This window comes from Chenopodium quinoa, unplaced genomic scaffold (genome assembly GCF_001683475.1).
Source record: "Chenopodium quinoa cultivar QQ74 unplaced genomic scaffold, ASM168347v1, whole genome shotgun sequence".
Lineage (NCBI taxonomy): Eukaryota > Viridiplantae > Streptophyta > Magnoliopsida > Caryophyllales > Amaranthaceae > Chenopodium > Chenopodium quinoa.
The window spans coordinates 2,655,008-2,715,457 of NW_018743977.1; the positions used below are offsets into that span (position 1 = coordinate 2,655,008).

Below are 60,450 nucleotides of genomic sequence, written 5' to 3' on the forward strand. Positions count from 1 at the left end.
GGCACCTATACGATTGTCTAACCAAGACAACCACGTAGCCGTTTCCCAGACAAGGTTACCTCTCACTTAATCGACTAATCAGGTCCAACAAGTGTTTGCAGTAACCATCCGTGTCAACCAACCGACTGAACTACTTGGGATAAGAACAGTCGGTACCTTATGAGTTAATAGCCAACAAACATCGGCGAATAAAGGGGAACACTCGGTACCCACCGCTTGAAACCCCTACTACTCAGTCGCTCGGCGACTTAGTAACAACCATGTTTACTTCGTCACCCCATAAAACTTGGTATGAAACTAAAAAGGTGTTCATATATCGCCTGTTCTCACTAAGTTAACATAGCAGGGACTAGCCGGCCTAGGCCGCCTAGAGTCTCTTGCCTAAAACCATGGCAGGTAGAAATTACCTTCCTACTTGGTTAATTTACAAATGACAGGACCGCCTGCCTAAAGGGGATCCAGTCTTCAAAATGAGTCAGATATCGGTTGAATAAATGGCCGACTGATCGCCAAGCCTAGAAACAGACAACCAGTCGTCCAGGGGCATAGGCAGCGTGACTAACTCTTACCTGTTTACAACTATCGGCCATGCAAAACAGTCGGTATAGTATGCAACTAGATATCAAAGTTTCGATACTTAGCAAATAAAAGCACAATTCAAAATTTTGTCATAAAAGGCGACCTAAAAAGATGGTCGCCTAATGACCGGCGAAAATATTCAAAACCCCGGCCCCTTGGCCGGGTAAAGATACAAAGAGAAGCCGGCCATTAAGACTGGCAAAATATTCAGAACCCCGGCCCCCCTGGCCGGGTAAAGAAAAACAAACGGCACGCAGGCCGAAGAAAAAGAAGACAAAAGCTTAAGACGGGGGCAGATCTTCAACAACAACAGCTGCCGCCTGGTCAGCATTCTTCTTGCTTGACTCGACCTCAGCTGCATCTTTTTTCAACGCATCCACCCCAATTGGCACTATGGCCACTACCGGCTCCTCCACCTCCAATGCCTCGTCCTCAGCAGCCGCCAGGATCTCTTGATTATATCTCTCGGAACACTGGCGGTACGTTTTTTCCCATGAGGCAAAGTCGGCATTGGGGAAGAGGCGACCCCAGGTCAAGCGCTGGATTTGAGCCGAGTCTTCCATCATCTCTCGGACCAGCTCCTTCTTTTCCTGCTCGGCCTGTGCCGAGAGCTCCTCAGTGAGGCTCTTCTCTTGAGTCACCAGGTGCTCTTTAACGCTCGCCAAGGATTTCTCCAAGGTGTCGTATAAGCTCATTTTTTGGCGAAGAGGTCTCAGCTCGGCCTTGAGGTTGGTGATGGTCGCCTCCAGCTCATTGTTCCTCTTCTAGGCCGCCTCCAACTGAGTCCGAATAGCAGAAGTAGCCTGCGCCTGATAATAAAGAATATCAATTGTCAAAATCTCATTTTGGGCAATTTGAAACATTGCCTTATCACAGTCAGAGGCGGCCATATCTTTAGCAGCCTTTACCTCTTTGTTCTTCCTATCAAGCGGCTTGCAAAGGCCGTTCACTCGGAGTAGAGCCTGAGTAAAAGGAAACAGGTGTTAGTTGTCAAACAAAAAACAGGCGTCCTGGAGTTTAAATGACAAAGATATGCTAAGTATACCTCAGCAAGGACCCCTGCGATACCGTCTAGGTCAAGGGTGCCGACACCCCTGACCGCCTCTCTCTCAGCCGGAGGGACGGCTTTGATCATAGACTTGGCCACCTCGAGCAGGTCCGGTTCCTGAGGGTCGGCTGCATCAAGCATAAACAAAAACGTTAGAAATAGTAAAAAGGAAGCAAGTCCGAATGCATAAGGATAGTTCCATACTTCTAGGCGGCCTGTTTAGAGTTTGAGAAGGAGTGGACGGCTGTTTCTCAACCGCCGCATGTTTCCTGGCAGTGCCAGGGGAGCTCGCAACAGTCGTCCTCCGGGTTTTGGAGTCCGGCTGTTAGGAAGAAGAAGTTCTTGGAGTGCCCATCTGGAAAAAAAAAAAAAAAAAAAAAAAAAAAAAAAAAAAAAAAAGGTCAGTATCTGCATAAACCCAACTTCAAAAAGGAAAAAGGGTGAAAGGCTTGGAACTTACCAAGGGCGCCTCCTTGTTAGGGGAGTCGGCAGAGGATTGTTGCATGATAGAGGCTCGTAACATAGCCGCCGCTGTCTTAGAAGCGGTGATTTTGCTCATGGCGTCCGCTGCAAGGACAAATACCAAAGTTAATAAAAAGTTAAGCAATAATGCATGGAAAAAGAGAGTATTCGACAGGCCGGCTACCTCTTGAACACCGACTGCTGAGGCCACAGGCGGCCAAAAAGTACTCGTCATAGAGCCATCTGAAGCTCGGGACGCAGTGCAGGGGTACTTGCTCTCGCACCCCTGTAGTAGAGTCGACCCTCGACTCTACTTTAAAGAGTCCTTTGTCCAGGATCTCTTTCTTAGCTTTTGGAGGAACAGGCGGCATGCTGCGACCGCCTGCAAGAAGAGGCGGATCCCTGTTCCACCTATTGAAGCGCTTGTTAAGCTCTGTGTCTTAACTTTCAATGATAAGGAAGGTGCTTCGCCAATCCTTCCACTTATTTTCTTTACCTCTTGTCATGAGGTAGCCTCTGTGGCTCGTCAATTGATACCAGCCGGTACCGCCTGCCTTAGGGGTCCGGCTGAGGTAGTTCATGTGGGAAAAAGCCTCGAAGTTTGGCTCCACCCCGTGCAGTTCGCACCCGGCCACATAGCCGAGAACGTTGAACCAGGAGTTTGGGGCTAACTGCCATAACCCCAACTCATACCCATCCAAGATCCGCTGAACAGCCGGATGTAATGGGAAGCGCAGCCCAGCCCTGATGGCCGCCTCATAGCAGCCAAAGCAGGCGCTATCATAACTAGTACCAGTCGGCCAGACGACTGTGTCTTCTGGATCCGGCACAAAAACTAAAAAGTCGGGGCCCATTGTGTGGTTCGCAATAAAGCTCCCCACCTTCTCTTGCATGGCCTTGATCCGGCCCTTTGGGACAGTGCAGTAGTAATGGGTATTTTGCTCTCTGTAAGAGGCGGACGGCTCCGCCCAATTGTCCCCCTTCTCAACTGCGTGAGAAAGCGTCGCCTCTTGTAGGCGGTTGTTTTTCTCTTCTGTGTCTAGAGAAGTATGACCAGAAGAACTAGACTCGGACTCGTCCTCTGACGAGCCCGAAGAGGACGACTCCTCTCCTCTCCCAGAGGGGCCCGCCTCCTCTCCATCAATAGGAGCGGGAGAAAATGTAGACATGTCAACTGTAAAGTGGGAAGGGACTACCTTGACCCCTCCCTCAGAGCTGTCGGCGGTCAAGCCGCCTTGGTTCACTTCAGCATCTGGCGCCTGGTCAGATGTTTCACTAATCGGCATCCGGTAGGAGGAGCCGTCCGAGTTCGAGATCCTAGCAGTTCTTTTTGTTCTGGCCATTATGTTCTGCATAGACACAGAGACAGTCGGACTTTGTATAGAGGGAAAAGACTGGTTCGGAAAAGGGCAGGCGGCACTCCTAGTCCTAGATTCAGCCGTCCCCGGTGACCGGCTGATCACTAATCTAGGTTGTGTCGTGTGCTTCCGTTGTGCCATTTCAAAAAGGAAAAAATAAATAAAAATTAAAAGAGTGAGAGAACCGACGGTTACCTGAACGAGTGAAGTTGACGAAGTTCTGAAAATTCTGAGTAGCCGACTTGTCAGAGCAGGCGGTAGGCAGAAAGAGTCCGGAATGTCAGAGCAAGTTCAAGGGTCCGAATGTTCTCTTCAAAAGTTCTCAAGTGTGAAAATGACTGAAGTCAACACATCCTTATATAGGCAAAATGAGAAGGCGAAGGGTCACTCCCAAATTCAAAATTTTGGCGGGAAAATCTCTCAGCCTTTCACCGAGTGACACATGTAGCAGGCTGTCGCCTGTTACGGTGCGACACCTGTCACAGGTAACACGTGACCAGTCACGCGCCACCTGTGAGGGGAAAATGATTAGGGGATTTTTATCCACCAATCACCATCCGACATGTGGACCAACCAGGTTCTGCCACGTGTCCTTTACGTAGGCCAATGGGAGCCTGCCACGTGTCAGCCAGAGATACGTCCTCCATGGACCAATTGCGACGCGACACGTGTCCATCTATGCCAAATGGGTAAATCAGCCAACAAGGCCCAATCTTTGTGGGAAGCCCAGTCAGCCTTAGGTTTAACCTAAACCTAGTAATGGCACGCATCCCGAGGTATATAAATATGCCCATTAATCCTCATTAAGGCGGATTACGCACATTAAACACTCTCACCTAGAGAGACTAAATTACATCATATTCCGCATTAATTACTCCTTAATCAAGTACTAACTTGACCGTTGGAGGCGGATCTCCAATCATTCGGAGCATCCGTTTGTTTTGCAGGTACAGGCGTCCGGTTCCAGTCTCGGAATTGTAACTCTCCCGAAGGACATCAAAAAAACCCCGAAACGGCATAATTGAAGTCAAATATTGTATTCTATAATTGATCCTTTGATTGATCTTTTCCTAATTTGTAGGTTACTAGAATCCGCTCCCAACATAGCCTTAATATTGAAACTCATCTTTCGACTTTTGAATTAATACTGCATAACTCATACAATTAAACCTGGACAAATCTAATTGTATAGCATTATAACAATAATAGAAAATTAATCTATAAAATTAACAATCAACAACAATAGATCATCCCTTCAATTTATTCACGGATCTCAAATACCTAGATAGAAAACTACTCACTCATAATTAAACCTAAACTAATCATCCATTCAAAAAAAAAAAAAAAAAAAAAAAAAAAAAAAAAAAACCTAAACTAATCAAAGCAATTAAAGAAAGCATAATTAAATCAAGAAATAAAATTATGAGAAGTAAAAAGGAAAAATAATTACCGAAAGGAAAGGAACTATGAATTGCATACACGAATGAAAAACAATGTTGAGAGAACAATTAACTAGAGAATCTTTAAAACTAAAATCTGGAATAAGTTGATGAAAGACGTGCTAAATTACGCTTAGAAAAACGTATATATACTAAGCAAAATTTTCCTAAAATAAAAATAATAAAAACAAGCTAAAAAGCTAGTGAATACATGCGCACCCGGCATGGCGACCCACCGCCCGGCCAGGTGCGCTTTTGGGTCTTCAGGTAGCTTATCTCGCCCGGTCGAGCGAGTGCACCGAGCAGGAGTCCGGGCTTCGGCTTGGGCTTCCTTGCCTCCTCTTTTCGTATTGGGCTTGCGATGCTCCTAGGCCCAATCTCAACTCCTCCCTTGGAGTTAGAATGTCGGTCCAATGCTATTAAGGCTAACCCAACTTGCTAAAGATGGTCACAAATCTCGGGTTCTCCTTCTTCGTCGAGCCCTTAATCACCGGGCTCGTAACTCCTAGCTTGGTAATGGGCTTTGGACACTGGTCATACGTGGCGCTTCTTGTCCAATGGTCATAGTGGCTAAGTAATCTCGGGAAATGACTCAAAATCCACAATTTCCTATAAAATAATACTAAATCTACGAAAAAATTGGAAAAAGCATATTAGTAATAACTTCGAATAGTCAAAAATACTCATAATTATGACCAAGGGACGGGAGTAAAACACTATATAAAATAGACACATCAATTACCGGACAGAATTTATGTACAAAAGACTCATGTTTGCAAGTAATAAAAAAAATGAGAACATTAAACCTAAATATCAATGTGTATCCTAATTCCTAAAGTTACACTGCTGTACTTTTCGAGAAAATACAACTTAATGTTCACGATAAACAAAAAAGTGTTTATCTGATCTAGTGACATTTCTGTAAATAAATCAGCAGCTTTTATTAAATGCGGGTCTCGCAAATGTTGATTTATTTATGAAAATGTCATGCTGACTGAGATATTTTGTTGATTTATTTATAGAAATGTAACTAGATAAATGATTTTTGTTAATCTGGAAGATTAACTGGGCTCCCTTGTTTTTAGAGAAAACCAAAAAAAAAAATAATAATAATAATAATTTTTTGAAATAAATTAGTTAAAATTAAAAACGTGCATTATTTAGTCATATAATGGCAAATTTTCCAAAATAATACACAGTCAACCATCTATCTTTATGTGGAATTCTTACAACACATACACACTTGTGCTCTCACCAACTCTTCTAAATTAACTTCGCCTAATCTTTGCTTCTTTTAGAATTCCATCATCATGTATTCTACAAAGGGCTGCTCTAACAAATCAAGACTAACAATAAAGACTTTGAAAAAACTTAGGAAATAAATAGGCAACTTCTTTTGCTTTCTTACCAACTAAATTTTCTTTTACTTAGTCTCTCAACCATTATAAATACCAAAACAAATTCTCACTATTTTGCATCATCCATTTTTCTCTCATCATCTGAAATTCACTAGCTAGTTTATTTTCGATCTTAGAAAAACGTACACTATAATCATGGGTGTCATAACTTGCACGTTGGCCGACTTCGATAGCGTTGTCGCCCCGAGCCGGTTGTTCAATGCTTTGTCCATTGACAGCCACAACTTCTTGCCAAAGGTTGTGCCTCACTTTGTTAAATCTGTCGAGTTTGTTGAAGGCGACTCTACTACTGTTGGTTGCGTCAAAAATATCAACTTCCCCGATGGTTAGTTTATCTTATCTTACAACTAATTTTCCCCTTCCCTTCTTGATTCTTATTACTGTCCCATCTTATTTGCTCCATTTTTCTTCCTTAGTTGTCCATTTTGAGTTCGTCATGTCATAAATGGTCATAAGAAATCACTACTTTACTCTCTGTCTCACTTAGTCAAATATGATGTTTTTAATTCCATAATGAATTCTCTTTTAAAAATTCAACTCAACCAAATTAAAACTTAATATAGTTTTATTAAAAAAAATAAAAACTAAATATAATTAACATACTTTTATGGGGCAAAACGGCAAACATAAGGAGAGTGTAGGAAATATATGTCATGTTTTAGATCTTCACAACTTCATCACCTAGCTTAGATTGTATGGTATTTCGTATATAATTATTTTTCCAACCAAAACTTAAATTTCTTATTAAAATTTTATTTTTAAATATAAATTTTTAGATAATTATCATTTCAAAATATTTACAATTTTCTTACAAACCGGGTCATCAACTTACTTCGATTCAAATCTAATTAACAACATTAAATTAAACAAAATTGTAACTCCATAATGATCATCTTAGTTGCTCCTTACGCGATAATGTCTATCTACAATAACCATATAAATAAGGGTCATTGTGAAATGGATAAAAATAATATATATGTTTAGATTAAAGGATCATGAGATTATAATTATGGTTATCATTTTATCATCAAACATAATAATCTTGACAAAATTTATGATGATCAATTATGTATGCAGAGGCTCCATACAGATATGTGAAAACTAGAGTGGACGAAATCGATTGTAATAACTTGTACCTCAAGTATACAAGCATTGAAGGAGATATATTTCCCGATACGTTGGAATGTGCCGTGTATGAGAACAAATACGAGGCTTCAGGCACCGGAACACACTACAAGATGGTAGCACACTACCATATGAAGGGAGACAATGTTATGGATGAAGAGGAAATTCAAAGTGCTAAACAAGGAATTCAAATGATGTTTAAGGCTATTGAAGACCATCTCATTGCCAACCCTCAAGTTTATGCTTGAATTAAATCATAATTATATTTTTAAGTTTTTTTTTAATGGTTACAAAAAAATGCTACCATTAATTAAGAACGAAATTATGTACTACGTAGTATGTGCCTGTGTGGTGCACGTCTTTGTTTATCTTCTTTATTTAATATTTATTTTTTGGATTTGAAAAAATAATGACATTCAATTGGTGAACTGAGATATGATGTTGTATGAATATGATACGCTACCTGCCTATGTTTCATATACAATTGTAAAATAAATATATAAGAAAAAGTGTGTGGAGTAACTAAACTAGTCAAAGCGATATAATTTTTTTTTTTTTTTTTTTTTATTTGATTTCTGTCAATTTTGTTCGTTATGTTGCTCTATTTAAATAATAATAATAATAATGATGATAATAATAATAATAAAATAAGAGTACAAGTCAAGGTAAAACAAAGTGGAGCGCAACTATATCAAGGAAGGGTGAACTAGTACTCCATTCGTTTTATATTGATTTCTAGTTATTGTTTTTAAATTTAAATCAAGGTACAATTCTTATATTTTAAAAAAAAAAAAATTATCATGTGTAATCTTGTTATTTTTGTTTCGATGTGTATTTGCACGATATGAATTATCTATATGATCAATATAGTATAAGGGTGACTGCAAATTGTAAATGAAATTTTCCCAAAGAATTAAATAGATCATCCTTATTAGCTAGAGTAGTTTTTAAAACAATTTGAATACCCAAACCAATACTATAATATATTTACCATCATTTTTGTTGTAATTTTTTCATCTTATTACTTAAATTTAATTCACAATAATTTCTTTTAAAAATACTAATTTAGCCCTCAAGTGTCAAGCACATGCTTTTAGCCCTCCTTAATTCTACATGAGCATGAAGACAACGAAGAGAAATATATAGGCATGCAACTAAATAATGTGAATGAAGTGTTAGTCACTTAGATAATTGTTCTGTTAAGTGAAAACATAAAATGACAAAAACATAAGAAAATCTATATATGTAGGTGCTACGCTCAAGGTTAATTAAATTACCACGATTGTATATGTTTTTTGTATACCAATGTTGTGCAAATTATCAAATTAAACTGGTTAAGAATCTTTTGTGTCAAAAAATACGTACCAAGTTATTGATTGATAATTTGATATAGATTTTGTTTTGTACTCGATCTCCCCGTTTATTTTTGGAATGCTACATGGAATCTTCAAGTTGGAGTGAGTGAAACTTAAATTTATGAACAATTTTTTATTCATGAATATAAGAAAAAACATCTTTGTGCGGGGTTTTAGCAGATTTGTCTTCACTACAAAAAAATTGTCTTTCCGTAGCGATTGTACATTCGCTACAATATACATATATGTTTGTGAAATAGTAGAGGAATCTGTATCATTATACAATCGACATAAAAAACCCATATGAAATCGATACGAAAAACATAACAATATTTATTCACCTTTTTTCTTCACATTTATAAAATTATGAAAAAACGTATCATTTACAATCGCCACTAAAACCCAAAAATTGATATGAAAACCCTTTTTTACATTGGATTTTAAAATTTTGTTTGACAAAAAGAACATAAAATATATCATAGCTTATTGGATAAACATTTAATATTAGAGATTGAGGTTGCATGTTCGAATCTTGTATACATCACATGTAGGACAACCCCAGCAAAAGCGAAAAACACTACTAAAGGCTATGGTAATGGCGGATATTGTATCGAATAACCATTTGTTGGGATTTTTTTTTTTTTGTAGCAATTACAATGGATACAAAATGTTAAAATAATTGCTACGAAAAGTTATTTTTCTTGTAATGTTTATTGTGTGGTTTCAAAATATATATATTCTTATCATTTTTTACATAAGCTATTGGGTACGGGCAGTCCACACCCAATATTTCGTGCGACGAGATACATATCATCCATGATACAGCTGCTAAAGCATCAACCAACAACTCTGACTCCGATGATGGATTACGACGATGACGCTCAAAACCCATCATAATTTGGATGATAACGATGATGACGACGACATAACGATGACTGGGCGGTTGCTGCAAGGTGGAGGAGTTGGTGATTGCGGTGCGATTGACGGTGGTGGTTGCTGGTGAGAATGGGGCTGAAATGATTGGGTAACTCAAATTCAATTGCGAAATTATTCTTAAAGATGCTCTCAATTTGGTATTAGTAGATAAGAAATTAATATTATAGGATGAAAGAGAAGAATAAGAATGAAGTTTAGAGGATAAGAGAGTTGAATTATGGAGGATGAATTTTGATTTTGGAGGTTTTAGGAGATAGAAAGGAATTATGGACATGGTGAGTGACGCTATTAATTTGATGTTTGGTGAAATTGCTAAACTTTTTGGTCTTGTATAATTATATATCTGATTTTTTGTTGGATAAATGGTTAATTACGTGAATCAGCCAACAAAATACAAATACCAGCTAATAAAAGGAACATATCAGCCAATTGATGTCTGATATAGTCAACATTAGGGACCTACATTAAACAAAACGTACCAGCCAACAAAAGGAACATATCAGCGAACAAATGAAACATATCAGCCAACAAAAGGAACATATTAGCCAACAAAAGATAAATATCAGCCAACAGAAGGAACATATCAGCCAACAAAAGGATGAAATCAGCAAACAAAAGCAACATGATAACCAACAAAATAAACATATATCAGCCAACAAAATGAAACATATATAAGCCAACAAAATATACATATCAGCCAACAAAATAAAGATATCAACCAATTAAAGAAACATATCTGTCAACTGATGTCTGATAGCAGCCAACAAAAGGAACATATCAAACATTAACAAAAAAAAAATCAGCCAACAAAAAGAATATATATCAGCCAACACAAAAAACATATCAGCCAACAAATGAAACATATTAGCCAACAAATGAAACATATCAGCCAAGCCTGCCGCACGTAATTATGTGTATTGTAGTCCGCACACAATACCTTCTCTTTTTTTATAATGCATAGTTAAAAATATCTATATTCAAACATGTGTATTGAAAACTGCAAAAAGAAAATGAATTAGAAAAATAAAAAGTAGGAATTGGAGTGAGTAATGGATTGTTTACAAAACCTAGTTTGATGCCAATTCAGATATTTAACCAATGCAAAGTAATTTTAGTTTTAGTAGACCTTTTGAGCCACATACACGAGTCAATTAAATGTATTAATTTAACTAAAATTTAATTTTAATAGACTTTTAGAACCTCATACAAAAGTCATATTTATTTTTTTACTTCTTGGTTTAATTTTGTTTGTGTTGTACCCTTTTCCATATATATTGGAATCGACTTTCAGTAGATTGATACTCATCACATTTCTTCCTTTCACTCTTTCTCTTTATTAATTTAGGGCTCTTTTTTCCTCTGATTTTAAGTTTTTTCAAAACAAAAACATGAAAACAAGAAAATCAGTTTTCAGTTTTCAATTGTTAGTATTCAAAAACTAACACGATTAGCTCAAGCAGACTAATTTAAGCTCATTATACAAGCCATACTATACAACTTCTAAAATCTAAAAAACCAAAATTGAAAACTAACCGTAATACCGAACAAGCCCTTTATTATTATTATTATTATTATTATTATTATTATTATTATTATTATTATTATTATTATTATATATATATATATATATATATATATATATATATATATATATATATATATATATACTACCTCCGGTTCAAGTTACTTGCAACAATGAGGAGTTTTGCGGACTTCTAGGCAAAACTTTTAAGGGGGTTTAATGAAAGGTAAGGGTAAGTAATTAGGTGAGTTAAAATGGAGGGAAATGTTGTAGTCTCAACTTTATGAAAAGTAAAACAAGTGGGAATATTTTTTGAGTGGGTTATTTCCCACTCAAAATTTGCTGATTTTTTAAATGGTGGGGCCCTTTTGGGTTGGGTGGGTTTTTTCCCACCCAAAAGTTCCTGTTTTGTTAAAAGGAGGGGTGAATTTTGGTACTCAACTTGTTCCCTCCTTTTTTTTCACTGAAAATTCAAACATAGTACCAAATTCCCCCAATTTTTACTATTCATCAAATTCAAATCAAAAGCCCCCTTATAAAAAGGGGACTCTCCAAATCTGCCATCATAATGTTACTTCCTGTTTCAATAGGGATTAGGGAGGGGGGGATACCATAAGTATTGTTTAAACAAAAGAGAACCGGTTAAGCTTTACAAAACAAGGCAGCCTACAAATTACATCAACCTACAGTTAGTGCATAATTAGCCTAAATTCTAATTGTTGTGTTAATCAAAAGCAGCATCCATATGTACTGAATTTGGGCTCCGTTGAAGACCGTCAAAAAACTCTAGCCGTCACTTCATCACCATTAACCATCTTGAAAAAAAAAACAAAAAAAAAACAAAAGGCAAGGGACTCTTGGCAAAGCTCTTTGAAGAACTCTTTTTTGGTTTACACTAGCTTTATGATAAGGAACAAGCAATGGCAGCATGTCAGCACTCCATAGAAGAAGCACAAATGGAATACCAAGATCCAATTCATCATGAACTAGACATGGAACAACAAGAAGCCAACAATTCAGATGCAGATGATGGTTATGATGCTGATGATGATGCTGAACATAATGCTCAAGCACATAACTATGGTAGAAACATAGGGAAATGACAATAAAAGAAAAAAGGCAACTTGTTGATAAGATCTTGCTTAACATGGAGGGGGACTCATTACCAAGAGGATTTTTATCCAACTTGCCCAGAAAACATCATGTTAGCAGGTCAACAACAACAAGATGGTTTCGGGTAATTAAAAATCACATAGAAGAGGGAGTTGTTGGATGTAAGGACAAAAAAATTAGGCAAAATTGGTCCAAAACCTAAAGAGTACACTGATGAATTTTTCACATCAGTCCCTTTGTACAAGAGAACCACAGAGAGGGGTTATGCTGTAGCCCTTCATATTTCTAAGTCAGCATTGCATAGGTTAAGGACAAAGGGTAGACTAAGAACACACACAAGCATAAATCACCCAGCACTAACATATAACCATAAGATAGCAAGAATGAAGTGAGTTTTCTTAGTCATATCAATTCCATTCCAGCTGAAGGGGACCCCACCTTCATTGATATGCAACAAGTAATACACATTGATGAGAAGTGGTTTTACATAAACCCAGAAACAAGGACATTCTATCTTCTTCCTGAGGAGGAAGACCTATACAGAGCACAACAGTCAAGGAGGTTCAAGATCAAGGCCATGTTTATGGGCATGATAGGAAAGCCAGTGTATGATGAAAACAAAAATCTGGTGCATGATGGGAAGTATGGGTTGTTTCTGTTTTTCAAGTATGAGTTGGCAGAGAAAAACAGCAAAAACAGAGAAAAGGACACATTAGAGGCAAAGGCTGTGCATAGTATAAATAAGGAAGCAATTAGGGACATGTTGTTGAACCATGTCTTGCCTACACTACATGAGCAATGGCCTTCACACTTGCCCAAGGATATTACCATCCAGTGGGATAATGCTAGACCACATCAGGTTCCACAAGATCCAGAATTCCAAGTAGCCACACAAGCCAATAGTTTCAACATACAGTTTATTTTTCAACCAGCATAGTCGCTTGTTTTACATTATAGCTGCACATGAATGTTTTACATTTAGGACTCTTCAATGTCATTCAATCACTGCAATACCAATCATTTCCTAAGAATTTAGATGATCTTATCAAGGAAGTGGACATAGCATTTGCAGAATTTGATCCTACTCTAAACAAGTGCACATGGATCACACTTCAATCATGCATATGGTTGAAGTACTAGCAAGGCAGGGTGGGAACAACTACACACCACCACACATGAAGAAGAGAAGACTGGACAGACTAGGCATACTTCCAGGTTTACTAGAAGTTGACAGGGAACTCATTGCAAATGTGGTGAAGTATCTGAACACAATATCAGTCCCAACAACTGGTCAAGATGAAGCACATATGGAAGTGGATGTAGATTGAATACAACAAAGATGCAAGGGAGCTTTTGGGGAACTCATTGACTTCCACACATAACCAGTAAAACCTAAACTTATCTTTTGCTTTGTTTATATACTGGTTAGGTGTATTTTGGTAAATACTTAGGTCACATTCTTAGGCAGTCATGTATACAAGTTAAGTAGTGTTTTGTAAAAATGACACCCTTTTGAAATTAATGAAAAAACCAACACTTTTGTACACAAACTCCATCAGAAAGGGCTTTATTTTCAGTCAAAGCATCAATTAGTTATGGTACCTCAATGGAAACCCAATTAGAGGTAACCAAAGCATCCAACCTACTCAAATAGCTATCAGATGAGTCCCTTCATCATTTGGATATTACACACTTAGATGCAATTAGGGGCAAGGGACTCAATGCATAACACCATAACAAGAACAGGGGACTCAAGGCATCACAACAGAACAACCAATAGGCCATCTAAGGTGGCTGATCAGCACCAACACAACCACAATTTGGCTCAAATGAACCCAACAAGAAGCCAAATACAGGGAGATAAGTACATAGTCAGTTAACTGCATGGGACTCAATTAAGAAAGACTTTCCAACAACAACAACTTGTAACCCAGATAGCTAAAAAATGGTAACCATAATCAATTAAGCATAACCTGTGCATAATCAGTGTAGAATCACTCAGAAAAGCATAATTACAAGGCCAAAACAGATAACCACAAGGGACTCAACCATCAACAACTAAATTAGAACATCAATCATCAACTTCTAACTCATAGCATTAACCATCAACAACAAAATCGACAGTAAAATGGTACAAAGCCAATATACAACACCATCAACATGCAACAGTTAGGGTTTTCAAGCCAAACAACAATCCAAACCACAATTAACCAAAATTCAACCAAAAAATAGTTAGGGTTAAGAATTTACGCTGCTCAATTAGTTTGGGGGAATGTAGTACTGGGGGTAGTAGATCTGAAGATAAGCCATGTACACATCATCTGGCTCAAGACCTTCAGGGAGGCCAAATCTGACGCGCTTCCTACCAGAACTTGGCCCAGCAGCACTCCCAGCCATCATAGGATGGGACTCAGGTGGCTGGAGCACTTCCCCAACAGTGGGCTCAACAAAGCTGGAGTCTGCAGTCTCAGATCCAGCATCTGCGACCTCTCAAGAAGGTTCAGCAGCCACCACAGCATCTGAGCCATCCTCAGCAGCAGGTTTCTGGACCAGATCTACGGCGGGAGTTGGTGGATCGTCGTTCTTAGATCCAGGGGCCCTTGAAGGTTTCTCCTCCTCGTCATTGAAGATATACTCCGTGAGTTTAGCCCCACAGATCCTCTTCCTCGCTATAATGGAAGCACAGCGCACTAGTTTCATGATACCAGAACCACGGCGAGGTTTGTACCTCGTAAAAGATGGACGAGGCGAAGAGAGTTTTGTAGTAGAAGGAAGGGACTCGTAGCACTGGAGATCTGGATTTTCTTCGTCAGAAGAAGCCATGGTGAGAGAGAGGAACAATCAAACAGAGGAGAAAACCCATAAAATGAAGAGAGAGAAAGGAGAGAACCCAGAAGTTGAAGAGAGAGAAAGAGCGCGTTTTGGAGAGAGAAAGAAGTTGGGGTATATGAAGAACTAGGGTTTGGGGGGTGGGTTTTCTGGAAAAATTTCCAGAATTGAATGCACTCAACCATCTTCAACATGAATTGAATGCAAATGCATTCAATGAAGGTGGTTGGGAGATGGGGGGATTTAAAAGGTTAGGGGTAATTTTGGCGGGAATGGTTAGGATAAGTAATCTGATGTTAAACATAATGAAATTAGATTAGGAGTAGTAATAAGGTTCTATAAAAAAGAGTAGTAAGGGTATAATAGTCATTTCGCAGGCAAAAACTTACTAGATAAGGAAAGAAAAAAATTTGTTGCAAATAATGTGAACCATCCGTTTTATAAAATTGTTGCAAGTAACTTGAATCCGGAGGTAGTATATTATGGTACCCATGGATGGACTTGGGCCAACATTAGTCCATAACCCCAATAACCTCAAAACAAATTTCCTTCTATTCTAGGCCCACTTCTCCAAACAATTTTAAATATACAAAAACAAAATTAAAAAATTGCAATCATTTTTCTAATTGGTCTTCTAGTTATTTTGTTTCTCTCTCTAATTTTCCCTCTACCTTTGAACACTCGATGTATCTAGCTAGTCGCCGGCTTTTTACCGGATCAACGCCGTCAACGGCGGCGGCTGCGACGGCGCTGCGTTCAACATGGCTGAGATTTTACTCGTCTTCGTTTCGTGAAGAGCGTGACACTTTTGGGCCTATCAATGTTCCCTCTGATAAGTTAGTTTGTTTTTCTCTCTTTCCTCCCTTTTCAATCATTTGTTACTTACTTGTATGATTTAGTTTTGTCGTTGTTTTTTTTTTATTATTTGTTTGATCGTATGATGTTTTTTGTTGTTTTTGAATTTCTATGATTTAATATTTGTTGCTAAGTTGTGGAAATGTTTATGAAATTGGGGTGTCATTTTTTTTTTGGGGTGATAGATCTTGTTTTTTAATAGTGAGAAGAATTGGGAGTGTATGTTTTTATAAGAATGAATTATTTTCGTGCTGATTTGTTGCTAAGCTGTATTATTTTCGTACAAGATTTAAGCAAGTTGGGTGAGAGGAAGAATGGTAAATTTTCGAGTGTTGTGATCCGTTTACCTTATCTGATTACATTGTGTTATGGAGTGTGTGAATTATTGCAATGATGTTGTAATTGTGGAATGATTCAAATGTGACAAGGTCGGCGAATTTATGGTCGTGTAATTGTTCTGTGTATCTGATATGTAGCGGTTTGTAGGTGACATTGGATAATGGGTATGATGTTATGATTGTAAATAAACCTCTTATATTTGAAAGGGCTATGTGCAAGAGCATGAGAGTAGTGAAATGGGTTGGGTTATCTTGTTAGATGTTTGCGTATTTTAAATGAGAAGTAATGAATCCGAGTACTCAAGAGTTTTTTGATGTGAGAAGAAATACAGGTTTGCTTCAGCTCAGATGTTTTTAGATATACTGAGTTTGTTGAAGTTTAGACTAGAATTAGAGCAGCTTATAAGATACTTTTACATGAACTTCCTGTTGCTTGAATTGCTTTCTGAAAATTGGTCACTATTCATCAATCATTTTGGAGCCTTACAACATTTTGGTTGTTGCGATTGAGTTTTCCAGATTGTGGGGTGCTCAAACTCAGAGATCACTACAGAACTTTGAAATTGGTGGGGACCGTGAACGTATGCCTGAGCCTATTGTTCGAGCATTTGGAATCTTAAAGAAATGCGCTGCCAAGGTATCATATACTTTCGATTTTTTTTTTCCCACAAAATGTCATACAACATCTTGTACTTGGTTCCCTTGGAATGATCTTCTCATGACTGTATAAAACGCAGAAAAAATAATCTCCATTGCTTGGCGATTTCCACATTCTTCAAAGAAAGTTTGGGTTTTTTCATTTGTATCATGGTGGCAACTCAAAAATCATATGTCTTAGCTTGTATAGATCATGACTGGCAATCTAGTTAGCATTCTAGACTTAGCTTAATTACTCCTAATGATGTATCGCTGCAGGTGAATATGCAATATGGCCTTGATCCAACAATAGGAAATGCAATAATGCAAGCTGCCCAGGAAGTGGCTGAGGGAAAATTAAATGATCATTTCCCTCTTGTAGTGTGGCAAACTGGCAGTGGCACACAAAGCAACATGAATGCCAATGAGGTTAGTGCTCTTAGGCTACTTCAAGATATTTAATGAACTTGTGAAGCTTTCATCTTTTCTTCTTTGGGATGTATGTGTTACCTATATTTTTTGTGTTGATAATGTATGCTTATGTGCAGGTTATTGCGAACAGGGCAGCTGAAATCCTTGGACATACACGTGGTGGGAAATTTGTGCATCCTAATGACCATGTAAATAGGTCACAGTCCTCTAATGACACTTTCCCAACTGTAAGTGCTTTTCATTGTGTTAGTTCTTCTTGTTTGGTGTGACATTATATCTGCATCTCAATGTAAATCTATTAAAGGATGTGAAGGTTCTTCTAAATGGCTAAGTTCCACTTCAAGATTGTGTGGCTAAATCCCACTTCAAGATGGTGTCGGTTCTGACTGAGATGGATGATGCATTAGTTTCTGCATCCAAATTATTAGTTTCTTGTCACTGGTGTTGCCTTGTCACTTTCTGTTCAGGTGATGCACATTGCAGCAGCTATGGAAATAAATTCGCGATTTGTGCCAAACTTGAAGAATTTACATTCTTCACTTCATGCTAAAGTGAGTGATTCTGAAGTCTGATTTAAAAATTTTGTGCAGAGCTAATTGAGAAATGCATGATAAATCCATTATCCTCCCTCCCCCCCCCCCCCCCCGCCCCCTTACATGGCAATTTGCAGCAGCACACAAAGACAACTTGCAGTACAACTTACATGTTTCCTTTATTTGTTTATTTGGTGCATTGCTGCACTTTGAAGAGCTCTTGGTAAAGCCTTGTTGATCTTTTGGTTTGTGAGAAAATGGAAAAGTTAGGGCTGCACTGTTTTTTGATAATAATAATAACAGAATCCTTGGAAGGCTGAAAGCCGCTGAATCATACTTTTTGCAGCTGTAACGTGTAATGAGTTATACATAATTTCTAATAATATAATCAAATGGCTGTATTGATGTAACAATGATGCTTGAAGGAGATGTATGTCAAAAATAACATTCTTAGACTATGTACATTAGAATGATTCTTGTAATAAGAAAGGCATTGAGCAAGAGCTGATGAAACTAATGCAAATAACAGCTAACAGGAGTAACAGCCTAACATCCATAGATTTTCCCTGTGTAGTTCTTTCTGCATGGTTATTACTCTATCGGTGCTATGTGTACATTATTTTCTTCTTTTTTGTGGTTTAGTTACTGATTTGTTTTTCATGCTTTTTATAGTCTGTTGAATTTAAAGATATAATTAAGATTGGGCGTACTCATACTCAAGATGCAACACCTTTGACTCTTGGCCAAGAGTTCAGTGGCTATTCTACACAAGTGAGTAATTTGCTTTTTATATCCTTATTCTCATAAGTTTTCTCCTCCTCTACCTCCCCCCATCCCCCTCTTCTTCTTCAGCATATTACCCCCCCCCCCTTTTTTAATGATTAGTATTATTTGGTCCTATGTCTTACGTGGTGATCTTTGGATCATTTGCAAGTAAACTTGTCATTACACTTGGGATTTAAATGGTTGACTTCAATTTAACTTGATTCAATCCTTTTTCTATTAATAATTATGCTTGGTGAATTCAGAAAGAAATAATAAATGTCCCCTTTATGCTAAGGCTTCTTACCTAGATATGGGTTGTCCTTCATAGCTTCTTAATTGATGCTTGCTACACTTGAATGTTGATTCAACTAAATCATATGGAGCTACCCCCTATGCGAATGTACATGTAAATTGAATGCATGTGAGATATAATAAATGGAATGATTGTAACATTTGTTTTTAGCAGACATTCTGGCCCGTTTATATCTTATCTGCAGGTTCTCTTACCTTTTTCTTGTGGTTTCAGGTCAAGTATGGAATCGATAGAGTTCTACGCACTCTGCCTCATATGTATCAGGTAGAAACACTCAGCTTTTTTCCCCCTTTTTTCAACTTATTCTGTTACTTTGCCACTATTTACAATTTTACTCTTTTGGCAGCTTGCACAAGGAGGCACTGCTGTAGGGACTGGATTAAACACAAAGAAAGGGTATGTGATCCTCATAGTATCACAATGTGCTTAATTATTGGAGTAATCACATAAGAGTATCAAAAAGTTCTCAGCTACCTTTTGTGTTTTATGAACCGAGTGCCTTCACTTGCCTAATTTCCAACCTCAGAGAATGTCAGAATTATCAACCTACTAGAGTTTGCTGAATATCATACAGACTGTTGTGGATGCTTGTGGTAGTATGCATTTTATGATAATGTTTTTTTTTTCTGAAAAAATGTGTTGGGTTTATATCCGTCAGATTAAGTTGTTGGACGTTTCTTTTTTTTTTTTTTTTTTTTGGGGGGGGGGGGAGGTGGGGGGGTGCTTAAAGAATGGATTCTCAGGGAAATAGATAATTGAGACAGTTTCTTTTTCCTTAACAAAACCCACAGATATAAAAATGATCTGTGTAGCTACATATACAGAGTGTTTGTGGGAAGAATAAGTGGCATATGATTGTTTAAATGCTATATCGGTTTATGTGGTAATACACTTTGCACTCCATCTGTGTAATATAATAAATTGATCTTCCTTTAAATATCTTTCAGGTTTGATGTTAAGATTGCTGAAGCTGTTGCTGAAGAGACCAACTTACCGTTTGTTACTGCTGAAAACAAATTTGAAGCATTGGTTAGTGTCTGATGCCTCATTTCCTTTTTTTTTTGTTTAGTTTGTTCTGTATTCGGTATATTCACTGTGAGATTTTTTTGTTTACTTGTATCCTCTGATTTCTGCACTTATGGGATTAAGGCTTTGATTGATTTATTGAATCCTCTGATTTGATGATTTGTTAGGCTGCCCATGATGCTTTTGTTGAAACAAGTGGTGCTCTCAACACTGTTGCTGCTTCTCTAATGAAGATCGCTAATGATATACGATTTCTAGGAAGGTATGATTTCTGAAACAATTGGACCTGCTATTTTCATTTTCGTGATTATTATGGTTTTCTAATTGTTTGCTGTTTATGCAGCGGTCCACGATGTGGTCTTGGTGAATTAATTCTTCCAGAAAATGAACCAGGGAGCAGTATTATGCCTGTAAAGTCCTTGTCTATCATTGATCTTTCTTTATGTCATATCCCCCCCCCCCTTCCCCTTTCAATTCTTATGTAAATCAATTCTCATTATTAGGCCAAAAATAGTATTTAGTTCTAAGCATCTTACTTTATCTATTACAGGGGAAGGTTAATCCTACACAGTGTGAGGCTATAACTATGGTCTGTGCTCAGGTAAAGATAACATAGTTCACTGTGTTTCATTGAAGCTATTTGAAGGACAGGAATACCATGCTTTTCTTACATAATTTGCAAAAATTTTAACCTGTATTTTGCTATCAATTTGGTTGTCATATCATATTCATGGATAGAATTGCCTTGATTTACAAGGGAAATTTACTTTTTGTTGGTCACAACATTGTCATTGATCTTCCAGATGCTTACTCACAGGTAATGGGAAACCACGTAGCAGTAACTGTTGGAGGCTCAAATGGTCACTTTGAGCTAAATGTTTTCAAGCCCCTCATTGCAAACGCTCTTCTACATGTAAGTTTTATCACTCCGTTATGGTCATATTCATGCCCTTTTTTTTTTATTTATTTTTTTTTTATTTTTTTTTTTAATTTGAAGTAATGTGCAAAGCTTTCATCAAGCGCTCAGGTCTGTGCAGTTAAAATCCTGCAATAACAGATTGAATGTTTATCTAATTGATTCTTGATTTGATATGCAACAATTGTCTGTTACTAGGTGTGCAAACACCTGCTCTGTTAAGATTATAGTATGTATTGATTGTATTCCTTATTTTTTTCTGATTTCGCTTCCAGTCAGTGAGATTGCTGGCGGATGCATCTGCTTCTTTTGAGAAGAATTGTGTTAGGGGAATTCAAGCCAATACGGAGAGAATTTCTAAGTTGCTAAATGAGGCAAGTGCACTGTAGTAACGTTGAACTAATTTCTTCAATGACTTATCTAATATCTTTGGATGGCAAGCTTAACTGATATTTCTTAATTTTCGTGATGTGTTGGCATATATTCTTGCAGTCGCTTATGCTTGTGACAGCTTTGAACCCTGTAAGTTATTGCTGGCCCCTTTACTCTTGATGGTTTCATATACTCTGCTTCCTTTACTGACCATCTATGTTCGTGTCTCAGAAAATTGGTTATGACAATGCTGCTGCAGTTGCCAAAAAAGCACACAAAGAGGGAACTACATTAAAGGTAGTAATTGTTCTCCTTGACTAACAATTTTCTATGGATCAGCTTCTTATATTGCTCCTTTTTTGTGGCCATTCACCAATCGACGGCTGTACCTTAATATTATATGCATCTAAAATCACAAGATAGATTGTATTTCTGTTAATCTTTCCTGAAGATTGTGATTACACTTAAAAATTTTGAAAAAGAGGTGCAGAAGTCCAGTTAACAATTATATTCTGTGGTCATTAAGCATTCATCTTCTTAGATGAAGAAGATGAATTTTGCAATTTTGTGCCTTCAAAAATAAAACTGGGTTGAAATGCAACCATAACAAACCAATCTGCCTTGCAGGATGCTGCGTTGAAGCTTGGAGTTCTTACAGAGGAAGAGTTTTACCAGCATGTCGTGCCTGAGAAAATGATTGGTCCCTCTGACTAGTGCTGAAGAAATTTTTTAGCTTGAAGCATACTGTTGACTGAAGCCGAGTATTTTTACCCAATTTTGTCGGTTGATCCCAATTATAAAGTTGGATTTGGGAATAATAATCCAACAACAATGCAACGCAAGCAAGCATATTGTGGCTTTCTTATTGAGTGGTCTGGGGTTTTGCTGGTTTGTTAGAGCAGGCACAATGTTGGATAGTCATTTAACAAGGAGAAAGGCCCCTTATTGTTTGATTAAAGTAATAATGAAATTGCAATCCATCATTTATCTTCCAATATCATTTGGATTCTGATCTAGTTTCTTTTTCATGGTCATTGGCATCATTGCATCAAACAGGTTCTTTGTTCGGGCAGTATAATACTCCGTACTATTCTTTGCTATTTAACTGAGGTTACGCACCCCAATTATGGTGGAATTCATGGAAAACGGTTAAGGGGGGAATTTATTTATTTATTTATTTTTAAAAAAATCGATTTTATTTTAGTTTATTTTTTTGTATTTTATTATTTTTTACCAATAGGGTGTTGACTCTTGGGTCCTCAATCGGGAAACAGCCCGAAACAACCTGGAATAGAGGAGGAGGTGGTGATACTGATTTTGTGTTTTGGGATGGTATTTTTTTAATTTCATAAATAAAACGGACGATAAATTTAACAAGTGGTGTATTTGAGATGGGTTTCTTCAATAAATTTCCTTTTTCTTATTTATATGGAGTAAAACACAAAAACTTGTCAAAGTATAGTGAATAACTGAATACAAAGTATATGAATAGTGTCAAAATATGTTAACTAATTTAAAGCGAAAGAAGTATATAATAGTTTTTTTTTTTATTATTGAAACATAAGTACTAATTAGTAAAAAAATTATTCCAATTTAAAAAATAATTTACAATATGAAGATAACATGACCAAATTTAAGTTCAATAATATATTACCTTTGTTTGTTTTAAATGTTACACTTTAACCAAAAACGCATGTCAAGACACGACTTTGACCATTATTTCTCTAATTATTTTCTTAGTTCTTTTTTACTTGACTTGTTTTATTTATCACGCTTGCCATGCAGAACGTTAACTATCGGTAACTTTAATTCTCAATGAGTAAAAATTATAAATGTTATTAATTATGATACTACTTATTGAGACGATTTTAAAAAAGATTGGAATATGGTTTCCTTTACATATAATTCGCAAAAAAAACGATCAAAGGAGGGGGATGTGAATAATGCAAAAGTCAAAGCAAGTCAAATATATAAGAACAGATGAAGTATATGCTAGTAAAAAAAAAATATATTATGAAAGTATACATGTGACAAATCCAACAATATATTATATAATAACATTTATAACTTCTATATTAGTTAAATATCCAAGTAAAAACCATTAGAAGGGAGATTGTTTGTATACACCCGGGTGCACGATGCACCCAAGGGTATTTATTTGCTCATTTAATGATAAAATGAGCAATAATCATCGTAATGAGCAAACAATACCCTTGGGTGCACCATGCACCCGGGTGTATATAACAGTTTCTACCATGGATAGGGAAAAAAGTCAAATTGTAACACATAATCACATACAACGGAGGGAGTACTTCCTCCGGTCAAAGATATTAAACTAGGTAGACAAGTTAATTGATTGAAATAAATATACCACCGATAAGAAAAACATAAAGTATATATGTATGTTGTTAATCATATTAGCCAACAAAGGACGCATATCAGCTATTAAAATAAACATATCAGCCAACTGAGGTCTGATTTCAGTGGACATTAGGGACATATCAGACATTAATAAAAGCGTATCAGCCAACAAAAGGAGTATACCAATCAACAAAATATACATATCAGCCAACAAGAGGAATATATCAGCCAACAAAAGGTACTTATCAGCCGACATAAGGAATATATCAACCAACAAATGAAGCATAATAGCCAACAAAAGGATGAAATCAGCAAACAAAAGCAACAAGTAAGCCAACAAAATAAATATATCAGCCAACAAAATGAAACTTATAAGCCAACAATTAAAATATACATATCATCCAACAAAATAAAGATATCAGCCAACTAAAGAAACATATTAGCCAACTAATGTCTGATAGAAACCAACAAAAGGAACATATCAGCCAACAAAATGAATATATTAGCATACACAAAAATCATATCAACCAACAAATGAAACATATCAGCCAACAAGTAAAATATCTCAACCAAGTTTGCCGCACCAAATTTGCATGCGGCAGTCCGCACCCAATACATTCTCTAAGAAAAATTTGTTAAATTTTTAGGGTTAAAATTCAAAGCTTAACTTGTCGGTTTATCTTTTCTAATCACTTACTCAAATCATGAAGGTGTGTTGCAATTAAAGAGCTGTCAATTCCTAACCTAGCTCAACCCGAACATGACACGAAGAAATTGAGAGAAACCCAAACATGACCCTACCAGGCCCAAACAACTCGAACTTAATCCGACCCATTTATAATACTCCCTCCGCCCACAATTATCTACAACATTACCTTGCCCAAATGGGTGCTCTCTATTATGTGCAACAAATTTTTTTCTTTCCTCTTTTAGTAAATTTTAAAAAGTAAAAAGACCACCTTACCCTTACTTTTATTTTATAACTTTATTTAGCATCTTTTAATTACACTCAATTTTCCACCTTTTTCCCGCTCATAAAAGGGGACCTCAATTTTTCACCTTTTTTCCACTCACTTTAACCCACCCAAAAACAAAAAGATAAGGGACCACTTATTTCCCATCTTTTTTCCACTTAATTAAACCCACCCAAACTTAATTAAACTCCATTAAAAGTTTTGCTTAGGAGTCAGCAAAAAGGACGTTTGGTGCAGATAATCGTGGGTGGAGGAAATACAAAATATCTTGTAATGATATTAAATTCTTACACTATTTGAAAATAGTTATATATTAACTAAAAATGCTTATAGAGCAAGACTTAAAATTAAGACCAACAAGTACTCCCTCTGTTTTTTTAATAAGCTAGAGTTGGATTCACATTTGTCGAGACACAATTTTGACCATTTATATCTTTAATTATAGGTTAGTAAAAATTATGAAATTTTTATTTATATAAAAATAGACATTATGACAAATCAACAACATATTATATGATCATATTTATATGTTACATATTGGTAAAAAAAATTAAGTCAATGATGACCTATGAATAGTGGAATTTTCCAACTCTAGCGTATAAAAAAAATGGAGGGAGTATTAAGTAACAAGTCTTACCATCTTAGCTATTTATTTATTGTGCTTTTCTACCAACAAAATTATAGTTAACCTGAATAACATAACTAGTGTTTACAAATCTTTTTTCAAGTCTTGAAATTTCAGGATGATTATCAAAATGCTGAGAAAAACAGTCGAACATAATTAGCAAACTAAACAAGTATAAATAGCATATCGGAACACCACTTGGACCACACACTAGTTGCAAAGTTGAAAAAAACAAACGAAGTACTCAAGAACCTAATTTTTCAAGTGAACTTTTTTTTTGGGCAAGGGGTTATTGATGTATTCATTTTATATAGTATTTTATCCCCGTCCCGTGATCATAGTTAGGAGTATTTTTGGCTCTTTAGAGCCAATTTTATTACTAATATGCGTTTTCTAGTGTTTTCGTATGGAGACGAGACGCATTTCTATGATCGTGTTCCGAAGCCCTAGGCCGTATTTGAGAAATCAATTCGGTGATTAAGGGCTCGATGAAGTGAATAGGAGCTTGGGAAAATTGGACTTATGAGAAGATTTGTTTTGGGCCAAGAAATTAAAGCCCAAAAGAAAAGAAGAAGAGAAAAAAGGCTAGCCCAAGCAACGCCCGACCAGGCCATGGCTCGCCCGAAGGCGCGCCCGGCCGGGCAAGAAGAAAAAGGAAGGGGTAGGCTTCGCCCGGATGCGCGCCCGACCGGGCGCGAGCTACGCATTAGAGTGAAAAAAGGCGCGCCCGGCCGGGCAGTGCCTCGCCCGACCGGGCGCGTGTTTCTGGAAGATATTATTTAGTTTTTTTTATTATTTTCTTTTATCTTTATCTTTTTGAGGATTAAGTTAGTATAAATACGTTTTGTAATTAATTCTTTAGTACGTTTTTCATTAGCTTAATTAGATTTTCTTAGTTTTAAAGATTGGATCTTTGTATTCTCCCTTGTTTTTAGACTATTTTCTCTCTCTATTCTATTTCCTTAATACAATTCATACTTTCGTTAATTCTTGGTACGATTTCTTCCTTGCTTTTATTTTCCGCAATTTAATTAATTTGTTTATTTTATGCCTTGTTTAATTATCATGTTTAGTTTAGATTTAATTATGTGTGAGTAGATTTTATTCTAGGGTTTTGGGGATCCATGAATAATACGAAGGGGTAATTTATTATAATCTATTATTGATGATTGATTAATTTTCTATTGATTGATTTAATGCTATGCAATTAGATTTGGCCAGGTTTAATTGTATGAGTTATGCAATGTTGATTCGAGATTCGAGAGATGAGAATTGATATTTAGGCTTAGTTTCAATAGGCATGTTAATCTATTAATGGTTAGGTCGAGATTCGAGCGATGAGATTTAATACGAGTAGATTAATTATGTGATTATAATACGTAGCGACAGCCCTTTATAATCTGGTTAATTTATGCATTGATAATTGATTGTATGTTTTACCCTAGAGTATTATTTATTGGTGAACCTATACCCTAGAGCTTTTTATTATTGATATCTCCTTAGATTTATTTGCTTAGTTTCATTATTAGTTAATTTACACAAATACAATTTTGATTACTTAATAATTTGGACTATAATTATTGATTAGGAATAGAAGAACCTTGTTTCCCTGTGGATTCGACCCTACTTCCCTATCTACTTAGTTAGTGGACTTAGGTAATTCTTTTGATTAGGTGATACGACTAGATCTAGTCAGTTATTCAGACCTCAAAGTGAATAAGCCGCTTCTCAATTCTCCTCCTCCCTCTGTTCTCAACGCCACCGACTCACCTCCGCCATCATCGCCCTACGCCACCTTCACACCTTTTCCGCTGCCTGCGGCAGTGCGACTGTAAGTTCTCTCTCCTCAAACTATTCATGCATCATTTGATATTATTCCAATGTCAATTTATATTGATTACATATTTCTAATTACAATTTCCCACCTTATGTAAATTCCTTCCTTTTAGTGTAATGGGTTCAAAATTCAAGCTTTTATTTTACAATAATGTCGATTTTTCTTCTTTGTTTAATGATTATTTAAGTACAACATAGCAATCTTTATGTTTTCATATTTTTGTTTTCTGAGCCGTTTTTGATAAACTTTTACCATAAATTGTAATTATGTTATAACAAATAATAAATTCAAGTGGGATCTTATTAGATGTATGTCTATATAAATTTTTAGATTATTAAGTTTTTATAAATTTATGTCTTACTCAGAAGAAAAAAAGTTTTAAGTTATGCTTTGAAAATCGTGTAAAGTCAAATATAGCAACTAAAAAGAAAAGGAGTGAGTATAAGATAAGAAAATGACTTAGCTAGGAAGCTAACAATCAATGCCATGGAAGATTTAGTACGTTCACTAATAAGAATGAGATTTGATACAAAGATGAATGATTGACAAAATAAATGCATCAGCTCTACATTAGTCAGTTTACGTATGATCAATTAATGTTATACAGAGTACCAAAATTACTAAGATCAAAAGACAAACCAAATAGATAAGACTAATATCTAATGATAAATTAATAATAAGCTATGATAAATATGCAGATGCAAGTAATCTCGATCTTCATGTAATAAATATATACTAGCCGTACTCAAAATATAAACCCAATAAACTCAATTGAAATAAAACTTGGTCTGTTTTTTGTAAAAAAGAAAATTGTTAAAAAGGTTTAGAGTGGGTAACAAAGTAAGAACATATTATAGAATAAGGTCTTAAAGGGTATGATGGGAATTAAATTCGAAGTAGGCTTGTACTTAATTGAAAGCAACAATTGTGTTAATATAAATAGGGGAAGGCATGTTAACCCACCTCAGAAATGAGAGTTTTTTTTTTTAGAAGATCTAGGAGAGCACGCAATAATTCAAGTAATCCTTCTATTTTCAAATAATCTGATAATTTATTGTACTAATCTGTTAATTTATTTCACTAATCTTTGAATTCATTGCACGAATTTATTAATGTGTTTCATCAATCTGATACCCTTTATTTTTTTTCTATTTGTGTTGTTTGGTGTAACTTAGCGCGCAATCCAAACTCAAACTCGCTTTTACGTATTCGTTGCCTCGTCGACGCCAACTTTCAGGTATCCTTTCTTAATAATATTGTATTATTATTAATCTGATGTTTGATCATTTTGATTTGTTGTTAATTGTTGTTTATATTACATGATGATGGTTTTTTAGACTTAACATATTCAAATGTATATAATCTTGATTCTTGAAATGATCATTTTGATTTGTTTTTAATTGCTGAATATTTTTTTGGGTGTACGTAACGACGCCACCGCTAAGAAACATACAAGAAGTACTCTAAAACAGCACACCTTACTACATGATTTTTTTTTAATATACGATATTTGTTTATACAATGTTTTTTATATTTAATATATTCAAATGTGTATAATCTTGATTCTTGAAATGATCATTTTGATTTGTTGTGGATTACTGAATTTTTTTTGACGCCAAGAAACATACATACTAACAAGTACTCTCCGTATCTGATCTCCTAAAAACAGCACACCATATTATTACATGAATTTTTTTATACGATGTTTTTTAGATTTAATATATTCAAATGTGTATAATTAATCTTAATTCTTCAAATGTGTATAATCTTGATTCTTGATATAATTTATGTAACAATATGTTAAATGTTGTTAATTGCTGATTTTTTTTGGGTGTAACGACGCAAAAGAAACATACAAATGTATATAATCTTGATTCTTCAAATGTGTATAATCTTGACTCTTGAAATGTGTGTTGTTCTTTGGGATTGGCGAACTTAAGAGTAAATGATGTAATAATATGTTAAATGATGATTTTAAATGTATACTTAAATAATATTAAGAATTTATGTAACTTTCGGGCTGTGTTTTTCTGATGTAGGATGCATTTGAGTAAACGTGTGGTAAAACGCTCACTTAGATCTTTTTGTCCCCCTAACTCAAGCCTACTGCTTGTGGGTCCTGGTAATATCCTGGCAATTATGGGGTTTGAGAAAACTGCTACCTTCGATATTGCTAGATTGACCCTCTACGAAACCAAGTATAATCAGAAACGCTTGGTTTCAGTATTGCTGCCTAGTGTTTTGACCTCCGAGGAACTCTCTTCTTTGAAAAATTTCGATGCCCTGTTGTATGTCGTCGATGCTGTGCAAGCTAGAAGTGATGTCATTTATCTCCAAGTTGTTGATGCCCATATAACCTCAATTACCAAGTGTTTTGACCATTTGTTCTTCTTTGTTTAATGATTATTTAAGTACAACATAGCAATCTTTATGTTTTCATATTTTTGTTTTCTGAGCCGTTTTTGACATTTTGAAGGCCCAGGGCAAAATGATAGTTAAAAAAATCATTAATTATATAATTGTTAAATAGTTATGTAATTTGTTAATTCGTAAAATAATTTTATATAATTTGTAAAATACTTTCTCCCTTTCTTTAATTGCACCATTTGGACATTTTCATTCACACTTCTCTTTTAACCTTCTTTTGTGATTTATCCGTTAGAAAAAATAATGATTAAATATTATATTTTTATATTTACTTAAATAAATAATTAGTAATCATCAATAAATAATAATCAATCAATTATCCATGAATATATATTTCAACAACTATATACTTTATGACACACTAAAAAAATTCGTGTTGATTCTTGGTGTGATAATGCACCATTCTTTTATTGACTTTTTTATCATTCTCGTATGGAAAATATTTGTATAAAATAGAAATACATATACAGATGATTAGTAAAAGGAAAGTCTAATATAATAAAATAATGAAAAAAATAACCACAATAAGTCGAACTTTAGGTGATCTTCCAATATCAAGTCAACTTTAATAAATTAAAAAATAAGTCTAACATTGATGTCTATATTCCATAAATAGTTTAAGTACTAGATTTGACTTGTGACAGGTCAAACAAGTCATCAATTGACTTATACTATAATTAACTCTCAATGAAATAAGAATTGACTTAATTAAAAACAAAATATAGCTTAATATTAATTTTAAATACAAAAAATTATTTTTAATTTTAATGATAATAAATAATTTTTTAAAAAGATTGGGGTGTCGGGTTGGTGTAGAGGGCTGGGTGGTCATAGGTAGGGGTGGAACGAATTTGGTTTAAAACCGAACCGAACCAAATAAGAAATATGGTTCGGTTTTTTTTTCGAAAGTGTTTCGGTTTGTTTTGAAAAAAAAAATATTTTGTTTTTCGGTTTGAGAAATTGAAAAATCGAAAAAACCAAAATTTCGGCCTAAACCGCCTAGCCCAACACTGATTTTACCCTAAGTATATAAAGCAAAAAAAAACCTAATCTAACATTCATCCTTCTCAGCCTCTCACTCACCTACTCTTGTACTCACTGAGTCATTGACATCCAACTAGTCGACCACCGTCCACCGGCGTCCGATCACTGTCTAGCGTCCACCATTCACCCACTCCACTGTCCAATGGTATGCTTTTAAGTTTTAATCTTTGCATATCAATTGCAATTATACTTGCGTATTGAGATTATGCATTTATGCTTGATTTACATATTATACTTGCGATTATGCTTGATGTTCATGCAATGATGCTTCATGTTCATGTTGATAGTGCGATTATGCTTCATAATTTCATAAATTGATGAAAAATATTTAGGAAAGTATAGATTAGGTTAAGAAATCAAATTAACGACTACAATTACTTATTTTGGAACAATTTCTGAATTATTTTCGAACAATCCTTGACTTACTAATTAACGAATAACGACTACAATAAGAAGAATTTCGAATAATTATTGATTCTTTGCTAAACTGCTACTGTTTTGCTCACTGCTACTCCTAGTCTGCTATTGCTTTGCCGAATTGCTTTATGCTACTACTTTGCCCTATTAATTGGTTTTTTTATTTCCTAGGCCAATGACAACCAATGTGGGTGGTGTTCCTGACCAGCCTCAATCCGAACATGAGACTGACCAAGTCTCTCAAAATCAGAAAAAAGAAGAGAGAGCAAAAAAGAAGAGGATGAAAGAGCGCTCTGATGTTTGGGAGCACATTGTTAAAGAAGATTTACCTTCTGGAAGGCAGGCAACTTGCAAGTATTGTGGGATGAGCTACAAGTGTGGGGCAAAGAAAAACGACACTAGTGTGTTATGGGCTCATATTTCGCGATGTCGTAAGTATCCCTTCAACACCCCTAAAGATTCCAAACAAAGTATGCTTTAATTTCATTCAAAAGTGCTAAGGTACCAAGTGGTGGTACTAGTGGGTTGACATACTACAAATTTGATGCTAGTAGTATTAGAAAAGCTTTTGTCATTTATGGTGATTGTTGATGAACTTCCATTTAAGTTTGTTGAAGGTATAGGTTTTAGACACTTTTGCGGTGTAATGGAACCTAGATTTAAGTTCTCGAATTATAGTAGCCAAAGATTGTTTTGAAACATATTTAACTGAATAACGAAAGCTGAAAAATGTGTTAGAGAGGTGTAATTCAAGAGTTTGTTTAACCACTTATACATGGACCTCTATACAACAAATCAATTACATGTGTGCTTGACTGTCCACATTATTGATAATGATTGCAAATTACACAAAAGTATTCTGAATTTTTGTCCTATTTCTAGTCATAGAGTGATGATATTGGCAAAGAAATTGAAAAGTGTTTGCTTGATTGGGGGCTTCAAAAAGTCATGTGCATAACTGTTGACAATGCTAGCTCAAATGATACTGCAATTGGGTATATGAGATGGAAAATGAATGGATGGAAAACTGGGGTTCTTAATGGCCGTTTCATTCACATGCGTTGTGCTGCACACATTATCAATTTAGTTGTTTCTGATGGGTTGAAAACTGTTAATGAGTCGGTTTAACGTGTTAGGCATGTTGTTAGGTTTATCAAACAATCTCCTGCTAGGTTGCAAAGGTTTAAGAAATATGTCTTAGATGAAAAAATCAACACAAAAAAGGGATTATGCCTTGATGTGCCTACTAGGTGGAACTCCACCTATTTGATGTTGAATACTGCTATTGAACTTGAGGATGCTTTTGAGAGGTATTCTGAGAAAGACCCTCACTATGTTATTGATTTGGACGAGAGGGATGGTAAGGGTAGCCATGATTCTGATGATTGGAATAATATGAGAAGATTTTCTGAGTTTTTACAAGCCTTTTATGATCTGACCTTGCATGTCTCTGGCTCTTTATATGTCACTTCGAAATTGTTTACACATAAATTGGTGAGTGTTGCTGTACTTTTGAAAGATTTGGTTTCAAGTGATGATTTGGATATGTGTCTTATGGCTTGTAGAATGAAAGAAAAATATGAAAAGTATTGGGGTGATCCAGAAAAAATAAACCTCCTGATTTTTATTGTCGTTGTCCTTGATCCTCGGTATAAGCTTGATTATGTTGAGTGGATGATAACTGAAATATATGATCCTATTGTTGCTTCAAAGTTGGTTAGTGAAGGAAGCTTTGAATGCTTTGTATGAGGAGTATCGTGTTTTTTCATCTAATGATGTGAATAGGGAGGAAGTGTCTTCAAGTAAGGATGACAAAACTCCATTGTCTCCCAAACATAAGAAGATTGAAGTCTTAAAGAGTAAGTATAAGAAACACAAGTGTGAGAGAGATGGAGATGCAAATAGAGTTAGACAAATATTTGGAGGAGGATACGGCGGATGATATTGATGAATTTGACATTTTGAGCTGGTGGAAGTTCAATTATTTAAGGTTTCCTAATGTGGGGAGAGTTGCCCGTGATGTTCTTGTTGCCCCTGTTTTGACGATAGCTTATGAGAGTGCATTCAGCACTAGTGGCAGGTTTCTAGATCAGTTTAGGAGCTCATCAACTCCCCGAGTTGTAGAAGGTCTTGTTTGTGCTCAAAATTGGTTACGTGCTACACCATTTCCAAGTATTGAAAAATGTTTAGAGGAAGTTGAGCTTCTTGAAGAAGGTAATATATAAGAATATCTAATCAAAAGTTACTTATTTTCATTATGTATATACATACATACATATACATACATACATATATATATATATATATATATGTATATATATATGTATGTATGTATGTATATTAACTTGGTTATTTTTGTTATGAATTATGATAGACTTGAAGAATATGGCAATTGGTGATGCTGATATTGATGAATTGCTTGAAATAATAGACTGATGTGGCTTTGCTGCTATTGTTTGCTCATTGCTGTTGCTACTGCCTTGCTCCATGCTGCTGCTGACCTGCTTCTGTATGATGTTGTTGTTGACCTGTATGTTATGATGCTGCTACTGTTATGATGTTGTTGCTGCTTGTTGCTGTTATACTACCGCTGTTTCAATTGTTAAAGTTGTTGTAATGTTGAACATTTTTTTTGGATGAAGTGTTAATTTTTTTTTTTTCAGATTGGCCTTGCAACTTTGTATTAGAAGTTTTAGAACTTGTTAATGTTGTTTTAATCCGATTATGCTACTGCACTACTGCTATGTTGATGAATATGATATTTCATATTGGTTTATATGGTTTGGAAGCCCACAAAAATTGCATATTAAAGCCCGAATAAACAAGGCCCAAATTATTTGGTTTGGTTCCTTTTTTTTTTTTTTTTTTAAACCGAAATTTATATGGTTTGGTTTGGTTTCAAAAGTAAAGTGGTGTGGTGTGGTTTCTAATATCCAGATTCAGAATTAGAGTGGTTCGATTTCAGTTTGGGCTATAAGCCAAACTAAAAACCGAACTTTCATCCCTAGTTATAGGTTTGTGCTGACTAGGGTGGGTGAGAGTTGCGTGGGTTCGATCGATCGGCTAGGTTGGGGCTAGGTGGGAGTTCGCCGCATAAGTGTGGTTTGAGAGTAAGGGTTGGGGTTTGGGTGGGAGTTCGCCAAATAAGTGGGGTTCAAGAGTTAGAGTTAGGGTTTGGGTGGGTGTTCGCTGGACTGGTTGGGACACTAGGGTGTAAAGTCAAAATGTATCTAATAAAAGGAACAGATGGAGTATTAGAGCAACTACAAAGTAAGCTACTTAGCAAATTAGCTTTTTAGGTCATATAAGATTTTAAAGCTAATTTTTTTGTAGCTAGTTTGTGCCCTAGCTACCAGCTTGTAGTGTTTGCCAGAGAGAAGAAGAATCTTTCATGCATGCATTAAAAGATTGCAGTTTAGCCCGAGCAGTTTGGAGTAAGTGCATTCATTTTATGGTTTTGTCTCACTCTCTTTGTAGTATGGGTGACTGGTAGGAGCACTGTTTTTTGTAATTTTGAAAAGGATATGGTGAGTTTAATTACCATGTGTTGGGCTATGTGGGTAGAGCTGTCAATTCGGGTAAACAAATCGGGTTTTGGTCGGGTAAGTGTGGGTCGGGTCAACTCGGGTCGGGTCATTTCGGGTTAATGCCGTAACCTATACGGGTCGGGTTCGGGTTGGGTCATGCTTGAGTCGGGTAACGTCGGGTCATACATCTTATCGGGTTTGGGTCGGGTTAATAACAGGTCGGGTTACATTCGGGTCGGTGAATAATAGGTCGGGTTTAATCCAGGTTTTCACGGGTTAAAACGGGTTAGGGTCATTCTCGGGTTCGATTCGGGTTCGGTTCAAGTCAATAATTTGCGGGTTATAATCAGGTCGGGTCATTATCGGGTTTGAGTCGAGTTCGGTTCAAGTCAATAATTTGCGGGTTATAATCAGGTCGGGTCAATTCCAAGTCGGGTCATTCTCGGGTTCAAGTCGGGTTCGGTTCAAGTCAACAATTTGTGGGTTACAATCAGGTCGGGTCATTTACAAGTCGGGTCATGTTCGGGTTCAAGTCGGGTTTGGTTCAAGTAAAAAAATTGCAGGTTATAATTAGGTTGGATCATTTCCAAGTCAGGTCATGTTCGGGTTCAGGTCTCAAATATTGGGTTAATCTGGGTATCGGGTTGATTTCAGGTCGGGTCATATCATGTTCGGGTACATTTTTTAATTTGGGTTGGTTTGTTAACAGTTCATGTAATGACAATCACGTTTAATCATTATCAATTACTTCATTTATTGTAAGAGAAATAATTTCAGATAAGTTTTAATTCGAGGTAATAAGTTCTAATAAGTTTAGATAAGATCTACATAATAAGTTCATATTAATTTCAATAAGATAGGTTTAGTTTAGATTTTTAGAAGATAAGTTCAAACCCTATTCTAATCTATTCACATTGATTCAACTCATTTTAGGGATAACAATTTCAGATAAGTTCATATTCGAGATGACATGTTTAGATAAAATACAATAAGTTCATATAAATTCGGATAAAATAGGTTTAGTTTAGATAAGTTAAAATATAATATTTTTTTTTCTAAATTTATTTTATTTGAAATTATCTAAACTTGTATTTTTTTTTATAAGTTCATATCCGAGTTCACGTTTTTTTTTTAATGGCATTTTTTTTTAACATTTAAATGGTATCATTTAAAACATTTAAATAAGATTAAATAGGCAAATGAATAATAAAATTAGAAAAATAAAAGACCAATAAAAGCCTTTTAACAGCTCTAGTTCGGGTCACCGGCCACTTTCTCGAGTCCAGACTAGTCAAGTCATAATCGGGTACAGGTAAATTATTTGGGTCAGATTATCATCTGGTCATTGTCATATACTCATGCTCGCATTTAATCATTATCACGTTCAATTCAATCATTATCCGAAATTATTATTATTTTTTTAACTATTTTTTATTTGATTTTTTTATTTTTTATTTTTATTTATAAAATATAAGATAAAACAAACAAGCCTAAGGTCAAATAGTATTTGTAAACCGTAATTGACTACATTAATGCACATACACCTACAAAGTAGTAGTATTCGTATACCATAATTGCTTAATTGAAATATAGAATGAACTTGCGCCTAAAAAGTAGTAGTATTCGTAAATCGTAATTACTAAATTTAAATAAAGAATGCACATGCATCCAAAAAGTAGTGGTATTCATAATGTTTTATAGGTTTTTATGAGACATATAAATTGTATTACATTTAATAGTAGAGAATTTTATTGAAAATATTTGAATAAGCTTAAATAGGAAAATAACTCATAAAATTAGGGAAAAAAAAAGATATGACGTAATCCTAGATTGCTAGTTAATTTCGGGTCAATAAAAAGTTGGGTTCGGGTCGGGTTAGTGACAGATCGGGTTGAATTCCGGGTCGGGTTAGTAATAGGTCGGGTTTAATTCGGGTCGGGTTAGGAATAGGTCGGGTTGAATTCAGGTTGGGTTAAAATCGGGTTTTGACGGGTTAAAACGGGTTTGGGTCAATTTCGGTTCAGGTCGGGTTCGGTTCAAGTCAATATTTTACGGGTTATATTCGGGTCGGGTCATCTCCAGGTCGGTTCATGTTCGGGTTCGGGTCTCAAATAATCGGGTTAACTCGGTTCTAGGGTTGGTTTCAGGTCGGGTCATCATTTTTCCAGGTTTAGACGGGTCGGTTAATAATCGGGTTCGGGTCGGTCTTTCGGGTCGGGTCAGCTTTTGACAGCTCTATATGTGGGGCGCAAAGAACAAATGGATGGTTGAGGGTGAAAATCCGAATGTTGAGCAAATTGTTTCCTATGCTTTGAAGATTAATACGAGGGGGCATGAGGTGGGTAAGTTGAATAACATGGGGAATGGAGGGGTGGAAAGAGTGTCTCTGCGGGCGGGTCTCCTCCGGCATCTGGTGTGGTTAAAATTATTGTTGATACTGGTGTTTTGGGGGAGGTGGGGGCTGCAGGAATAGTGAAGGGGTGGTGCTTTGGAGAGCTACGGTGTAGTGGAGTGAAAAATGAGAGACTAAGATTGCAGAGGTGAAAGCGGTATTTTAGGGCATAAAGATTGCGAGACACAAGGGTATGAGTTGCATTGGGATCGAGAGTGATAATCTGATGGTGATTGAGGCAACGATGAAGCGTTTGTATGGCTCCAGTTCCTTTCATCTGATTATAAAGGATATTCTAGATTGTTTTTTTCTTCTAATTTTATTAGTGATTCATGGTCTTTTGTAAAGCGAGGGGGTAATAATGTAGCTCACAAATTAACTTACTTTAACCAAGGGAGTTTAGCCAATGGGTGTGGAGTGATGTAATCCCTCCTCGCATATTGGAAATTTCTTCGGTTGACCTAGATGAGTTTTTTTTCAAAAAAAAAAAGTATTAAAGTTGTTACTTTCATAGTTATTCACTAATAATTTTCTGTTTTTACACATATCACTAAAACTCATACAATTAACTAACTCATACAATTCTACACTTGCTAGTTTGCAACTGCATTTATAATCAAATGTAGGTGACCGTCAGCTGATTGTTAAAACCGCAAAGGTAAACTACCTATACAATTGCATAGTTCACACTTCACATGACACAATTAATTTGCCATAATGATCACGACAAAAAAGTCATCTTAACCACATTTTTTTTGATGAAAACTCATCCTAACCACATTTAAGACATGATAACTTATAATTGACTTATGTTACCCTATTTTCCTTCTTTTGTTGTAAACTCGGTTTAATTAATGCAATTTCAGCCGTTTCAAAATATATAAAAAAAAACAAAAAAACTTACTAACAAATTATACAAGCTTTGCTGTGTGAACATAGTACTTGAGAAATGAAATTGTAAAAATAAACTAATAATTTGTACTTTTTAAAATAGGTTTACACTAAACCCTTAAAAGGTCTGTCCGTCCCATAATTGAACGATCGTAACTCAGCCCATTTATTTATTAGACGAATTTAACCCATTAATAACTGGCGGGTCATGGGTCATGGCTTTTAATAATCCAAGGCGTCCAACCCATTGAATTGCTCTATTGAAGCGCATTCAACGTTCTTCATTGAAGCGCAGTTGCCGTTCTCCATTGAATCTAGTTCTTGTATCACCCATTGAAGCAGCTTTCTGAGGTAAGTTGTTTGTATTTGTTATCATCATATCAAATATCCCTAAAATTATGAGATAATTGAATCAAATATCCCTAAAATTATGAGATAATTGAAACAAATTTGGTTGCTAATGTATTGCACAACACTTTAATGTTATGATTCAACTATGAAATCAGAGCTCTTTTCCCTGGGCCCAGGGCTGCCGCCCCTCCTGCCCTTCCTCAGGGACGGGCCTGTTTGTTTTGATAGAATGGATTCTGGAGATAGCAATGCACTAATTTTGCCTGCTAAGACAAAAAACCGAAAGCCGAAATCGAAATCGAAGGTATTATTTTTTATTGAGTAGCTTTACTAAGTTTACAATCAATTTGTTGATATTTGTTTTTTTTGGGTGTTTTAGCCGATTATAAGCTGTCAAAATAAAAAATTGAGCAATTCCCAGAAAAGGAAATTGAGGAAATTAGAGGTAAATTTTACTTTTTTATGACATAATATTGTTATTGCAGTAAATTTTTCTAAAGATTTTATATATGATTTGGGTTTGGGTGTGATTATGTAGGAAGAGAAAGAACAGGAATTACTGCTGTCGAAAAGCTTGGAAAACTTAGAGTATGTATATACTTTGTAAGATGAGTGAGTTTTTTATGGGTTTTAATTTTTCATGTTAATTTTTTGAAATTTATAATTTCAGGAAGTATAAGATAAGTGACAATGCATATTTGCTTCTCCGATCATCGGAGAACATTGGTCAGGTGAGTTTTATTTGAATTGAATTATTATATCATCTTATCACATCTTTAACTTGTCAATATCTATTGGTTTTGACGTGTCATAGCTCCAATTTGGATGAATTATATACTTAATTTTTTGAAATTAAAGTAATTTTGCATACCATAATGAAATTGATTTTGTTTGCCGTCAAATTAATCTCGTCACATTAATATATCAGTTTAATTAAAGGAATAGTCCTTAATGATAAGAAACCATGTGTAAACCAATGTATAATATTGCTTGAATATGTAGTGATAAGCAAAAATGAGTACATAATGGGAATTGGAACATCTAAAAAAAATTCTTTGATCATGTAAATTTTTTTAGATGTTATCCATCTGTTCGGAACATAGATAGTATAAGATGATCATGTTACAATTACTTTTGTTCAAGGGTCTTGATTTGGTCTTATTGCTTGATAGGCGGAGACAGCAAAGGAGAAGCGTAGGAGGGAAATGCAGTTTTCTAAGGCTGGTTTAGATTTACCAGTAAGTGATATGGGGACCAAGAGAAAGAAAGTTAAGTCATGTGATTATGAACCTGATGATTCTCAAAGCTCTCCGTTGGAGGATGCTGATAAGAATGCCACTTACAAACCAGTGCTTATTGAAAGAGCAGAGACAAACGGTTCTACTTGCTCTGTTTCTTCTCAAGGGGCAGGTGAGCAACAAATTGTTGGTGATCGTGGAGGAACCGAGCCTAAAGAATTGGTTCAGGTAACTAATGAAGATAGTTGCAAAGTCATGAATCTAGATTCCAGGAATTCATCACTCTCTCAGTCTTCTGATTGTGACAAGAAATCTGTTGCTACAAAGGTTAGTATGTCAGCTGACTTATATGGATGCTTTTCAATTACTCTGATTGTTTTCCCTTTCACAGAATATTTGTGATGCACTGTATAAGAGTGTTTTCAAGAAGCTTTCTTGTAAAGGGAAGGTGGGGTAGTTCATATTAGCTCATCCCAGAATGAGAATTGACACCATTTCTGCTAGTTTGGAGTGATGAGCATTTGTACCAGCATTTATGTGATTTGTATATGTTTTTTTTTTTTAATTCCTCCTCTGATCTACTAGAATTGATATGTCATTTTGAATACTAGAGTGATATAATTGCATGTTTATACTCAAGTTCTTGCCATATTTTGGGCTTCCAGCAAAACAAAGCAGGAGTTTGAGGCTTTAATTACGTATCTGTGTTTATCTGTGCTGAGGAGTTGCATGTTTGGAGATCTGAGCTTAAACACGCATGATATTTAAATGTGCTCTGTTTGAATTTAGATTTTGAACTCCATCATGCATCTCCTTTTCTAAGATTAGATGGCTCAACAAATGACTAGCCATTAAAATTGAATATTACAAAAGAATGGAACAGGTCTTAGTATTGTATGTAGACTGTTTGATATCATGCTTTCCACTTGGATATCATGTTGAGTTTTAGGATCTTTATATTGCCATTGCCAATGGTGGGCTTTTTATTTTTTATTTTACAAGCAAGATATGTAAGAGTCCAAGAAGGCTTAATTCCATACAGTGAAACACTTTTCTATAATTATTCCAGCATTTATCGTGACAATAAAATTGTGTTGATGCTTCAGAGTGAATTCAATGATGAGCCTCAAGTTGCTTCTTATGGAGCAAAATGCGTAGGAGGCAATCCCATTGCAGGACCTCGAATTGCCCCTACCGTGGTACATGTGTCGCGGCCAATTGATGTGGAAAATGCAAGAATGGATCTCCCGATTATTATGATGGAGCAGGAGATAATGGAAACTATAAATAGTCATAGTAGTGTGATTATCAGTGGAGAAACTGGGTGTGGCAAAACCACACAACTTCCACAGGTGAGATGGAGAAAGGCTATCTTGCATTTATTGCGCATTTTTTTGCTATATCTCATCTTATCCCCTATTTTGAATTGCAATTGGCAGTTCCTCTATGAAGCTGGCTATGGTTCAGGAGAATGTTCCATGAAAGGTGGTGTTATTGGTGTAACCCAGCCTCGTCGTGTTGCTGTGCTTTCTACAGCTAGACGTGTAGCATATGAGCTTGGACTTACTTTTGGTAAAGAAGTTGGTTTTCAAGTCAAGCATGAAAAATGGTATGGAGACAACTGCTCCATCAAATATATGACTGACGGGATCCTACTTCGAGAGCTGCAGGTTTTTAGTTTTCCTACTTACCTGTGCTTTTTAACATCAATAATAAATTATTCATCATATGTTATATGGCTCCTTTTTTTTTTTTTTTTTTTTTCCCTTTGTGTGTGTGTGTGTGTTATTCATGTCTACATTCAGATGTTAACTACATTACGTAAGTGGACATGAACCGGTAGCATTCTAGTACAGTGGGAATCCAGAAAATCGATTGGCAAATATTTACTTAATTACCATACAACACAATGGGACAAACCAAAATGAAAAGACAACTCTTGGGTACGGAGGGAGTATCCTGAGTCATGGAGACAAGATACGGAACATATATACAATAATTAATAAGTGCTAGATTTAAGAATTCATTTACTCCTTCCATGTTTAAATAAATAAAACGTTGACTTTTACGGAGTTTTAAGAAGGTTAGTTGAATTTATTCATATAATAGGAACATTTGTCATGGATGGAGGGAGTTGTAAATGTAAATGTAAATGTAAATGGTTCTTCAGTCATCAAAATAGTATATACCGGTGGTATTTCTGCTTTGATGGGAGTTGTAAATTTGCAATGGCTTTTTTTGCAGGATTATCATCTATGTGTCCTAGAGTAATCGCAGCGCTAGCCTTTGCAGAGTATTTAGAGAGCTAGCCTGTAAAACAATTCTTGTGTCTTTTCTTGTTAAAGTAGATGTGATAGGATTAGGAGGTGGTGGAGTATTGTTACTTTTGTTTCAATGGAAAACTATAAACTTTGTAAGAAAGAAAAAAATGGGGCTATAAGGAGAGGTAAGAGTTGATTGATAAGGTAATGGAAACTGCTCTTTTTATCTTGAATAGAGTGATTATTTTGTTAATTTATGCTTCTTCTGTTTTGAAGGATGGAATTTTAGCGAATAAATTGCAAAAAAAATATGAAATTTAAAATAACTAGGATTTAGGAAGCTCTTTGTGGATGATGCTGCACAAAATATTGCCAGTCACTGCTCCCGAAACAAAAAAACACCTTTTTGAGCACTGATCCTGTTCATTTAATTGTATTACACACAAATAAGTGATAGCTATCAACCCAAGTATCTTGATGCTACCTATTTATGTAAACTTCCATGCATTTCCCATGCAAAACTCAATTTATGTCCATATTTGAGGAACAGCAAATTTATTGTAACTAAGCCACTTTGCCGTACCAGTTTGACTAATAACCTGAAAACATTGAGAACTTCTTTAATTCTTAAAATAAGCCATACCCTAAAATTGTAAAATTTTGATCTACATAATAATCAAAGTTTTTTTTTTTTTTTTTTTAATATATTTTTTTTTATTGCATAAATTCCTTTGGTCAGGTTCAAGATTTCTGGTATTGCGTTATATAACTTTCTATCATTTGATGATACAGATGGGTGATTTCTTGTTGAAGCGTTACTCTGTCATTATCTTGGATGAGGCTCATGAAAGGAGCCTAAACACAGACATTCTCATTGGGATGCTTTCTCGTGTCGTTAAGCAGCGCCAGGTGATTTTTATTGAAGTACTTGGTTTACAAGAGCATTGAAAATCAGAATTGAAGTCCCTGTTGTGTTTTTTCATTGATGCTCCTTTCTTTACATAAGCTGTTATCACTGATTTTCTTCACCTCTTTCTCCAAGTGGCTTACTCTGTGCACGCTTAAGGGGAGAGTATGCCATGGCTCTTCTAATTGCAAGAGTTAGTCTATATAGATAGCCTTACACCCTGTGCACACACTCTATGCGTGAGTCCTTCAATCCATTGAGTTGGTCTATATAAATTCACATCATGAAACTCATTGTGGGCAAAAGCCTCATTTACAATTTATTAATTTATTCATCTTTCTCTAGCTCAATCTCATAGAACTTATTATATTGTTACAGGAAATATATGAAATGCAGCAGAAGGTGCTTGATGGAGGGAAAAATGTTGAGACTAAAGACAGAGTTTTCCCTTTGAAACTTATATTGATGAGTGCTACCATGAGGGTTGAGGATTTCACTTCAGGAGGCCGGATATTCCCTAAATCCACACCTGTTATACATGTATCAGGGAGAGAGTTTACTGTAACAACACACTTCTCAAAGAAAACAGAGCTTACAGACTATATTGGTGAAGCTTATAGGAAGGTCTTCAAAATTCACAAGAGGGGGTTGGCTTCTGGTGGCATACTGGTGTTTGTTACTGGCCAACGGGAAGTGGAGGATTTGTGTCGTATGCTTCGTCAAGCTTCAAAGCAATTTGAAACCAGAAGGAATGTAGTTAATACAGAGACCAAGACAACTACAATGGATAGGATGGGCCAAATTGATGGGTGTACTTTGAAAGAGATTGATGAAGCCTTTAATTTTGATGCAAGCTCTGTTGAACAACAAACAGACAGGTTTAGTTGTTATGATGAGAGACATGATGAATCAGACAACAGTAACACATATTCTTCCTGCAGTTCGGGGTCTGATAGTGAGTCAGGATTTGAAAGTGATGAAAATCTTGAAGATCAGAAGACTTCTGAATTGGATGATAGCATTGTGGATTTCACAGATGTAAACCTTGATTCTTTAAAGGCTTCTTTTGAAGCTTTGGCAGATCAGAGTGTTAAAACATCAAGTAACAAGACAGAACTAAATGTTACAACTCAAGATGTTTGTTCAAACCAGGCTTTCAGCTCAATTAAGAAAAAAGGAAAGAAAAAGGGCCCCGTTGGGCCATTACATGTTTTGCCTCTTTATGCTATGCTTCCAGCAGCTTCTCAGCTTCGTGTGTTTGAAAAGGTCAAAGAAGGGGAGCGTCTAGTAGTTGTTGCCACCAATGTAGCTGAGACCTCTTTGACAATTCCAGGAATAAGATATGTGATTGACACTGGAAGGGAAAAAGTAAAGGAATATAACCCCTTGAATGAAATGGAATCATATAAAATACAGTGGATAAGTCAGGCGTCAGCCAAACAACGTGCTGGAAGAGCGGGAAGAACAGGACCTGGTCGCTGTTATCGCCTCTATTCTTCTGCAGCCATGTGTAATGAATTCCCAGAATTCTCATGTCCTGAAATTTTGAAAGTTCCTGTTGATGATATTGTCCTCCGTCTGAAATCCATGAAAATTACTAAGGTGAGTTTTAATATGCACATGTTTACTTTTGATGATAATTCTGATTTGAAGATGTTGTGTAGTAGGTCAATTAGTCATCATATATTATCTTATTTTTGGAGTAGTAAAATGCCTACTATATGGATTAAGATTAAGATTAAGGTGGATAAAGATGGTAGATTTGACGCCATATGTGAGTTATTATTCTTTCATTTGAAGATGTATAGACTTTATTTTGTCCTCATAGTGTGCCTGAAACTATTATAACAATTCTTTCTTCAACTATTGAATCCTCTCACTAGGATTGTGAGGGGAAAATACGGAGGATAGGAAGAGCTAAATAGATTCATATTTGGCCAATTTAAACTTTGAATGGATAATTTTGGGGGGGGGGGTCATATGAATGGAAAAGAGGGAATTTGATTGAAAAAGTGGGGGTAAAGTAAAAACAAAAAAACAAAAAAAACGGGGTCATGAAAGGAAGATATCCAAGTAAGAGGATAAAGAAGACAAATTCGGAAGGGGTGTAGGAAGATTAATAAAGAACAGGGAGTAAATGATAAATGCTTTCTTTTTTTACTAGAAATGTGAGAGGGGGTTAAGTCACTTTATTAACTTAAATTTTCACCAAGCTTAGGGTTATTGACCTCATTTTTTTCAGCTAAGGTTTCAGAACCTAAAAAGTTATTGTCTGTTTTACTCTGCAAGTATTATTTTCCACTACAAATAAAAGTTATATTCCATTTTTAACATTTATTATGCAACTTTATTTACTCCACTTTCCTCTTACCCTCTTCTCCCTATCCTGAGTTTTGAACATTTCTTTTGATCCATCATACAGAACAGTAACACTAAATCTTTGTTATGTTATCAACAAGATGATCAACCAACTTCCACGTCTGAAACCAAACCTAAATCAATGTTCTCTCATTAATCTCCTCTTTGTTTTTCTTTTATCTCCTTCCCTGATCCTTTACAAAATAGTAAAACTACCCATCATTCTAACAAGGAACCAGCATTTCTTACTTGCCCAGATTTAACATGGGAAGTCTAGCAATGCGTTCAACTAAGGCTGCAATTTCCTGACCAACATAATATATTATATATAGTATTGGAAAATGTTGCCTGGATTATAAGTTTTTAAGGGGTGAAACTTTGTATTTAATGGGTTGAAAATTTTGTAAGTATGGACTTAGCTGTGATAATTTTTAAAAACTTGTTCTATTGATTTATTTTATTAGCTGAATTTTTGTGGATTTACTTTGGTGCTGAGTTTGAGATATAGTTTGGGAATGGATGAGTGAATTGTGGAAAAGAGAAAAAAGGAGGCTGAAAAAAAGTACTTCGTATGAAATAACTTCTTTTTTTTTTTTGGTGTTTGATTTTGTGGATCTGCTTTTTGGTGTTTGATTTTGTGGATCTGCTTTGGTGCTGAGTTTGAGATATAGTTTGGGAATGGATGAGTGAATTGTGGAAAAGAGAAAAGAGGAGGCTCAAAAAAGTACTTTGTATGAAATAACTTTTTTTTTTTGGGTGTTTGAGTTAATTTAAATTCCTTTTCTTTTATGATGTGAGACGTTGCTGCAATTTGGGTAATTAACAGTTCCATTTGTATGGTAGAATCCCGGGCCTACGTGTTTCCTTAATTTATCGGTATTGATTTGTCTTTCTGGGACTATATATGGTAACTCTATAGTACCTGCCATGGAATTTTTCAAAATGACAGCTATGTTAACTCTGGGTGTATGATTCTGGGGAACTATGAAATATTGACATCTATAGTTGAGTAAATTTTATCGCTAGAGTTTATTAGCTTTAGTCTGTTACACTGGAACTACATTAGTATGTAGCTGATAGGTTTATGCTAGTTGGATAGGTTTATGCTAATTGGATAGGTTTATGCCAGCTATTTAGTATGTTATCGTGTTTATTCTGCTGATTTGTATCTTCTGCATTCTACTCAACAGCTTTGCTAATGTTCTACATCTTTATATTTCTGTATGTTTCAGGTTGTCAATTTTCCGTTCCCAACCTCTCCTGATGCCACTGCATTAGTGAAAGCGGAGAAATGCTTAAAGGCTCTTGAAGCACTTGATAGTGATGGGCGCTTGACACCTTTGGGCAAGACAATGGCTCATTTTCCCTTGAGCCCACGGCACGCGAGGTTGCTCCTCCTTGCAATACAGATCACAAAAAAGGAGAAAAGTGATGTACGGCCAAATCTAGTTCTAAGTTATGCAGTGGCTGTAGCTGCTGCCATGAGCTCGCCAAATCCCTTTCCTTTTCAGTTTGATGGAAATAAAAAAAATTCTGAGGGCACGGAGATGGAAGATGGTTCTGGTTCTGCCAGCAGCCAGAAAAATGGAGACAAGGATACCAAGCTATCGCGGAAACAAATGAAAAAAACCATTAAGCTTTCTCGTGCAAAATTCTCCAACCTTAAGAGTGATGCTTTAACTGTAGCTTATGCATTACAGTGTTTTGAGCAATCTAAGGATCCATCTCAATTTTGCACCGAAAATACACTACACCTAAAAACTATGGTAGAAATGTCCAAGCTGAGAAAGCAACTATTACAGTTAGTCTTCAAACAGAGATATTGTGATGTGGAGCAAGACTTTTCATGGCCTCATGGAACCATTAAAGATGTGGAAGATGATTGGAGTGTCTCTTCTGATAAGATTCCCCTCTCGGAAAATGAGGAGAACATCTTATGCCAAGCTATATGTGCTGGATGGGCAGATAGGGTTGCCAAGCGTATTAGAGGAGCCAGTGTACTATCATCTGGAGATAGAAGAATCAATGCTAATCGGTATCAGGCACCCTTGGTTAAAGAAACAGTGTTTCTTTATCGCTCCTCTTCTGTCTCTAAAGCAGCTCCAGAATTTTTGGTGTATACAGATATTGTTTGTACGAAAAGACCATTCATTCAAGAAGCAACAAGTGTGAAGTCAGAGTGGCTAGTGAAACATGCCGGTTCCTTGTGCACATATTCAGCACCTTTGGCAGATCCAAAACCTTTTTATGATCCTCTTCATGATCAAGTATTTTGTTATGTTACCCCATATTTTGGTCCTCACTTATGGGAACTCCCACGAAACAAGGTGCCAATCAAAGATACTCAACAGCGTATAACTGTCTTTGCTTATGCTTTGCTTGATGGTCAAGTCTTACCATGCCTAAAACCCTACAAGTGTTACATGGCAATCCAACCAATCAACATCTTGAAGCCAGAAGCATTGGGTCAAAAACGGGTGGGCAATCTTATAAGCAAGTTGACTGGGTCGAGAGCAATTGATAGCTGTGCCAAGCTAAAAGCAGCATGGATTGAAGATCCTCAGCTGTTGTATTCAGAAATACTGGACTGGTTTCAGAAGGAATTCCGTAGTCAGTTTAAAATTTTATGGGAAAAGATGCTCCAAGATGCTCTTTCTGTAACTCAAGATCACTTTCCTGGCCGAGCTAAAAAAAGAAAATGCAGAGTGAAAGATTGATTTTCAGATTTATAGATTATGCCTTTTCTTTTCTTCACATGGATACGCAGCATCATTTATCCATTTCACTTAATCATGGTAAATATTGAAATTTTTTCACTTCTACTTTGGTGATCTTACTTTTTTGTTTAACTGAAGCAGTCTCATCAAATTATTCTGTTTTTCATGTGAATATTGTAATTGACAGCTTTGATGTTTAACTGCACAGGTATATGACTTCGTGGGAATCTAGTTGTCTGATTTTTCTAACACAAGAACACAACGTAGCTGTGGCTCGGTGATCGTTTCAAACTGGAATCAACTACTTGATAAGTTGTAGAATAAATTCTGCATACGGCTAGCTTGCAGCTTATTATAGGATGTGTTCTGCCATTTTTGGTTCTCTTGTATGCTAATTTTTAGAGCTTTGCGAAATGTAATTTATTGTCAGACATGAATACTTGATTTGGATAATAAACACAATATAGCATTAGTTTGAGCTTTTATTGATGATTTGGCATTTGATTTTACATTACTATTTATCAATCTCATGCAATGTCCGCATTTTTTTACTTTTAAAGTCAGATAAAATTATTTACATTATTCTACACCCTTTATAAGCGTAAACTTCTGCTACTGTTCTTAGGAACAGTAAAAGGAACATTCTGCCCCTCCTCTTGTTGTCTGCAGGGAAATGGCATACAGTGTACTTAACCTTATGGTTGCCAGCTACTCGTATTTCACTGTTTCCTCTTTCCTGCTTCACCATTTTCTTCTTCTATCCTACCTTTCTGGACATTTTTCTCTCTCAATGGTACTCAGTTCATCTCTCTCATCCATTTACAGTAATTTGCTCTTTGATTTTCAGTTTGATTTACGTTTTTCGGCTATTTTTTGATTCATTTTCAGGCTCTGAAGAAAGATACTAAGGCTGTACCTTCATCAAAGCAGGGTAAACCTGGTGGTGGAAAGCAGAAGAAGGTTAATTATTTGAAAATTCGTATCTTAAATTTTCTGTTTTATAATATATTTTTTGAATTATTTGAATTTGAGATTCATTTATGATGCTATTTTTGTTATTGATCTACAACCGTAAGAAGAAGGTAAGTAGCTATAACCAATTTAAACTGTGAACTTAGAGAGGAAATCAGTAACTATGTCATGAATGGGACAATATGTTATTGTTGTGAATGGAGGAAAGGATGAAGTTGATATGTTCTCTACTAAGATTGAGTGCCTGGGGTGAAAATTATGATCTTAGACATGTGTAACGAACTACTACTGCAAGCAAGAAATAAGACAATAACAAGCAAAGCAAAAGAAATCTAAATGAGGGAAGGAGGCTGTTTGATTAATAAAGACAGAAGCTTTCTTACAATAGTGGCTTGTGGCCACTACTCTCTCAAGGTGACTTCAGGTCACTAATTTCTCAATTCTAATACATCCAACAAGCTACCTAAGCCATGCCCTTCTACCCCTTTTTATATGTACAAGCAGCCAAAACGACAACAGACAAAAGCTGTCAAAGATACGCCCACCCCTCCCGCAATACATCAGTCAAATGTTGCTGCACTGAAATTGATGCTGCTCCACTACTCTCTTAACAGCTCCTTGCACCCTTTCTTGCCCCTCCTAGCATATGTTATGATGCCACGTGGCCGAGTCTCTGGGTTCGTTGCAACAAACCCAAATATATACGGAAAATATGAGTTGAAAGTGTTGTAAGTGTGTATCCATCGAGTTGAACCCTTATTTTTATTTTATTTTTTATTTTTTATTTATTTTGCGTGTGCGTGTGGTATGGTCTTTCATTTCTTCAAACATATGGTTGCTCTTCATGCGAATAAACTATTACCAATTGTGGGTATGAGTTTAACATATATGTTATGTTTATACATTATCATCTTTTTATGATTCAATTCAAGTCTTTTTAAAAAAATACTGTTCGGCTACTTCAAATTTCTGGATGTTGCAGAATAGTTTGAATTTTCCATTTTATCTTATGTAGTGGACTAATCTATGCTCTTCTAGGAAGAAAAGTTGTTGTGAGCTGTCATGTGCAAGGATCAATATTAAGGGAAGGGCATGTTAGTCATAGTCTACTAGTAGTAGCTTGGGGAATAAGCTAGAGGTTTGTTAGAAGGTATTTTCTATAAATAGGCCTCATTAGGAAGAAGAAAGTTATTTGAATATTGAGTGGTTTGTTATTGGGAGAGAGTGAGCCTCTTGAAAGCTCATATTGGGAGGGACTTCCACCTCTTGAAAGTGGAATTATCATCCAATCTGCTGTCATTCTCATCTTAATACTATAACAATCATCTTCCTTCTTAATTTCTGCCATTATTAGTGCTGTAATCATGTCAGAAATCATGTCAGTTCCTAGCATCATGCCGTTGGTGTAATTCAATTAAATGCCTAATAGGTACTGTTATTGGCTGTCTTTCGGATATAATTGCTCTCTTTTCTCCTTCATTGTAAAACTGGGCAATCGTGCAGCTGTCACGGCTCTATTCCCTGTGAGTACTCCAATCCAATTTATTCCTGATTGGATCATGCGTGTAATTATTATGTCTTCTGAAGCAAGCAAAGAGGTGTACTCGTATTACTCAATTATTTAAAAAAGCATTTAGTCTGGCCGAATTTACCTTTGTTTTGTTTTTGCATATAATTTGCATAACTTGTAGGGAACACTCAAAAATGAAAAGAAGTTTCTCGACATCAAAGCGAAGGGAGCAGAAGCTGTCAAAAGGGGACATTATCTAGGAGCAGCATGCTGGTTTAGTTGAGTGTTGGCTGCATTCATGTATTAGTCATTAACCTACTCAGGCAATGTAATTTTCTTAGCTTCTGCAGCTGTTTGGGTATGAAATATGTCAAATACTGAACAAGTTGATTGTCACTCCATATGCCCTGGCCTGGCTTGGAACATCCTGAGGGATGAAAGGCACCTTACCGCCTTACCGGGCTGAAATATGTTGCTGTTCCACTATTTCTTAGCCCTGTTACAGACTAAACGTTGTATGTTTCAAATTAGTATTAAAAATCTTGTTACATTTAAATCAGATACAGTGCTTCCATTGGTTAGTTTTGGTATTAAAAATCTTGTTATGTTGTATGATTATAATTGGAAAAGTGAAACTTATGTTTCACATTGGTTAGTTTTGGTATCTTCATAAGTTATGGTTTGATTCGTTCAATTATTTTTTTGCTTTAAGTGACAATTTATGGCTCAAAAGGTGTGGTTGGCTTGGATTCTGATTAATGAGATGCTGATATTGCGCTTTTGCAGGATTATGGAATTTGTGATTGCTCTAAAGCTGGATCCGAAGAAGGCAAGAACAAGGAGCTCCAAGATGCACATAGGTAGGCAATATACCCAATGTTTAGTTTCTGGGGCTAGGGGAAATTTCCTCATGGGATCATGACATTTTTGGCTCAGATAGCATACTATCGAAAGTAAACACTGTTTTCCAAGGATTCGAATCCATAACCATGGTCCATGATTCCATGGAGACTGAGTGTGTGCTCCTAGGCCATGCATCGGTTCCATATATATCCAGGAAATTCAACAATGTTATGGAATAATTAAATCTTGATCTTTGCATTAAACAAAGGAGAGCTAGAATTTCCAAACATACTTGATCTAAATTTTGGAAACGATTACACAAGGTTGCAGTTAATAATATGAATACTAGGGTGAAGACACAAGTGATAAACCTTTTCAATTGAGCAAGAAGTAAATCACATTGCGTCTTCCCTGTTCTCTTTGTTGATACCCATGCAGTCTTTCGAAGCTAATGTAATAGTTTGGAGGAACGAGGCCCAACCAGTGGCGGACTTGGGCTTAGACCTGGTGGGTCAAGTGACTCACCAGGCCCAAAAAAAAATTTTAAGTTATTTAAAAAAAAAAAAAAAAAAAAAAAAAAAAAAAAAAAAAATTAAAATCAGTTACAGCCTTACAGGAGAGACGGAGAGTTCAAGGCTTTCAAAGTTTCAAGCCCTAGCCTCTTCGTGCTCTGGCTTCTCCTTCTCCGCCAGTCCGCCTAATCGCCTCTTCGTGCTCTGGCTTCTCCTTCTCCTTCAGTCCTTCTCCGCCTAATCGCCTCCATTCTTCTCTTCGTGAATCGTGAGTCGTGACTTCGCCTTCTCCGCCTAATCGCCTCCATTGTTAATCGGCTCATCTCCGTTCTTCTGTTCGTGACTTCGCGTCCGAGGTTGTGGAAGATGACTAATTGACTTTCCCATCGTCACATTTATCAGGTTCGATCTTGTTTCTCTCATTCTCTGTCTTGATTTAGTTTCAAATTTTTGGGTTTGATTGTCGTGGATTTTTGCATATATGTTCCTGTTGTTTTCGACATGTTCAATCATCAATGTGTATTCGAATTTTTTTGGTTCAATCTTTGTGGGTGTATTTCAGCAAAATCGCTTCGTTTTTATTGGGGTTTATTTGATCATTATTTGTTTTCGATTTTTTGGCTTTATTTGGTCGATTGGTTTTCGATTATTTTGGGGTTTATTTGATCGATTTGTTTTCGATTTTTTGACTTTATTTGGTCGATTGGCTTTCGATTGTTTTGGGGTTTATTTGATTGATTTGTTTTCGATTTTTTTGTCTTTATTTGTTCAATTGGTTTTCGATTATTTTAGGCATCATCCAACCACTAGCTTATCTTTACTAATGCTGTGAGAAATTGACAAAAATGCCAAGCAATCCCACATTATCTTTACTAATTCTTGTTACTCAGCTTGAGTAACGGGAATTTCCCCATTTGTTAGTTGTTACAAAACCATTTTGTTTATTAGATTCCAAAGATTATTAGTTCTACAGTTCTAAGTAAGAAGTGATAAGTGTCCTTACCACAAAATAAAAAAAATGCTAAGTGTGACTAAAACTATTGCAAAGTAATTATAAAATCACGTCCCCAACTAAAAACAATAATCTAAATTACCCTAACCTAGCTTATTTTCAATTAAAAGTCACGTAGCAAATTTCAGAATCGTTGATCAAAGTATTTACATAACAATCTTACACTATTAAATCATTTCAACAATACCCTCCAATATATATTTAGGTGTTCCCCTCGTGAAGAGGATCTCATAATGTTCCATTTTCATTACACTTAAAAAAAAAGCTCTCTTTGATCATATTTATTGTTTTTTACCTAAACGAAAACATTTCCTCATCCGATATTACACTTAAATTAGGGTATGAAACTTGGTATTCAAATACTTTAATGTTCCTGCTTCTTTATTTGATTGTCATTTTGAATAGAATTGTGCTAATTAATCATCTAATGATTCACTCCGCTTATTGTGCTTCCCATCCTTAAGTATGTAGACATTTGATTATTTATTTCCCATTAAAAGGTGCTTACACTGTTACACATGTTATGTAAAGTATTTGGCTTGTCAAATTTGGATATCTTTTCTGTTGATCTTTGGGTCAAAGTCTCTTATGAGATCCCTTGATTTTAGATATATATTTGATGCACAGAGTCTATTACTTGATTCTTTTTATATCTGGCTGCGTTTGATCTAGCTCCCTTGTCTGACTGGTGTCCATTATGAATTGCTTGATTTAGACCATTTAGTTGAATATTTATTCAAATAATTTTTCTGGGGAATATTGCTTGATTTAGTTCAATATTTATTCAAATTTCAGAATGAAGAGAAAACATACTCCAAATGAAATGCAAAACATTACTAGCTTCTTTACTAAAAAAAATCCTACTCCAACTTCTCTTCCACATCCAACACAAAATGAACAAACTATAACTCCACCTCAACAAAGTGAGCAACTTTCATCTCCATCTCATTATTCAACTCAAAATTCCCCTCAAAATGAACAAGGCCAATGTTCTCCTAATGCCCCAATCTTTGGAGAAAGATTAAGTGAACATGAATTTGCTAATCTTCCACAAGATCCAGGAAAGAGGAGAAAAATGAGTCAATTTCATAAAGATGATAGAGATTTAGTGAGAAGAATTTACATTCAAAGAAAGCCTTGTCAGCCCAAAGACTTTACATTTCCTCAAACTTCTATTTTTGGCAAAAATCGTCGCTTTTGTGCTAAGTGGTTTGATACTTGGACTTGGCTTGAGTATAGTGTGGAAAAGGATGCTGCCTATTGTTTCCCTTGTTATCTATTCAAGGATGAAAATGCCTTTGGAGGTGATGCTTTTGTTAGTGATGGTTTCAAATCATGGAATCGATCGGATTTAATAAGAAAACATGTCGGTAAACACTTGAGTGCACATAATAATGCTGTTTTAGCTATGGATTTGTTCAAGAAACAAAATTCAAGCATCACACAAGCCTTAACAAAACAAACCGCTGAGAGTACAAATGCATATAGGACGCGACTTGAAGCTTCAATTGAATCTATCCAATGGCTTTTACTCCAAGGGTTGCCTTTCCGTGGTCATGATGAAAAAGAAAGTTCCTTAAGAAGAGGTAACTTTCTTTCACTTTTATCCCTTATTTCCAAAGGTAATCCTGAATATTCTAAAGTTGTTTTCAAAATAGCATGGGAGATCAAATGTTGAATGATTGTTTAATTACTTATTTGGAGAATGATTTGTTTTTGAATGTTAGCATGGAAGATATCATGAATCGATATCAAAACATGAAAACTCGTCGAGAACTATTTTAATAAGTTTGCATTACTATTTAGTTGTCTTTTGTAGTATTATATGAACATTTGGTTGTATTTTGTACTGTTTGAATATTTGGATGTATTTTTTAGTACTATTATTTGGTTGTTTGGTAAAAAAAAAATTTTAACATATTTGATTATCGATTGTGACTCACCAGTCGGAAAATCCTGGGTCCGCCACTGGGCCCAACTAGTCGATGTAACATGCTATTCATTACGAGTACATAAAATTAGTATACTTCCTTCTTGTTTTTTTAATCGCAATGTTTGAAATTTTACACTATTCACACATTGTCTTTCGAAGTATTATTCTGTACTTTGTAATAATTTTTTGGTGCAAAGTATTATTTTGTACGTAATTATTGTACCTTTGTAGTAGGTATTGTAATGTGTGTAGTTTGACTCATATTACTTGTCTTTAATCGTTTTTATACTCAATCTTCTCAATTGCATTATGTTTGATCTAGCAAACCCATTTGCAACCTACAACCTTCATTTCTAGTTGTAATTTATTTTATCTTATTTTTGTGAGAATAAATATGGCTAAGTTCATATTGAATAATACAATAAAATAAAATATGTTAAAGACAATATAAGTTTTGAAAATTCAATTAAAATAGGCTTATGTAAAATAAAATAATTTTATATAAAGTAAATAAAATAATTTAGGAAAATTATCTCTGATAACCACAAATTTTTAATTTTTTTCATTGGTAAAGCCTATAACTTGTGATTATCAATGATAATCACCAATTAGTATTACTAAGTTAATGGTAACTTAAGTTAAACAATTTGTTAATTCCTTTACCATGGTTTAGCTATTAGACTGTAAAAAGACATAACTACCCCCAACCAATTCTTTCTTCTTCCTTTCCCTTTCCCCCTCCATAATTCTTTCTTGCTTCTTCCCTTCTCTTTCCTCCTTCCCGCTGCGCTTGTTAAGGTTGGAACCAGAGCAAACTCAGAGTGACGCAGCTTTAGCGCAGTATAACCTCTCGCTTGATCATAGCAATCGACTGAAATTCATGAAGCAATTCAACGCGGACGGTGTCCAGCCACCTCCTCCCCCGTCGGCGTTCAGCCTCCCCCACCTCCGGATGGCGACTTGCTGCCATTCGAACCAACAAACCCCAATGAATTCAACAACAAAACCCCGACACTTCGACCACTAATTCGACCCCAAAAATCAACAAATTCGACCCCGAAATCAACAAATTCGACAAATTCAACCCCAAAAATCAACAAATTCGACCCCAAAATCAACAAATTCGACAAATTCGACCCCAAAAATCGACAATTACGATCCCAAAATCAACAAATTCGACAAGTTTGACCCCATAATCAACAAATTCAACCCCAAAATCACCAAAAACCCTACAAATTTCAAGCAAAAATCAGGGAAGGAGATTAGAGGGAATTGGGGAAGGGGGGGAAGGTGGCTGATTCCGGCAAGGGAGGATGGCTGATTCTCCAGTGAGGGAGGGGGTTGAGACGCCGTCAGCCAGACCGAGCTGAGCGCCGGCGAGGGGAGGGGGCTGGCAGTTGGCTAGTGGCTTGGGAGGGTGTGGATTTTCTTGGTTTTTTAAAAAAACATAATATGAAGGGTATTAATGTAAATCTAGTGTTACTAAACCTAAGATTAACCCTGGTTAATTGTTTAATGGTGTTTTAATATCATTAATGTTACTAGTAGCTTAGTATTATTAATTCGTGATTATTTTAGGCTTTACCAGAAAAAATATAAGTTTGTGGTTAGCAGAGAGAATTTTCCAATAATTTAGATAAAAGAAAATAAACTTAGATAAAATTAAATAAACTAATTTTGGATAAAATTAGATAAATCAAACAGAGTCTTAGTCTAAATGTCCTCTGATTCTCTGAAGCACCAATTTCTTTTTGCTTTGCTTTTCTCCATACACCACTGATCTTATATGGCTGAGTAAACGTCCAAGGCTTAACATTGTAAGATATATACGATTTCACGTAGAAAATCTATCACAATTCACATACTGTGTTATAGGGTAAGGACTAAGGAGTATTTGCAAGTTATTGACGAACTTTATTTGTGGGACGGACTTAATTTTTGTACAGTTTCATTACATGTTATGATGCAACCTAGAGGACATTGTTCTAAAAATCCCCAAACGGAGACATTATCTATGTCATCGACATTAATATCAACAACTAGTTCATTAAACTTACATGTAAAATCATCCAAAAATTCAAATTCATTCCCTCATAAATCATCATCACTGTTCAAGTCAATGGCATTTGTTTAGTTTTTAATTTGCAAATGAAAATTCATTTGGTGACACTTGACATCCCGAGACTTAAAAATTTTCCCCATGTTAAAATCTTACAATTTTGAACTATTTTTAGCCTAAGGATGGCCAACAAAATGCATTTTCAACAAATGCAATTTTGAACTTGTCCCCCTCATTTTATTTATTTAATTTTTTAAGATCATAAGCATGTACAATAAAGTGAACCAAATTAAAATTCTCGTTTCATCAAATCATTTAGAATGGCGGTTCATGCCAAAAAGAATTTCATATGATGAAGTTTTTTATTTTTATTTTTAGTAAGTTAGAGGAAGTACAATTATAACACATATTAAGCTCACATTTTCCCCCCAATAAAGAGATCAAATGTTCATCTTGGAACATCACATCGTTGAACAACCTATATACACTACTGGAAAATAGTCAAATTCCGTCGGACTGGTTCCGACGGACACATTATTCCGCCGAAAAGTCGAAATTTCCGACAAATTTTTATTCCGTCAGATATCTCCGACGAATTCAACAATTCCGTCAGAAAATTCCGACAGAATAAAAATCCGTCGGAATATTTGTACTTTCCGACAGAATTTTCCGTCGGAAATTACCTTTTCTAAAGACAAACAACATTCCGTCAGAAATTTCCAACGGAGTATAATTTTTTTAAAAAAGAAAAAAAATAAACACCTTTAGAAAAGCCTAAAACCCTTCTCTTTTCTGCCTTTTCTCTCTGTCTCTCCTCTTCTCTCTCCTCTCGTTCCTTCTTTCTCCTCTCCTCTCATTCTCTCGTTCTCCTTCTCTCTCCTCTCCTTTTTCGTTCTCTGCTCTCTCTCGATCTTTTTCTCCTCTTCTTTCTCTCTTTCGACCACCTTATATCTCTCACCACCACCGCCAACACTAACCATCACCGCAACAACAACGCCACCGACACCGACATCGACAACAACACCACAAACACCGAGATCAACAACACCAATTTCCGCCTTTTTCGCCCTTTCACTCTCCTCTTGATGAAAACAAAGGTTTTTTTAGTCAAATTTGACCATGAAAAATCTAGATTTGTCATGGTCTAATTTGGTCTCGTAAACCAATTTCAAGGTTTTGAGTGGTCGAATTAAGGTATGTGTCTTTTTTTTTTTTTTTTATTATTATGTTGTTTTATTAGAAGTTTTTGAATATATATGGTTGTGGTGGCTGTTGGAGTTCGGTTTTTTTGGAGGTTGGGTTGGGATTTTAATTTTTTTTTCTTTATTTTTATTTGTTAATTTTTGGGTTGTGACTGTTTGTTTCGGCGGCGGTGATTTTAGGTGGGTGTTGGGGTGGTTTGATGTGGTTCGGCCGAATTTGTTAGGGTTAGGTTTGTAGATTTGGGTTCGTTTGGGTGGTAGATTTGGATTTGGGTGGGTTAGGGTTAGGTGGGTAGGGGTTCTGGTGGTTGGGTAGTGGGTAGTGGGTTGTGTGGGCTGGTGGTACGGGTTAGGGGGCTGGTGGTGTGGCTAATAGTTGGTGGTGTGGTGGGAGGCGTTTTTTTTGTTTTTTTAAAGCATTTTCCGACGGATGTTTCGTCGGAAATTTTTGACGGATTTTTCCGGGCCGAGAAATCTCCGTCGACAGACTGAATTCCGCCATAAAGGCCGTTTTCCCTATAAATTGTTTTCCGACAACCAGTTCCGACGGAAATTCTGTCGGAAAACAGGGTGTTTCCAATGGAATTATTCCGTTGTTATTTGCCTGTTTTCTAGTAGTGATAATTCCTCCATTTTTATTTAGTTGTATCATTAGGCAATATTTGGGGGTAAAGAGAGGTAGAAGGAAAATAAATAAATAAGTAAATAATTAAATAGGGGTCGTATGATAGGAGAAAGAGAGAATTTATTTGTTAAAAAGGATAGTAATGCAACTATTTAAAATTTTCATTTTAAAAATGAAAGTGATACAACTATAAAAAAATGAAGGAAGAAAATGTTGATGTTTGTGACCCACCCTCCCATTTTGTCAAGGGGTGCTAATACAAGAGGCTTGAACTATGATTCCATATTCATCAAAGTATGAGCTATGACAACATGCATTTACACTCATTTCAATTAGTGCCCTATCGACAACTAGTACTCCCACCGTTTCATAATGTTAGTGTCATATACTATTTTGGGTGTTTTAAAAAGATCTACCCATATTAAATATGCTCCATTTTTTACTTATTTTATTTGGAATTAATTGGTAGTGGATTGATGACATGACTCTAAGTAAGAAAATCTCTACCTTGAATTATGCATTATGACTTATGCTTTCCAAAAAAAAAAAAGTAAAAAAAACTTAAATAAGGTAAACTAATTATGAATTATTTTTTATTCTAATAGATTCCAAATATTCTTCTTTTCTTATTTTATTTGATTAATTCCATATGGGACTAACATTATAATACGAAGGGAGTATTATACAAGAGCCTCAAAGTGAAGAGTTAAATGCCATTACTTAATGCCTAGAAACATGAGCAATGGATGGATCATGAGAGGAGTAGTGCTACTTTACTTGAGTGCAAGGAGGATGAAGGGAAATCAAGGGAATTTGTAGGCAATGTGGCCAATATCATGGCTGAGCATCAAGAAAGGGTATCTCTTTAGAGGTCAACTAGTGAATCCTTCTCATCGTCACCCAATCTCGAGTAAGGTTGCAGGCTATCTCATGCAGTAAAAGCAAGGAAGAAGATGATTCGCCACAAGCAAAATGTCCACTGCGAAAACAATAAGTCAAGGGAAGATGTTCCTCCAAGATCTATACTCACCCTAATTTTGTTGGCAGGTATCGTATTGGAGATAAGAGAAAAGATTCAGTCCTTCCCTCACCAAATTGACTCAATCTTCCAAGGAAAAAGCTAATTATGGTTACTGTAGTTTGTTAAATGGTTTTGTATGGTTATTATGGCAGGTGTAATGATAGTCCAATGGAGTCTGTACCCCGCGAAATAGTCTTAAGTTAATAATAGCGGGTATTAATGTCTTGTTTATCCTGCTGCCAAAAAAAAATAAAAAAAAAATAAAACTCATTTCAATTACCATTTCTCACCAACATGTACCTCAAACTTATCATTCAATCATGGGATACTCACATTTGTTATTAGATTTATACATTTTAACCTCCTGCCTTCACATGTCAGGCCTATAAGAGCTCATGATATGCGCTTAAATCTAATATCATGTTAAACAAGGATTTGAGCTACACTCATTATGAACAAATAAAATCCATTTACAAATTAAAATAAGGCTCCACCATCTAATCTATATAATTATTTAACAATTAATTTTTCTACTTTTTTTGAATCACAAACTTCTAAATTATCTATCAATTCTCAAATTATATGCACTTTTTTTTTTTAAACTTTCAAATAATTTCCACCTCTCCAAATTAACAATAATAAATAAAAAAAACCCTAAAACGTTCGCTTCTACGTTTTTTTTTTCTTCTAAACATACATAATCTCATGCATTAACAAGGGTTCACTTCTATCATAAAATTCAAAGGTGAAACTTATCTCTCTACATCATTCCAAGTACCTCTTGGATCCAACAAAAAAATCACTACCAAAATCAAGAAAATCAAAACCTTACAAAAAAAAAGTGCTTTTACCACATTGTGCAGCAAGCTAACACACACCAAAACAATGATCGGGTAACCCTTGACTTATCGAGTAACTCCTGACCAATCAAATAGCCTTCATCCGATCGAGTAACCCCTGACTGAGTTACCCCTAATCGACCAAGTAACTCCGGCCAGATTGTGTGACCAGTCACATATAAAAATTGATATTACTAGTATATAAAAAATAAAAATTAAGTAAAA

At 35.7% G+C, this 60,450-nt stretch overlaps 5 protein-coding genes across 6 annotated transcripts; all 5 read left to right on the forward strand.

Moving 5' to 3' along the window:
• Nucleotides 1–6,341: 6,341 nt before the first annotated feature.
• On the forward strand, nucleotides 6,342–7,861 carry LOC110689782 (major allergen Pru ar 1-like). The gene is made up of 2 exons (XM_021866587.1): nucleotides 6,342–6,629; nucleotides 7,382–7,861. Exons 1-2 carry the CDS (start codon nucleotides 6,440–6,442, stop codon nucleotides 7,675–7,677), a joined length of 486 nt encoding a protein of 161 aa, XP_021722279.1. The 5' UTR covers nucleotides 6,342–6,439; the 3' UTR covers nucleotides 7,678–7,861.
• Nucleotides 7,862–15,785: 7,924 nt separating this feature from the next.
• On the forward strand, nucleotides 15,786–22,386 carry LOC110689783 (fumarate hydratase 1, mitochondrial-like). The gene is made up of 17 exons (XM_021866588.1): nucleotides 15,786–16,020; nucleotides 16,897–17,014; nucleotides 17,293–17,442; nucleotides 17,562–17,672; nucleotides 17,913–17,996; nucleotides 18,651–18,749; nucleotides 19,270–19,320; nucleotides 19,403–19,452; nucleotides 20,004–20,085; nucleotides 20,250–20,344; nucleotides 20,426–20,492; nucleotides 20,633–20,683; nucleotides 20,900–20,995; nucleotides 21,274–21,372; nucleotides 21,491–21,520; nucleotides 21,602–21,667; nucleotides 21,998–22,386. The coding sequence occupies exons 1-17, from the start codon at nucleotides 15,869–15,871 to the stop codon at nucleotides 22,082–22,084; spliced, it is 1,488 nt and encodes a 495-aa protein (XP_021722280.1). The 5' UTR covers nucleotides 15,786–15,868; the 3' UTR covers nucleotides 22,085–22,386.
• A 6,920-nt stretch (nucleotides 22,387–29,306) lies between these two features.
• LOC110689874 (zinc finger BED domain-containing protein RICESLEEPER 2-like) lies at nucleotides 29,307–32,804 on the forward strand. Its single transcript, XM_021866705.1, has 4 exons — nucleotides 29,307–29,536; nucleotides 31,227–31,398; nucleotides 31,944–32,155; nucleotides 32,204–32,804. Exons 1-4 carry the CDS (start codon nucleotides 29,307–29,309, stop codon nucleotides 32,802–32,804), a joined length of 1,215 nt encoding a protein of 404 aa, XP_021722397.1.
• A 4,767-nt stretch (nucleotides 32,805–37,571) lies between these two features.
• LOC110689784 (ATP-dependent RNA helicase DEAH13-like) lies at nucleotides 37,572–48,206 on the forward strand. Of its 2 annotated transcripts, none has more exons than XM_021866590.1 (12): nucleotides 37,572–38,216; nucleotides 38,393–38,520; nucleotides 38,596–38,661; nucleotides 38,755–38,804; nucleotides 38,887–38,947; nucleotides 39,389–39,781; nucleotides 40,561–40,806; nucleotides 40,894–41,124; nucleotides 42,508–42,624; nucleotides 43,001–44,224; nucleotides 46,213–47,775; nucleotides 47,906–48,206. In XM_021866590.1, the coding sequence occupies exons 2-11, from the start codon at nucleotides 38,446–38,448 to the stop codon at nucleotides 47,695–47,697; spliced, it is 3,948 nt and encodes a 1,315-aa protein (XP_021722282.1). In that variant the 5' UTR covers nucleotides 37,572–38,216; nucleotides 38,393–38,445; the 3' UTR covers nucleotides 47,698–47,775; nucleotides 47,906–48,206. The 2 variants fall into 2 exon arrangements, with proteins under 2 accessions (XP_021722282.1, XP_021722281.1); XM_021866589.1 differs by having other exon boundaries at nucleotides 37,573–38,216; nucleotides 38,372–38,520.
• A 164-nt stretch (nucleotides 48,207–48,370) lies between these two features.
• LOC110689875 lies at nucleotides 48,371–54,224 on the forward strand. The gene is made up of 6 exons (XM_021866706.1): nucleotides 48,371–48,490; nucleotides 48,586–48,657; nucleotides 50,487–50,537; nucleotides 50,685–50,756; nucleotides 50,966–51,039; nucleotides 53,342–54,224. Exons 1-6 carry the CDS (start codon nucleotides 48,371–48,373, stop codon nucleotides 54,222–54,224), a joined length of 1,272 nt encoding a protein of 423 aa, XP_021722398.1.
• The last annotated feature ends 6,226 nt before the right edge of the window (nucleotides 54,225–60,450 follow it).

What these genes read in the sequence shown, in the direction of transcription:
- LOC110689874 (XM_021866705.1), top strand. Translation starts at nt 29,307, where the DNA reads ATGGGGTTTGAGAAAACTGCTACCTTCGATATTGCTAGATTGACCCTC. An exon ending in CATATAACCTCAATTACCAA is followed by an intron (nt 29,537 to 31,226) that starts GTGTTTTGACCA and finishes TTTATTTCCTAG; the next exon opens with GCCAATGACAACCAATGTGG. An exon ending in ATTTACCTTCTGGAAGGCAG is followed by an intron (nt 31,399 to 31,943) that starts GCAACTTGCAAG and finishes TTCTAGTCATAG; the next exon opens with AGTGATGATATTGGCAAAGA.
- LOC110689782 (XM_021866587.1), top strand. Translation starts at nt 6,440, where the DNA reads ATGGGTGTCATAACTTGCACGTTGGCCGACTTCGATAGCGTTGTCGCC. An exon ending in AAATATCAACTTCCCCGATG is followed by an intron (nt 6,630 to 7,381) that starts GTTAGTTTATCT and finishes TTATGTATGCAG; the next exon opens with AGGCTCCATACAGATATGTG.
- LOC110689784 (XM_021866590.1), top strand. Translation starts at nt 38,446, where the DNA reads ATGGATTCTGGAGATAGCAATGCACTAATTTTGCCTGCTAAGACAAAA. An exon ending in AGCCGAAATCGAAATCGAAG is followed by an intron (nt 38,521 to 38,595) that starts GTATTATTTTTT and finishes TGGGTGTTTTAG; the next exon opens with CCGATTATAAGCTGTCAAAA. An exon ending in AATCCATGAAAATTACTAAG is followed by an intron (nt 44,225 to 46,212) that starts GTGAGTTTTAAT and finishes TGTATGTTTCAG; the next exon opens with GTTGTCAATTTTCCGTTCCC.
- LOC110689875 (XM_021866706.1), top strand. Translation starts at nt 48,371, where the DNA reads ATGGCATACAGTGTACTTAACCTTATGGTTGCCAGCTACTCGTATTTC. An exon ending in GACATTTTTCTCTCTCAATG is followed by an intron (nt 48,491 to 48,585) that starts GTACTCAGTTCA and finishes ATTCATTTTCAG; the next exon opens with GCTCTGAAGAAAGATACTAA. An exon ending in TAGCTTCTGCAGCTGTTTGG is followed by an intron (nt 50,538 to 50,684) that starts GTATGAAATATG and finishes GCCCTGTTACAG; the next exon opens with ACTAAACGTTGTATGTTTCA.
- LOC110689783 (XM_021866588.1), top strand. Translation starts at nt 15,869, where the DNA reads ATGTATCTAGCTAGTCGCCGGCTTTTTACCGGATCAACGCCGTCAACG. An exon ending in CTAATGACACTTTCCCAACT is followed by an intron (nt 17,673 to 17,912) that starts GTAAGTGCTTTT and finishes CTTTCTGTTCAG; the next exon opens with GTGATGCACATTGCAGCAGC. An exon ending in TTTCTAAGTTGCTAAATGAG is followed by an intron (nt 21,373 to 21,490) that starts GCAAGTGCACTG and finishes ATATTCTTGCAG; the next exon opens with TCGCTTATGCTTGTGACAGC.